Source organism: Ptychodera flava, chromosome 3 (genome assembly GCF_041260155.1).
Source record: "Ptychodera flava strain L36383 chromosome 3, AS_Pfla_20210202, whole genome shotgun sequence".
Lineage (NCBI taxonomy): Eukaryota > Metazoa > Hemichordata > Enteropneusta > Ptychoderidae > Ptychodera > Ptychodera flava.
Window position 1 is genome coordinate 21,175,877 of NC_091930.1, and position 72,089 is coordinate 21,247,965.

Sequence of the window (72,089 nt, forward strand, 5' to 3'; positions counted from 1 at the left end):
TAAATTTGTGAGTGACAGTCGCTCAGTGTGTACGATCGGAAAGTTTCTGTACGAAGTCCTGATGTGTTTTGAGTCTGTTGTTTATGGTAGCCGCGGAGCCCATTGCAATTATCAATCGCTTTTGACATACAGTCTTAAAGTGGTACCATAAAAATGGCAAACTGTACACTCAAATTTCTTTCGCAAAGTGTAATGTCAGCAGACGTGAAGTTTATCGCCTTCTTTGCTCCCAAAGAAGGTTAGCAATGAGCAAACGCCTACAGCCGAGAAGCAACAGAGACAATGCAAAATTTGTTCTGCATCGAGTTCATTGACTTAGCATCAAAGGTAACACTGAAACATAAAGCAAACTTTGCCGTGTGTTAAATGAAATAGAGTTTGCATGATAAAGAGAATATTTCTATTATATTTTTAACGTGTTTGTAATTGTTTTAAATTTGTTTTGTTCACATGGGGAATCAATAAATGCTGAACAACCCGATGCACCATAGCAAATCATTTTCGGTTTGCGGCCGTGCCTCTGGCTGTAAATGTTGCTACCTCACCATTTAACTTCACATGTAAATGTTTTGTTTGCATAACTTTGCGGACGGGGATTCAATCTTTGGTATGAATGCAAACAATACTGTATTCTTCTAAAGGTATGAATATGAAGAATCCTTTGCTCTGAATTCTAAGAGATGAATTCTATATTGGTTTGTTTTGCATCTTAAGAATGGTTCCTTGAATGGAATAAAAAGGGAAACTCCAATGAGGATGAATATCTTTGAATTGAATCCAGAAAGGTTGAAAGATTTTATATCGCTCCACTTTCTCCCAATGAGAAGCATAATTCATTAAAAGAAAGGCAAGTGCTAGTTTTGTGTCCCTTTTTTGCAATTATTTTAGACCATGAGGGAAAATGCCAAGAGGATTTGACCGGTTAAGAAGGGCTTGACTACGCAGTTTTGCGCAGTGAAGCGTCATTACGTATTCATGGTGACCCCTGGCCAGCTGTCAATATCTTTGGGGGCTTTTGTCTTTTGGCCTGCTTTGCATATGCGTCGTTGGACACGACCTGCCAATCACCCAGGTAGTCAATTAAACTATTAATTGACTGTTTACCGACCCAATTAACACTATCCAGCAGTATCAGTCATATTTTAATCGCGTGGCCCGGGTTGGCACAACGTAGGAACGCGTGTATTTCTATGTGTACGTTTCACTTGTGGTGTTGTTTGTACCATCGTGCGTTTGAAGTCCTTGTTTCACCTACAGCATTACCTTTAAGGTGACAGGCTTACTATTAATGTTCAGTATCATTGCACCGAGTTCTGCCCACGGTGAAAACCACCTGTTTTGCCTACTAATTACTGCCTGTCCTGAATGTAGCCTATCTACAGCTACAGTAATCACATAAATCATTTATCAGTTTTGATATCTACTCCTAAATTGTAAGTTTGATCAAAATCGAGACCACATTCAAGGGCTATGCAGACTGTCCATGTACGCACACACAGTGACAAGAAGGCGGCAATTACCTACTCACCAAGCACATCGAATCGGCGAAAAGAAGCATAAAAAAGCTAGGCTCATCGCCAAAACAAACGCGCCAAGCGCTAACAAAAACCCATACCAAGCGGCCCTTTTCAGGGCCACCAAATACTCCAAAGAGAAAAACCATAAAATGACATAGAACACACAAACACTTAAAAGAAATAACAAAAATCGTACACATAACAAACAACTGAAACACAACATTAAATACAAAATAAACAATCACCGTAACTTAACAGAAAACGTGGCCGTTGAAATAAATCAGCTATTTCCAAAGAAAAGCCGACAACAACATGAAATTCAACAACAACCTATCATCGCTCAAACTATGAAACTCCCAAAAATAGTACTAGGCAAAAGCCTTAAAATTCATTCGGACACCAACAAAACCAAACAGAATAAAACCACCTCAGGATTTCAACAAATAAAGTCGTATAATGTGACAACGCTACATCGTGAGACACAAACAATCGCAACACCAATTCAAAGAAAAGTCAAATTGGACTCCACGAACAACAAAAAAAAACCAAAAACTTGAAAGCTATCTGAAGCTGCTAAACTCGCACTTCTAGAGATACCCTTTCAAACAAGGAAACAAAACATGTCGCGTGCCAAAAGAATTGCGATAAACCAGCTTACAAACAACGGACAAATTTCGGGAAATAACCCTTCGACAAGGGTCGGTTTTTCGTTATTGTCAACACAAACGATTACGTGCTCGAATGCGAAAGGCAATTACGCAACACTCAATATTATACACAACAAGCCAGAACAAACAGTAAACAAAGTAAAGAACCATTAATCAAAATGAACGAGAACAAGCACATGAACCAGGATACTTGTAAGTATCTTGATCCAATAAACATAAAATCCGTACCCCGCAGTGGTACTTATTGCCTAAAAATTCACAAACCTCTGCAAAAATCTAAAAACACACCAGTCAAAACAAAATTTACCGAAGTAAAGAAATATAGAACAAACAAACCGAACCACTAAACGGACTCACAACGTGACCAAAATTAATATACTTGCCTCGCTAATCGGAAAGCAAGACCACTAAAATGCATTAAAATAAATTTTCACAAACACAAACTAAGGAAAGAATCTACACTGCGACTGATGAGAAACCACACTCGGGTTTCGAAACGCAAGCGTCAAAGGGCGACTCTATCAACTTTTGTAACAACATAGGTCCGGCAGCTGCGTCTCGCCATAAGCTTTCCCCACACAAACAAAACATTACCGTACACACTAATCCAAACTTCTCTAGAAATATCCAAAGCGAAACAAACATTTCATTTACACAAACAATCGGATAAGAATGTAGGAACCCCTTTTTCGAAACGAATCAATCACAAACTCGACACAAAAACATTTAGGATAGTTAGGTGGGGAGCCTCTTTCACATTTTTTACATCTCGCTATACTGTCTATGATTCTAAAAATAAAGTCATCTGCCACTTTTTCTGTATACGCGGTTTGGCAAAACTCACCTCTTCAATCGAAAGTCGGGCGATTTCATGGTTCTTTGGGGTACGTCGAGCTTAAGGAATGTGGTTACATTCGCGATGTTTTATTCGAAATTATTTATTTCTTCAAGGGCAAATGCACATAATTTATGCTGTTGGAAATACTGGCCGTTCATAAACAAGAAAATAAACTCAATATATGTGCATCTTTACTTTTATTGTCAAAGTACCACCGACATCCACAAATAACCAAATGGTTCAGTCCAGGTATTTGCAACTCTGCCATCCGACTGGTCAACAGGAAATCAATCATAGGTGTCTTTTGGCACGCGTATACGCCAGTCACCTAGGCTACGGTAATCTGCACCACTTATCACCATCGGGAAGGTACTCCTCCCCCTATACCACAGGCGATCCCACCCTCAAGGCACTGCGTCATTCGACCAAGCATTGTTATTGTTATTTCCTGCATAAAATTAACAGCGAGGTCAACCGGTCAAATCGTCTTGGGATTTCCTGGCATGTGCATTAAAAAGACACCGTAGATTATATCTACTTAGATTCTATGATTTAACTATTAAGTAGTGGAAACGGTACTTGCAGACCTTTCCTCAAAACAATAAGTCTATTATATTTCAATAATTGGACATAAAACTAATGAGATCAATGATATAAAAAAGCAATTGGTTATAAATAAATTCTCATGATTAGGAGTATACTTATTTTTTACATTTAACAGATCTTGTGTGGAGCTTCAATGTAAAGGGATGAAAACAGAAATGGAAATGAGGTTGTCTAAACGCATAGTGAGATACTCACAAGGTGATAAAATTCCCTCATTCAGCTGACAAGATTTCCTTCTGATGCCAATAATAATCATGACCTGAAAGCTTTAGCCTTTAACTGAAACGTTATCAAATAATTTCAATGCTTTTCCTACATAGTGACCCGACGACTGTTTTTCAATGAAAATAAAATAAGTACATTGTCCCAGTACTTATCAAGGTAGAACGCGCCTCTAGGGATGCACATTTGAACTCACAAACTTTACCAATTGTTTCTAGCTGATCTACCCCTTGTGGGGCCGGGGATCATCAATGCATCACACATATCTGCATGCTGGACTCCGAGAAAAGTAAACCGTTTGTTGGGAAAAAATGGACTTCAACCTTTTTGTTGGGAAAAACGCACTTTATTAAGTTATTGCACCATGTCATTTGCTCACCGATGCTGGACACTTCATGCGAATCTTGTAGACAGAGAATTTAACGCAGAGAGTAGATATATTCAACTGAGAAGACGTCTAAAGAGAACCAGACTAAAGAGAATATGATGATTTAATGAACACGTACATTAAAACATCATTATCATCAACTTGCAAATTGAGTGTAGCATGGCTATTCTAACTTGATGATGGTTTTCTATAACAAGCAGACAGACATTAACACTACTCCGTGGATATCAAAAGCTTTGTGACCAGATCTCGATTAAACAAATAGCTGCCAGGGGCTCATAAGTGGCTATATAAGTCAATATTACAGCGTTTTTCTTTCTTTTTCAATGTTAAAAATAAACTAGCTGAAGAGCACAACACTTGTGTAGCTGTCTTTTGTGTAGCTTGTATTGGCATGTATAGTGCGCCCTCAATAGGGAGTGTGATCATATGTAAATGCGACCTTTAGTTCCGTGACCTCTAGCCATGCCTACTTCCTGTCCTCGCTATGCTTACTGTACTAACAGCGACGTCAGTAAACACAGCGACGTCTGTAAACACAGCGACGTCTGTACGCATGGCCGGCCATATTGAGAGGGGAAGTAGGCATGGCTAGAGGTCACGGAACTAAAGGTCGCATTTACATATGATCACACTCCCTATTGAGGGCGCACTATACATGCCAATACATGTACCACAAGCTACACAAAAGACAGCTACACAAGTGTAGTGCTCTTCAGCTAGTTTATTTTTAACATTGAAAAAGAAAGAAAAACGCTGTAATATTGACTTATATAGCCACTTATGAGCCCCTGTGATTAAACAAATAGCTGCCATGGACCATTACTCCTATGACAAATCGTATTTAATGAGTCGGAAGAAACCACAATGAATATTTGAAAACTGTCTGATCAAGCGGGCGTGTAAATAATTTCCCTCCCGTGTTTGCAATTTTGAATTTTAGTCTGTGATTTTATCGATGTCAAAGTGCGTTGCCCTGGTTTGACCCCACGATGACCCCACTTCAAACAGTCGCCCGCCACCGTAGATCGGCATATTGATATATTCAACATTGTCGTTTATCATTGTTCTAGACCATGTGGCCGTTCTCAAATTTAAAACGTTACCCGAGTCTTTGATTCGCTACATTTTTGTCCACGTTACAGGCTACATTATTGCAGGCACCGCAACTGGCATACGGTCCGACAAGGTGGCTATGGTTAACATACTTTGAGCATTTACCGCAATTATTGCATCGTCTTTGAAGCTATTTTTGACGAAGTTATGAACGTCTTTTAACAAACGCAATCGTAGTCATGAATTCAGATGTCAATGGATCATAATACCTTCCAAATAAACCCTTTCCCTAAAACAATACCAAAAAACCAAACAAACAAATAAGTGAAAAAACAGAAAACGTCTGAAAGCATTGTTATAAGCAGTGTACATATATGTACCACTGTTTTGATCATTTTTTCGCCTCTTGGACATTCTTGATCGATGAAATTCGATTTGGCATTATGTTGACCAATATTTTTGTAGGAACGTAGCATTTTATCGCCATATTTTTGCTAAGATAAAGACTTTTCGCCCTATTTAATAAAGGATTGAAAAGTTTGTGATATGTAGTTTGAACTGATATACACCTCTCCCAAATCGAGGGTCAAGTGCCCCTCCCAATCCCCTTGAACAAAACGTGCGTGAGCGAACATGGAATATATCAGACACGCGGTAACATATTTATTGTTAATAATTATTCATGAACTGTTTCGTGAATCTTCCCGTGCATATATGACCATGTACCACATACGTCTCAGGGTTGATAATAGTTTTCAGGGTTGATAATAGTTCTCAGCCACATAACAACACAGCTTAATACACAGATAATGCCTCGCTGCCTGCCGAGTCTTTCCTACCCCCATTCATTATGATGCATTCAAGTAGGGATACTAACCTTGCAGGCCCCATTGACGACACACCAATAAGCGACGGGCAATGGTCGAACTTTCAAATATGAGCTAATTCTGGTGTAAATGAAATACAAAATTACCTTTTTCTGTATCATATGTGGATAGCTTGTGTACCGTCGCTGTCATCTCCATCATTAGGGCAATTGTCGAGAGCTTCCTGACAGCTGTCTTTCTTGAATTTACTGTGCCGTGCGTGTATCTCTCTTTCTCTGTCTCTTCGCGTCTGTCTGTCTGTCTGTCTGTCTGTCTGTCTGTCTGTCTGTCTGTCTGTCTGTCTCTCTCTCTGTCTGTCTGTCTGTCTGTCTGTCTGTCTGTCTGTCTCTCTCTCTCTCTCTCTCTCTCTCTCTCTCTCTCTCTCTCTCTCTCTCTATATATATATATATATCATATCTTCACTACATTACCGGTACGCTCATGTAATTATGGTTGATGTCATGTTTTTTTAACGCTTGACTCTCAAAAACCAACGAAAGACAAGTCGTAATATTTAAAAGACTATTCAATAAATGTGCACAGAATAAAAGAGTCGGGATCGTTCGAATCAATTCAAGGGGCGATCGCAATAAAAGGTACTTACATAGTTGTTATTTGTTTTTGTCTCATTTTACTGCACTCCTGACTTCTAAGTTTCGCTACTTAGCGACGTGCGTCCTGGTCATGTTGCAATACCAATTTTTTTCCCGATGTCCTTGCGTTTCCTGTTCGTTTACCGTCATGGCGGTCTGACTCCATAAAAGGTAATTCATCATGATATTAGGACATTCCACTGAAACATTGCTATAGTAATCAATGCCGTGCTTTCCAGTCTAATCAGATAAAACATTACATTGTACTCGACTCGTAAAAGTTTTCCATTGGTCGAACGGTAAATGGCAGCGAGGACAAAATTTGCGTTTTTTCAGTAATGCGACATCGAGAATGTCTCCTAACAACACAACTTCACACATGCATTATCAATACTTTTAAGAGTGAAAAAAATGCAAGTCTTATATTTGAATCAGGTTGACCGTCAACTGGTTTTCTCACGTCATGGTTGGTACCAGTAGCTCTGTAAGCCGTGTAGACCGTTCGTTTGCGGTTGCATTCCACGAAAGGGACTAGCGCCCTCAGTCGTATGGAACTTGATCAGCGTCGAGAGGTAACGCATATATTTGGACAACAAAGTAGTATGCGTATGGTGTAGGATGGTTCAAAATGGACATATATTTATGAAGTAGATTTGCCAGTCTGACAGAACTCACCGATAGAAATGTCCACACTCGAAGCATTGAATTACCCACCATCCAAATGTCACAAATCAATAGATTCTCTTGGAAATTCGTTGTATATGTCGATTTAAAATCGGTGATGGTAAGAAAGGCGGACATAGACTTTAATGTTATGATTGTGATTTCGTTTTATTGCGATTCTTCAAATTGTTAGATATGAAAGTTCAGAAAACAACTCGAAGTTTACCTTATAAACACATAAAGGTGAACGGTAACACTAAAACTACAAGGGTTAGGGTAATATTCTGAAACGGCTAACAATATTGATATCAATCTAGCATGAAATAAAAAGTACACTCGCAAAAATTGAAACCTCGAAACTCTCTGCACTTGTCATTTGTATTGATGTGCATTAAATGACGATTGAAAAGTTATGAGACTGACTATAAATTCTGCTTTTACGATACTGGTAGTACACAAAAGTATATGTCAGTACAATTTCAAAATAAACCCACAAAAATCTATATCACGTTAGGATGATAATGAGTGAAAGTAACGATACCTATCGAAGAGATAGCTATCTTATCTCTGCACACAAGTGTTTTAGTCACGAACAATGCTGTGAAAATAGAGATTGTATTTGACTAGTAGGCTACTTGGCAAGAGTTCGAACATATCAATTATTTTAGTGTTTACAGTATGAAACAATTGAAAAAAGTGAATAATTTGATAACGATAACAACTGTAATTATAACATAACAAGCCAGCTCACGTCTAACAGAAATTTGAAAAGTGAACACTTATTTTTAAAATGTTCAAACAAATAAAATGCGTGTAGCAATGACTGGAAGATAGAAGGAAGCTACAAATTAAATTTTCACAATATATTCTTCAAAAAATACACACAAGTATAATTTTTCACACATTTTGGAAAAAATTACGTTTCACAAGTGTTATAAAAAACTCAAGTATTTAGGCATATAAGAAGTTTACGAATCTCACAGAAACTTTTCTAATCTACGGTACTAAAGTCTTTAGTTTTCACCATCCAGTAACCAGAATTGCTGTGAAATTTTGTTTTACACGAAAAAAATGCTACTCCTCAACAAATCTATTCTTCACTATACCAAGTCAAATCTGTACAGGAAAAACGTGGAATACAATTCTGATCCAAAAATACTCACTTAATTGCATTATTTTAATAACAGTGAAATGACAGTAACAACGGAGCTGTAGTAAAATTCAACTTGGAGCTGTAGTAAAATTCAACTTGACAGCAACGGTACAGTAACAAACCCAACAGTAGTCAATATCGCCCAAATACAAAAATAAACCCCAACTTTCTTCTGGCAAGATAGCTCTATTTACATTTCAATGATTATAAATCTTATAAAAAATAAAACGACGTCAATGCACGACAAATATACCAATGCGTACTTCATTTTTCGAAGTCGATATTCTCTGGCCTGGGCCTGACGGCGGTAATTGAAATAGCGCCACCTATCAGACCCCAGCTGATACGCGTAAGAGTTCAACACTGTATTGTGAACAGGTTCGTCCCTCATCGTTTGAAATACAGACATGTTAAAAATACAAAAGTGGCAGGATGTGCGATCCATGGCGATTAAGCTTATCTCCTTTGTTGCTATCATTAACTAAACAAAACTGCAAAAACTTTAAATGTTTAGATTTTCTTCGGGACTACATTTTCTATGGCGCAAATTATTCCGGGTGAAACATGCACATAGAATCATAACACAGTGTACAGGTTGCTTGCTATAAAATAAAAAGTGACCCGTGGATTTACTCCTGGAATTTTACAAATCTGGCTTTGTAACAAGAAATCGGAAGGTATTATTCTGACCAGGAATAGTCTCAGAGTGTATGGACATTGTTCAGGTAAGATCTGATGTGTGTCTTTCTTGAAATCGAAACAAATATGAGAAGATTTCACAGCGATGCTTTGATGAATGTTTACAGTGAATACAACTGTCATTGCAATGCTGTACAGAATTAACAAATGTATTCTGTAAAAATATGAAAATTTCAACTGATTGCTTTGATTTCTATTTTATGAACTTAATTACATCAAGAGGTAAAATTCTAACCCCAACATGGCCAGGAAAATGTGAATATTTTCTGAGAAAAATGACATTAATTTACATTGATAAGGTCAAACAATAAATCAAAACAAACAAAATACAATTGATAATTTCACAAATGTTGACTGAAAAATAATACAAAATTTCACTGTATGAATTAAATATTTATATTTCTGAATTCCTTACATCCAGACGAGAAATTCTAACCCAAACATGACCAGGAAAATATGAATAGTTTCTGAGAAAAATGAAATTATTTGTGAACTCCATCTGTCAAACAATAGCTTCAGTTCAAAACAAACAAGATGGCCATTTCTTTACATTTCCAAAATGTTGACTCTGAAAATTATACAAAACTTCAAACAATGAATGTAATTTTAACATTATTGGATTCCTTACATCCAGAGGAGAAATTCTAACCCCAACATGACTAGGAAAATATGAATAGTTTCTGAGAAAAATGAAATTATTGACATTGTTCAATGGCGTCAAAACCAGTAGACCCTTACCAAAGATATCATCTTGTGCCATGCTTGTACAACTTTGCGACAACCTTCACACAAGTTTTAAAGGCAATACCTTAACTTGTTTCAAGGTTTGACAAGGTTGTAAGACATCACAGTGAAAACTTACAATCTTGTACCACGCTTGTGATAATTAAATTGCAAGGTTTGTAACTTCAAGTTTGTCACAAGCACTTCACAAGCACTTCAGTCAAGCCAGGTTATTGCTGCAAATATGCAGCAACACATGATTGACAGATTGCCCACTATTTCATTACCAGGGAGTATAGTGTGTACCATTGCACTTCGTGACCTGTCATATGCAAGCAACACAAAATTGATCTTTCATTTGTATTTTATATTCATTTATTTTCGTAACAGACAATCCTCTTGTTAAATAATAATAACTGGTATATAATTGACACTTCAGTTAAGCTGGCATAACTCGGCAACATTGCATGGATATAAGAGCGCATCTATAGTATACCGTAGTGACATTAATAATAGTAACCTTTGACAATCCGATTGGGTAAATCATGGTTGGATCGACAACTGAATTTTTTGGAAAACAAATTTTTAAAACAGGGACTTGTCTGTCTTGCAAGTTACACCTTGTATGTTCTACGAATGATACCAAAATGCAAGCAGTTTCGAACGAAATGTGCGTCTGTTATGGTCTGTACGGACACGTCGTAAACTTTGTATACTGCAAATCTGTACCTTAAAAATATCGACTGATGAGAACTTTTCATTGTAGAAACAGACAAGTAAATGTCAATGCATTCAATGTTTGGTATAAGCAAGGACCCGCTACTCCCTCCAAGCAGAGTAGTGGCTGTGCTCGAAGCTCATAGTAGGCCTATGCCATGGTACGTACATTCAGTCCCTCTAGGCTCTAGGCTCTATCCACAGTGTGTGTCCCATCGATTTCGCTAACGAAATCTCGCCTTCTGATGACATGAATTGAGGTAAAAGGCTTTTGTCCATGTGTTCAGCGTTAGAATTATATTGCCGAGCACAAATTTGAGGTTTAGGATTACACTCCATCCCGAGCCGCTGTACGCAAATCAAATGCGCTACTTGCAACGTCAAACACGTCCTGTGTATCCAGCGACGAGGAGCCCAGTACCAACGTAAAGTTGGCGTCATCCTCATCCTCATCCTCAGCCTCAGGTGACCTTTGTAGCCGACAATCCTAGCCGACGCTGAAAATGACGCTACTCAGCGTCAGCTTCAGCGTCGTATCCGAAGATTGCCGAAGTTGCGCTACCCGATGAGGGATAAATGATAAAATTCGCCCATAACTTAAGAAAATAACAACTCCATTCTTTCTCAACTTTCTTTTGAATCGTAAAACTGGTTCGCAGGTAATATTTTATCGTTAGAATATCTCATATAGACTAGTTTTTTGGAAATGTTCGTAATTTTCAGTCCATGGATCCGTGGATGTGTTTGTTGGTATCCTCTCAACTCTTGCGTTAAGATTTTCCAAAAATTGGTGCCAAAAAATATGCGTGGTCCGAAATGTGTAAAAATCGCCACCATGAAGACGATATGAAAGCCCTAATTATTCAGAGGATATATAAAACAATTAACTGGTATAACTATGACTTGAGGCCTGAAAAGTCAACGTATTAAACATACAACCTTTGAACTTTAAGGAAATTAAGGGCTAAGAATGTTGCGTTATAACTACATCGTGAGAAACGGATATTAAGAGGAGAGGTTACTAAATATTATGAAATACATACCCCACTGTGTTTTGATTAACATTTACAGTGATATGAAACTTGGAGCACATTTTTAAAGTCGTTTTTACACTTATCATTCCATCAGACGCATTCGGGAATGATCGGATCTGACGCCGGTGAAGCTGACGCTGTAGCGTCATCCTCATCCTCATTTTCGCGTGACCCCTGAGGCTGAGGATGAGGATGAGTATGACGCCAACTTTACGCTGGTGAGCCCAGTCGACATGTTATAATTACACTCTGAGGTCACGGTTCATCAAGTTCAGTTCGCGTATTGATATTGATTCTTCGTGCTGAAAGAATTTGTACTTCTTTTTAGTCTTTCTGTGGTAAAAATAACCATTTTCATTAAACTAATAAATTAAATGCTATTTTAAGTATGATATATAACGGATTGGTGCAGATGTAGAGTCAATTCCAGCGTTTAAAATCGGAACTACATTATCAATCGCGTAATGATATATAGATATCACTTCCGTTAACGTCATCAGGCTTGATCGGCGCGAAGTTAGATTTTGGTACCATCGGCTGTGTACTTGTGATCAGGGAGTTATCTAGTGGACAATTTCGTGATCTTTCTATGGAATCGCCAGCCAAATGATATCACAGTGTTGGAAAAACGTGTATACAGTACCAGGGACAGACGGAGTTCTAATTTTGTGAACGCGAAAAGCAGTAAAGTTGCTGACTATATTTGTATGTACAGTGACACTGTACAGCCACGGTCGTCGTGGAGTGACCGTGGTATACGGTACAGCACGGAGACGGGAGACCTGCAACCGGAAATCTTCCAGCGTCTGCGAGCCGTTCACAAATGTAAGTCAATGTACCGTCCGTCTGTACATCGCTATTATGTTCTGTAATTCTTGTATTCCTATGTTTACCTACAGATAAATTTTCGTTGAGAACTGATTCATACTGAATTCACTTTCGTTTCACAACAGTTACAGTACACATGGAGGTGGTACTACCTCCATGCAGTAACTAAGGCCAAAAAAAAAAATAGTTTGTTTCTCATCCTAGGCATCTTGCAAAAATGATGCGGTGACGCGGTTTTTTTTTTTTGCTGCTACTTTTTTTTATTCAACCATCACACAACAACGCGCTTTCAACATGAGAACATAGGAATGCATGCAGAGATAAATGCACAGCAAATTTTTAGCATATCAACAGTGCTGCTTTTTGACTATTAGTGCAGAATGCAGTTTTGATAGCTTTCAATGACATAGTGTACAGTTCTGAATGGAATGTTACAGCACTGTGTGATGTTCAATGTTCTGTCTAGTTCAGTTTTGTATATCATAAAATATTTGTGTTGCTTTGGTATGATCTGAACGGTTTAATTTGTTCTAGTTTTTTTTTTTTTCATTTTTTTTCGTTCCCTCTTGAGATGCAAAAAAAAAAGGTTGGCGCGGCGGGTCTACATTGACGCGCGCGGGATGAGAAACAAACTATTTATTTTTTTGGCCTAAGTGCTGAGATTTTTGCAGATTGTCGCCGTCGTGTATGTAAACAACATACGGCGAGTTGTCGGTTGTCGGACATTAAATCATTAAACGATCGTGAATATTTATGCATTTTTCTGCATCAATTTTTCAACTTGACTCTTGTCTCATTTTCAAATAATTATTGATTTCTTTCATGAAATTTACAATGTTTGGTCAAACGGTAAAAGACTTACACTCTTCCCTGAACGATTTTTATTTTTCAGAATGCATTGCTGGTTCTCTAATTAAAGCCTAAAAGGGACAAGAAATTCAGAAAACAGAAAGCCAAATCGCAGCCTTTGACAGTAATGTAAATATAATGAAACTTCTCAAGCCAAAAGAAAATATCTTGAAGACACTTATGTGGCATGAAATGAACATGGCATATAAAATAAATTGTACCACAATTTGAATTTAACCTTTTTATTTCTCTGTTGTCTTTTTATTAAATAATAACTATTTGCGCTGACCATTGTTTCTCGTGAAACTGGTATTTCAGAGCTTAGTTGGATAAAACACATCTTGTGCTGTCCACAGTCTGTCTTAAGATTTGTCAGGTTTTCATTGGCCATGTCTACAAGTGATTTTACAACTGTGTGTACACATCTGAGCTGAACTTATTATATTTTTGGAGAAGATAAAAATTTGGAACTTGTGGTACAATACAAGAAATTTTGCTGCCTCTTAATTGTGTCGCTTCTTTGGTTTTCAATATGTATTCAGTTTTCTTACTATTACTGATCCAGAGCTGACTGTTGTGGAATTATACCAACTTTTGAAGGCAATTTGCATGTGTAATTTGCAGCAAATTTGCAGTAACATGGAAAATAATGTGCTGTATGGAGTTTGCGGGAAATTTTCAGTAACATTGAAATTAATTTGGCGGAAGTTGCTGCAAGGATTGTGCCGCAAATTTGCTGCAAAGAGTTTGCAGCAACATTGCAGCAGGGAGTTTGCTGCATATTTGCAGCAAGTTCACAAGAAACCTAATTTGCATCTGAAAATGAATCGCCGGCTTATTTGCAGAAAAAAGTTGCTGCAAATTTACTGCAAAGCTTGCGGCAAATTTGAAGTAATAGTTTGCGAGAGGCCTAAAATTTTGGTAAGGTAATTGAAATTGAGATCTGTTGATGTAAGAGGTAAGTTTTAAGTCCAACGATGTACTTTGGATTTTGGGTAGGGTAGTTCAAATAGAGGTTGGTGATGAGAGCCATATTCCAGCCATAATTGAGGACATACTTTGTGTACACATACTCTCTAGCATGTTGTTGTCTCATTCTTGATTGCCAAACCTACACTCGTAACACATACAATATTGGTTCTTTTAATAAATAATGAAGTCACTGTGTTATCAAATCAGTCAAATCTGGTTAATATCCCGCAAATGTGGCACTGAGTGCCTGTGGCATGATGACCCAACTGGGCTCAATATAGTTGCCTATGGCAACGGGCAGCAATAATGCTGGCAATGAAGCAAAGGCTTATGGGTAATATACAACCTTGATACAACCTTTGATAGATGAATAAACCAGCAGACACACATAGTGTTCCACAACCTTGTTAAAAGCTTGTAATTCTCAACCTTCCACTTTCCTGAACCTTTTGAATTGTTACAAGCTTGTAAGATTCAAACTTGTCCCACGCTTGTGTAAGTTTCATGTCAAGCGTGTTGACAAGCTTGTTAACACGGATGTGACAAGGTGGAGAGTCATATGGTCTGTACACTTGTCACAAAGTTGAAAACATAACTTGTCTAAAGTTTGTTACAAGATGATATCTTTGGCAAGGGCAATTAAAATTCTTCACAATTTCAAAAAGTTTACTCTGAAAATAATACAAAATTTCAAGCAATGACTTCAATTCCACTTGGAGTCATTTCCTTACGTCATAACGTGAAATTCTAACCCCAACTTGGCTGACAAAAAATGGTGCGTTTTGATGAAAACGGCGGAAATTGTGTCAGTTATGGTGGTGATGTGTTTGTAGGTTGTTCAGTGTACAAGTTAGATTTGCTGCAATATTTGCATTGACTGTCTTCTCAGATTTCTTACTTGTAAATGACCTTGACAGTGTAATCATTGACATCTGAACAAACTATTCTACCGTCTGTAAACACTGCAATGTCCCAAGGGTTTACATCTTCAGTTACAGTTTCCTGGTATTCACCCTGTCTATCAAATTTCACTATCTTCCCTGCATCTGCCACATAAATATTGTCTGCATTGTCAACTGTAACTCCACATGGTTTCACTAAGTGATCACTTCCAAATTGATTCAATATTTCAAGATTACTGTCCAAAACATAGATACAATTTTCACCCTGACATGACACTATGAGTTGATATTTGCTATTCATGGTCAGAGACCAGGGCCCACTGAGTTGTTGACTTGAAATAATGTCCCCATCTCCATTACATTTGATTACACAGTCTGCATCGTAGTCTGCTATGAAAACATTTCTGTCTTTATCAACAAATACACCAGTGGGGTCTTTCAGTTTACCCATTGCTATTATTTGTTTCACTTTACTCTTTGCATCACTCACTACAATGCATTTGTTGCCTCTATCCGCTGTGTAATAGTCACCATTGTCTGCCATTTTTGTGTCCCATGGACTAAATCTGTAAGGTAAGCCATGAACTGTGACAGATGTTAGAATCTGTGCAGTGTCTGCTGATATTGTCTTCACACTGCCAGGCTGCTCACTGACTTCATCTCCAATGTCACTGACAAGTACATGTTCATTCTGGTTTATTGTCAATCCCCGTGGGTTCAAGACTTCTCCTGGTTTCTCACCAGGCCTTGACAATGACCTGATAGTGTCTGGTAGGGGTTTCCCTATAAGATATCAATTTGCAAATGTAGGTCAAAGGTCAACAGCTGATAAAACAATAAACTGCCTTATAACGATTTCTTTTGAAATGAAACTGACAAATTCTTGCAAAGTTCTTCACAAATAAATAATTTATTACTTTACAAATATTAATAATTTGCATAATTAATTAATTTACAACCACTAAACATAAATTTCAGACAGGTTTATGTATTTTTCATCTGTTTGTGAATTTTATAGTTGTTACACTGATCACTAATTAAAACTATTTTACATTCTTTAGGTTTTTGGTGATAATTTAAATTTTGCTATGATCATTTAATTTGCATAATTAATGAATTTTGGTAATTAGGCAATATCTCAATAATTATTCAGTGTAGTTTGCTACAATTTTGCAGAATTGTTACTGAAGCCATGGCAGTGTCACTGCCTTTTGTCCGATGGATTTTATCTCTTTTATAAACTTATTTGCATAATTAATGAACTTTGGTAATTAGGCCTGTATCTCAAAAGTGGTTGGGTGTAATGTGCCACAATTTTGTGGAATTGTCAGTGAGGCCATGGCAGTTTTATTGCCACTTGTCTGGTGAATTTTACCTCCGTGATAATTACCTATTTGCATAATTAATGAACTTTGGTAATTAGGCTGTATCTCAAAAGTGGTTGGGTGTAATACGCCACAATTTTGTGGAATTGTTAGTGAAGCCATGGCAGTTTTATTGCCACTTGTCTGGTGGATTTTACCTCTGGGATAATTACCTATTTGCATAATTAATGAATTTTGGTAATTAGGCAATATCTCAATAATTGTTCAGTGTAGTTTGCTACAATTTTGCAGAATTGTTACTAAAGCCATGGCAGTGTCACTGCCTTTTGTCCGATGGATTTTATCTCTTTTATAATAACTTATTTGCATAATTAATGAACTTTGGTATTAGGCTGTATCTCAAAAGTGGTTGGGTGTAATATGCTACAATTTTGTGGAATTGTTAGTGAGGCCATGGCAGTTTTATTGCCACTTGTCTAGTGGATTTTACCTCTCTGATAATTACTTATTTGCATAATTAATGAATTTTGGTAATTAGGCTGTACCTCATTAATGGTGCAATTTAAAATGCTACAATCTTGTTGAATTGTTACAGTAGCCATGGCAGTGTCATCACTTTGTGTTATGTGAATTTTATCTCTGTGGTAAGTGATAATTTACATAACAATGAATTTAGAAGATAATTAGGCAATATCTCAATAATAGTTTGTTGCAATATGCTACAATTTTGTCATATTGTTGCTGAAGCCAACACAGTTTTATTGCCTGCTGTCTGTTGTATTTTATGTCCATTGTAATCACTGATTTGCATAATTAAGAATTTCAGGCTGTACCTAAATAATTATTGAGTAGAACGCACAACAATTGTTTTGGAATGTAAGGGAAACAATGGCAGTGTCACTGCATTTGGTCCAGAGAATTTCAATTCTGAATTAATTACTAATTTGCACAATTAATGAACTTGGGTAATTATTCTGTATCTCAACAAATCTTTGGTGTAATATGCTACAATTATGTGGGATTTTTTTTCTGAAGCAAAGGCAGTGTCTTTACCATTTGTCCAGTGAATTCTGACATCTGTTTTAATTTCTACAGTATTTCTAGAATAATTGATGGGGTCTTAACAATGTTGTAGTGTTTGTCCAGTCAATGTTGTATTGAAAAGGGGTGAATATGGCCATTGCTGTCTGGGTTGTCCAGTCAATGTTGTATTGAAAAGGGGTGAATATGGCCATTGCTGTCTGGGTTGTCCAGTCAATGTTGTATTGAAAAGGGGTGAATATGGCCATTGCTGTCTGGGTTGTCCAGTCAATGTTGTATTGAAAAGGGGTGAATATGGCCATTGCTGTCTGGGTTGTCCAGTCAATGTTGTATTGAAAAGGGGTGAATATGGCCATTGCTGTCTTGGTTGTCCAGTCAATGTTGTATTGAAAAGGGGTGAATATGGCCATTGCTGTCTGGGTTGTCCAGTCAATGTTGTATTGAAAAGGGGTGAATATGGCCATTGCTGTCTGGGTTGTCCAGTCAATGTTGTATTGAAAAGGGTGAATATGGCCATTGCTGTGTGGGTTGTCCAGTCAATGTTGTATTGAAAAGGGGTGAATATGGCCATTGCTGTCTGGGTTGTCCAGTCAATATTGTATTGAAAAAGGGGTGAATATGGCCATTGCTGTCTGGGTTGTCCAGTCAATGTTGTATTGAAAAGGGTGAATATGGCCATTGCTGTCTGGGTTGTCCAGTCAATGTTGTATTGAAAAGGGGTGAATATTGCCATTGCTGTCTGGGTTGTCCAGTCAATGTTGTATTGAAAAGGGGTGAATATATACCGTATATGGCCATTGCTGTCTGGGTTGTCCAGTCAATGTTGTATTGAAAAGGGGTGAATATTGCCATTGCTGTCTGGGTTGTCCAGTCAATGTTGTATTGAAAAGGGGTAAATATGGCCATTGCTGTCTGGGTTGTCCAGTCAATGTTGTATTGAAAAGGGGTGAATATGGCCATTGCTGTCTGGGTTGTCCAGTCAATGTTGTATTGAAAAGGGGTGAATATGGCCATTGCTGTCTGGGTTGTCCAGTCAATGTTGTATTGAAAAGGGGTGAATATGGCCATTGCTGTCTGGGTTGTCCAGTCAATGTTGTATTGAAAAGGGGTGAATATGGCCATTGCTGTCTGGGTTGTCCAGTCAATGTTGTATTGAAAAGGGGTGAGTATGGCCATTGCTGTCTGGGTTGTCCAGTCAATGTTGTATTGAAAAGGGATGAATATGGCCATTGCTGTCTGGCTTGTCCAGTCAATGTTGTATTGAAAAGGGGTGAATATGGCCATTGCTGTCTGGGTTGTCCAGTCAATGTTGTATTGAAAAGGGGTGAATATGGCCATTGCTGTCTGGGTTGTCCAGTCAATGTTGTATTGAAAAGGGGTGAATATGGCCATTGCTGTCTGGGTTGTCCAGTCAATGTTGTATTGAAAAGGGGTGAATATGGCCATTGCTGTCTGGGTTGTCCAGTCAATGTTGTATTGAAAAGGGGTGAATATGGCCATTGCTGTCTCGGTTGTCCAGTCAATGCTGTATTGAAAAGGGGTGAATATGGCCATTGCTGTCTGGGTTGTCCAGTCAATGTTGTATTGAAAAGGGGTGAATATGGCCATTGCTGTCTGGGTTGTCCAGTCAAGTTGTATTGAAAAGGGGTGAATATGGCCATTGCTGTCTGGGTTGTCCAGTCAATGTTGTATTGAAAAGGGGTGAATATGGCCATTGCTGTCTGGGTTGTCCAGTCAATGTTGTATTGAAAAGGGGTGAATATGGCCATTGCTGTCTGGGTTGTCCAGTCAATGTTGTATTGAAAAGGGGTGAATAATATGGCCATTGCTGTCTGGGTTGTCCAGTCAATGTTGTATTGAAAAGGGGTGAATATGGCCATTGCTGTCTGGGTTGTCCAGTCAATGTTATCTTTCTGCTATTTCCCTATTTGCGTATTCAATTAAATTAGGTTGGTAGGCAGTATCTCAAAAATTGATTTGAATTTAGATGTAAGATACCACAATTGAGCAAAATTTCTGTCATAACAATATTTTTATACAGTGGTTGAAATAGGTTTGGTTTTTTTTTGTTTATTTAATACATCTATCAATGTTTTTGAATGTTGGAGGGGGAGTGAACCCAAGAAACTGTCAAAATTTTCAAAAATTTCCCACGTACAGTAGATGACAACAGGGCCCCAGAATTTGTATAACAAATGCTGTATTCACTGAATAGTGATGTACTGGAATATGTGAGCTCAGTGCAATATGTGAAGCACTATCATGTGCTGAAAAAATTTTGCAAATCCGGAGATGTTTTTGGAAAGTGTTTTAACGTTGCCCAAAATGGCTCCATTTGATTTTGTGATTGATTATAATCTTTGTGCAAATCACAATTTACATGTAGGGTGTAAAGTTACGCGTTTATGATACTGTGAGTTGTTAATGTTCATATTCACAGGCATGTAAACAAACCATTACTGTGTGTTTGTGGTCGGTCACATGGTTCAGCACAACCAATTAAAATGCATAGGCTAGGGCATGGTAATATAATTTAAGATATCACAGGCACCATTCAACACTTTAACCCTTTTCCTGCCAAGTCGGTGAAAATCCGCTTGAAATTCGGTGTAGCCAGAATCTAAGCACTGGTGACCGTTATTCTCCCAACCCGGTGGAAATCGGGCCCTTTTTGGGTACCCCCTTTCCTGCCAAGTCGACGGCACTACGTTTTGCTATCCCCTGTGCGTTTAGGGGTCATCGGAGGAGAGGTTTTCTGACAAGGAACGCCTTTTCCCCTCGAAATGGGTTCGCAGGGAGTCAATAGACAGGGAAAGGTGCAGAAACCTGTCCGCCAGTCCCCCACACCCGAGGGGGGCTGGGTTTTTTTTACCGCTTTTTAGCGGACTTGGCAGGATAGCATGGTGACGTTTTCTGGCGGAGTTGGACGTACTTGGCTGCCTGGCACTATAGAGATTGCTGCCGAACTTGACCAACTCGGCAATGCTAATCTAGAAGGCTACCTCTTGCAAACGACTTGGCAGATATGCCGATGGTGCGAGACGAAAGTCACTTATTCAGTTGTGCGTGACTGAAAATGAGAACGTATTTTTGACGGGACGGCTCGACTTGTTCCTCCAATGGAACGGATATGAACGACTCGGAAATACCATTACAAACTGGTGTCCGACGTACTAAGCTGGGCTTCAGCTCTGCAAGTTCAAGCCAGGCAACGTCCTTCACCGCCTTGGCCGTGCCATTCAATGGACGTAGCTTTGGATTTTTATTCCATCGTCCGAAGTATTGGCTCTGGTTTGCAGGCAAACGTATCCTCTTGCCGACGCATTAGTAACTACGTACGCTGTTTGCGTACAGAGAATTCAAAAGGTGACATAAGGTCAATATGCTACGGGGATACCGCCTGCAGTTAGCAGGGACTGCTTTTGTTATGCAAACCAGCTAGCAGTACAATATGGCTGCCAGGCATGTGGACACGTCGATGGCTAGAACAATGGAAGCATATTGCGTTGCACCCGTGCATCACAAAAGTGAACTGAAGACTTGGGTGTAGTGACTGGTTATCACTGGTTAGCTGCAGCCCAAGCCATGTCGGTACAAACCCGTACCTGACTGAGGACCACTCGATTAAGTCAGTAATGAACGGTAACACTCGTAAGCCAACTCTCAACTGAGCTGGCTAAACTACGTTGAGCTGTGCTTCAATGGCTCAGCCATGTCGTTAATACAACGGCAAAAACGTAGTTTTTGTGCTACACTGCCAAGTCGTTAACCCTTTCACCCCCAGTTCCCTGTATACAGGTCCAAACTTTACCATAGAAAACAATGGATTTGGGACAAACCATGGTGGTGAAAGGGTTAAGGTACGTATTCAATTGACCCTACCCTGGGGAAACAGGACAGGTTTGACGGTGCTTCTGCACCCCTAGCACGACCCTCAGGGTCTCTGACTAACAGACGAGTGAGGTGATGTTTGTGCCTAGCGGATGTGCGTAATACTGAAGGAGTTTATTTCCGAAAAAATAAACATGAAACGGCAATAAAATGACGCACTCCCAGGGGCAAACAAAGCCGGTGACCTCAATTTTTTTCTGCAGCAACCCTTGAGCTCCTTCCCCTGTCTACGGGCATGTAGAAATTATCGAAGTCTAACACGTATAAGTACGGCTAAAACTACCCTGAAAATGGGCGATTTCTGCCAAAATGCCTGGCTGGATAACATGCAGGAGAGCCAATCTTTTGCAGGCACATATTATGGGGCGGTTTTCTACTGACTTGGGAGGATAACGGACAAGGGCGCTCGGCAGGAAAAGGGTTAATGGCAAAATGTAACCATTCTACAACTTTAATGTTTTATTGATGACTGATGGCAAATATATGCAGTTTCTTTGTTCCTAGAATAGTTTTATCATAAGAGGCTAGAGTGAACTTATAAAACAGAATACAGTGTTCTCCCCAGGATTTTTTTACAAGAGGGCGAAGACGTGGTGCGATGCGGGTGTCCCCCCTCCTGCCGTTGGAGCTTTTGAAAAACAGAGATTAAAATGGTGTTATTTGGTGGCACTTGGGGAGTATTTTATCAGATTTTTTTCATATAAAAAACTCAAAAGGAAAAGAAATCTGAGACAGTGTTCCATAACTTTTATTCCAGTTCACTGATTTCAATGAAGATTACATTTTTTGAAAACAAAAACATAACGACAGACATACATTTATTCATTGATGTCAAAATTATCACCATAACACTTAGGGTTACATGTTCTCAGCCTGATACACATACACTTCCGGCCGAGCCTAAAAATAGGTCGTTTTGCTTTGGGAAGGAATACACAAGTGAAATTCTAACCTCCTATAAAAACTTCAGTGTACTCTGCTGTCCTTGGTTACCCTCAAACTCCTAGGCATGTTTACTCAGCTAAGTCGGTTACCTAATGCACAGTCCCTATGGAGGGACCGTGTGGCTAACATCACGGCCTGAGACATGCACAAGTAAATGGCTGCCATCAATGAGTTGCACATGGGGTAGTGGTCTCGGATGACATCACAAACTCGCGAGATTTGCAAGATCGATGAGAATTACGTTTGCAGCCTGCAGGATCGACGCTCACGCTTGCATTTTGCTTTTTTTTCCCCGTACATTTTATTGTTTTATTTTTCAAAAAAATAAATCTTTTTCATTTTTGGCAAGGGGGTGCTCGGAATTTACAAGAAGGCCACGCCCCTGTTACCTTATTCAGGAAGAACACTGGAATAGCAAGAAGGAAAGCATTTCAGGGTAGAGGAGAGTACAACAAACAACACAGTGAAGGATGATATTTCCTTTGTAGAATAGGTTGCAGGACACTATTATCATAATGGTTTGGAAAAAACAGTGTTATTGGTGCAGCATTGAGTAAAGGACTGTAGTATTTCCAAAGATATATGCTGAGGACATTATTTTCAATACACAATGGGATGAAGAACAGTAATGGTATATTCACAATTTTAGAGTGAAGGACAATATTTTTACCACAGAATAGAGAGGAGGACAGTATTGTCATGACAGAAGTGAGTATCAGTAATCCCTGACACAGTAGCTAATTAGGCAGCTTATGGACTAACTGCTGTGAGTGGTCAAGAGATCAGGGGTTGCAATTAAAGTGTTTCCTATTAAAGCTAGTAAAGGGAAAGGAGACTGTTTGTAGACACTAATATTTTTGTGCAGTTCTTTATTGGAATTTGGAAATATCATCCAAAGGATATGCTACGTAATAAATATTACTATACTCCAGTTGGCATTGACCTGTATGATGTAAACATTGTCTTTCTCTGTCTTTCAAGTCATTCGGTGCTCTTTGTTGGCCATCTTGGTGGCATATATTCAAGTCTGTTAGGTCCTATTGATAATGAAATCTCAATGTCTCCTCCCCCCCCATGCTACTACCAGTATAAGGCGCAACTCACATTTTGTGTTTGAATAACAAATGCATTGGAGATCAAATTCACTAGCATTTGCTGAGTTTATTCAGTTGTTTGCTGGCTCTCTCCTGGTTTACTAACATCATCCAGCCCCTCTTCAGTGTGTTGATATGGCCAGCCTTCAAAAGTGTTTTCCCCAGCATTGCATTTATTGCACAGTTTAGACTTGCATGAAATTTGCTCTTTGTACAGAGAACATACATCTGCCATTTTTTACACCATTTCTGATTCTTTGTGCTTGTTTTTAGATGCACCGCTTCTGAACTAATGCGCCATTCCCACGAAGCAAACCCTGTGCAGTACCACTCATGCCAACAATCCCCAACCATTGTAGTTCCTTTTCTTCAACTTGTGAGTATGAGACCTTCGTGCTGTTCTGTGACAGAGAACACTTTGTCCTGTTGCTAGGCAACCCAATTACATGACAGTAAACACCAGGATGTAAAACAGACTCATCTCAACAAGTTATCACTTAATATGCACTTACTTGGAATGGAATCAATATCTGCCCTACTAACTCTCTGTCTTCATTTCTTGAAGCACACAAAATACATTTGCAAAAGTCTGTGACCCTCCAGGAATACTCGTACCAATATGCCTTTGCAATAAGCCAGTGCTTGAATCTTATCGTTGAGTCTGCCTGGCTCAAGGTCTACCTGCTAGTGAACTCACTCACCGTCCATATAACATTTCAATCAGCAGACCTATCTATGTCTTTAATATATTACCACAAACATTATTATGGCAGCACTGAAAGCACACCAGTTACATCACTTCAGTTGCAAATCAGTGTGACTGGATGAACTTTTCTCCTTCAGGCTTTTCAATGCAGTGGACTATAGACTTTTCCTTTTGTCATTCAATTAATTTCTCATTACTCCAGTTTCCTCACATCATGCAGTTCACTGATGATAACACGCTGATTGCAGGACTTTGCTTCACAGGAACTGACATTTCCTGCTACCATTGACTTCGCACTCTCATTGATGGCAACATGCTTTTGAAGAGACATTGCTTTGTGTGTACTGACATTCTTCTGGACAGCAACTTTTGATTTTGCCTGTTCAGTTCACTGCTATACAGTGTTTATTTGCTTCATTGCCTTAATCACCATACCTCCTCCTGTCTGCTCCCCAGACTCATATCATATCACAATGATCCCTGGGACTGCAATCACCCACCACACACCATGCACTCTCCATCTATCTGACTCCCCCAGCCTCCACTACCATGATCCCCTGGGTTCCGGGTCACATCTCTTTACCTGCATGTGTGCACATTTCTCTGTTGATTATGTCTGTACCTGTCTTCCTCATATTACACTACCATGATCCTCTCTGTTCAACCAACGCCTGTTTTGTCTCCATCTGTTTGACTCCCCCAGGCACGCTGGGCCCCAGTCACATGCTGTACTGTATCCCATGCATGTCACCCAGGGTTTGACTCACTTGTCTAAACCCCTGTCTAAACCCCTGGAATATGTCTCAGTGTCTGTACCGTTCTCCATCTGTCTAATGGCCCTACGCTGGTATCTTGTCACCATGATACCCTGGATATCAATCCATGCATGCAGTTTTCATAGTCTGATCAGTTATCCACCTGTTTGTCTCCTCCCATGCAGTCATATACCATATCATAGTAATCCCCTAGGCCAATTCAGTCACCTGTCTACCGGTATACCCCATACATTTTGCACTGTCCGTTCCATATCAACCCCTTTTACCCCTCACCCCCACCGCAGTTTGTATCATATCACAGTGATCCCCTGGGCTTGATCACCTGCCTCTACCTGTTGTCACAGTCCATTCCAGTCACCACCTGTATGGTCTCTCCTAGGCTCATCACGTATGTTCACCGTTTGTTCTGTTCTCCACCTGTCTGAATTCTCCCATGCTTGTATCATGTCGACCACGATCCATTGGCCGGAGTCCCCTATCATACCCCACACATTCTTTGTCGCCTGTTGTCTTCATCTGTTCTGTTCCCACCAGTCTTAGCCCCAGGCTCATATCACATCACAGTGATCCCCCGGGCTTGAGTCATCTGTGCTTTTTCATTGTCTGTTCCATGTTCCACCAGTCTGGCTCCCCCAGGCTCATATCATATCACAATGATGACCCCTTGGTTTTCAAGTCAGGTCCTTTCATTGTTGGTTGCATTCTTTACTTGTCTACCGGTAACTCCTACCAGGCTCGTGTCATCTCACCATGACCAGCTGGGCCTGACCTTGTCATACCCTACACAATGCTATTATCATCTTTTCTGTTGCCATCCCATTGGCTTGTATCATACTCCCATGATCCCCCGGGCTTGAGTTATCGTTTAGAGAAGTTTTGAGGTTTCTTGTATGTACATGCAGTTTTCCTGGTGGTTTCCTTTCATTTGCAGTAAACACTTAGTTTTATCATGATGCAGTGTGGTGTGTTTCACAAATATATCAGGAGTTATTGGTGGAAAAGATAAAGAGTCTTTGGTGGATAATAATCCATATGGGACTTTATTTTTCCAAACGTTTTAGAATGACATTATTTACCTCTAACTTACATAAAGGGGGATATCAACAGCTTGAACAAGTACCAGTATGTTTAGAATAAAATACTGTGTAGCACCTTGTCTCCTTAAAATTAAAATAGCGAGTTCAGTGTAACTTCATTTCAGCGGTGTAATGCACATGACAAAGTGATATTTTAAGTAAATGACAGAATATCAAACCTTTTGCTTTTCAGGCTACATGAAGTGCCATTACTAAGTTCACTTCTACTCTGCAATCCAAGGTCGTCAAGCTCAAAAACACTGAGTTTACTTAAAACCGAATCAGGTACATGCTATTCTTTCTCAGTCAAAGTAGGACACAAGATGGCCTTAGGTGACAATCTGTGCAAAATATCAGACAGCACTGTTCCCATGTTGATGGGTATGGATATGCTCTGAGCATGCCCACGTTATTGCATTATGGGATATCCACCCAGTTGGGTCACATGCATTATCCTAGACTTCCTCCAAGTCTGTGGGCATATAAATATCACAACAGAATACATTGAAGGTAGTGGAGTAAACTTTAGCAGACTGTCATGTTTGTGGTTGGCTGATGCATAGATCTGTGTTGAAACAGTTTCCCCAGGAAGGATGGTGTTGCAATTATTGAATTATGTGCCGTTATTCTCTATTACACCAATTATGGAAGTTTTTCTAAGCATGTTCAACGTGGAGTATTGGTGACAAAGTCGTAACAACTTAATTTAGAGGGACTGAAAACCAAGTATGTGTCAGGCCTAATTTTCTGATTATTTTCTGAATGTCCTTGTGTGTTCAGAATTCAGCTCATACAAATGCAAGAGAACTACCCATATCAAATTTTGAGAATAATTTGCTGAGTGTTGTTGTGCACTGTAAGACTTTTCGCAGACTGGGGATCGATATATACACTATAACTGAGTGTTGTGGTTGATTTTTAGGTTTGCATTCACTGATAGTCTCCGTTCATATACAGGCATTGTGACTGAGTATTACATGTATGTTTGGTTGTAGGACTGCATTCACTGACTATTGGTATACAGGCAGTGTCATTGAGTGTTGTGGGTTGGGTTGTATGACTGCATTCACTAACTGTTGGTATACAGGCAGTGTGACTTGAGTGTTGTGGTTGTGTTGTAGGACTGCATTCACTGAATGTTGGTATACAGGCAATAATGTTACTGAGTGTTGTGATTTGGTTGTTTGACTGCATTCACTGACTGTTGGTATACAGGCACGCATCCCTGACCTTATGGAGATCGTATTTGTAACTCATACAGTAATGAATAAAATTGTACGGAAATAGCTCACAAACAAAAAGTACCCATTTGTTTGTTTACCAGACTATTTGACTAAAATGTTGCTAAGTTTTGGGTTGGACTACGCGCAATGTGTGCCTACAGATTACTCCGTGCAGTGACAACCATGTCGTCGTCAACACTGAAGGATTTTAGTGACGGTGAAACTATAAGCAATAACGGCAAACTTTCCTTTTTTACTTAGGCACCTCCTCCAACATGGGGGAGAAACCACCCCTAAGTAAAGCTATGAAATGGAAAGAAAGATTATGATCAGAGTAGGAAAGTCCACCATGAATTTGGAAAGTAAGGTAACGGCATGGTCAAAAGCATACAGCTTTTTTACAACGTAGAGTGGCGAAAATTTTGGTGGTGTATTGCTGCCAACAAGAAAATATCTTTACTGATGTTAGATACTTGTGTGAATTGGCTTCCTTAAAGATTAAAGATGAATTCGCAAGAATTTTCAGTGTATTGTGACGTGTTATCTTAAACAGATTTTCAGAGAAGGCGCTCGCTCGTCCGCCGAGTTCCGCATTCATATCGTGCACTATGCGCAAGTCTTGTTGATATATTTGAGTGTTCAACTTGATCGTCAGTGAAACAAAAAGATACTTCTCCATATAAAAACATTATGTTTTTTAATGCAAAGGAGTGACACGGAGGCAAGTGTTTGGCCAAAATCCAGGGTTACGCATGTACTGTCATGGCGGGGGCGACGAGGCGTCATGGCAGCCTGGATGGTGGTACCGGACTCTGGGTACCGTGCATCAGGCAACGTGCTACCGGTCGCCCATGGCAGTCCGCTGTGCGCTGGGCATCTCTTCCACCTTGTCGATGTACAAGGGGCCGCCCAGGCGCGGCCCCTGCTTTTCTTCGTTTTTGGCATGGTGAATTTTGCGGTGTGAACTTGAGCGTTGCATGGACGATCTATAGCTTTGATCACACTGATATGCGCATGCATAATGACATGGAAAGGGTGACGCAAGTTGTTTAGGTAACGGTAAATGAGGGCAGTTGGTAGATTAGGTTACATCTCAAGTGCATCCAGCAAGTGGTAGGAGTAGGTGACGCATGGTGACCCATACATGTCAAGGTCTAAACCCTTTTCCCCGTGTCCTTCCAGATGTTAACAATGATTATAGCAATTTAAGCCATAATCACCCAATATTTTAGGGTTCTGTTTACGTAATAGACATGAACATTTGGATTTATGATCCATGATTTCCGCGATCCGTGGCATGATTAAAGTTAGCAGTGAATATGCACTGACGTTTTTGGTGATGACCCCTGACCCAAGTGTCATTGATACGCTGTGCGCTGTCCGAGCATCGCCTGCTAAATTCATGGAGCTACCAAAGCTCCATGCTAAATTCAAGCCTACAGCAAATGTATCAAAAGTCTAAAATGCACACATTTCTCAAGTCTGAGAGTATTTTACTTTTGAACTGCTATGAGAATCGATATCTGATCATTTGAAAAACTAGTATGCTCAAGCAGCTTTCGTGCTATTGTCTACAGCAATATATACTGAACAGCACTGATAGCGATTACAGGTTTGTTACTAAATATAGCTGCATTGCATACGCCTAACTTTGGACAAGTATCGCTGAATTCGGACAAATGGATGATGTTGGCACCTTGTAGTCTGAACATAATCATAAATTGGTGTGACTTTTAGTATCCTTAGTAGCTATCACTAACATGGTGTATTTCCGTCATTCTTGCGGAAAATGCATGCAGACAAATATTTATTTTTGCATATTAAGTACAGAGAAATGACGTCATTTGCTATCAGTGATATCCGCTTGGCTAATTGAATATCTGGTTTGGCGAATAATTTTTGAGGGCTTCTAGCCAAATTTGCTGCAATATTTGGAACCCAGGGGAACACTGATATACTACAATACAAGGTGTCTGAGTATAGTGACAGCAAACCATAGACTGATAAATGAAAGAGCTCTGAGTTGACCGAACAAAACACAGAAATGATTCTCATATCAGACAAAGATTTGCTTTGATGAGTAACTTAAAAACCACCAAATGTGTAATGTACTATTGAAATTTGAATGATAACTTTTTAATTTCAATATTTAATGATAACTGACAAGATTTTGTCATTTTTTTCTTCACAGAGTGCAAGATTTGTCAATAGGATATGCCACCTGTACATCAGCCATTTTGTGATACAAACACAGATGTGAACAGAAATACTAGCGTCCTGCTCAGTGATAACATCCTGTGAAGACATTGAAGACATAACGTACACAATCATCCACAATTCATGTACATAGCAAATGGAATCTTAAACATACTAATGTGTGCCAACAGATTCAGCTTGCATAATAAGACGCAAATTTAAACTCTAGTTATATTTCTTTTTAAGAACACAGAAGGCATAAGAGCTCGCTGAATATATGATTAGGTATTACATTAGGCACATGCAATTTCAGATACAATTCAGTCCTTGCATGTGCACAATTTTTGGTTTGCTTTGAGTTTGTGATAGTAAATGAGTTGAATTTACCGGTATTTCCATACAACAACTGTGACTTTGGTCCATTCAACAACTTGCTGTTTGGGCGTTATGAAGGCAGTTTATGTCAGACAAAGGAAAAATGCACCAGATGGTCATCGGCAACAGTAACATTATGAATTAAAACAAAAAGAGCTCAATTGTAAACCCATTTGCATATAAAACGGACAAACACCTTACTGTTGTAAACGCCAAAGAAGCTAATTCCCTTTTACGAGAACGTTTTCGAAGTTTAACTAGACAAATTTGTCTTCACAAACGTTGCGACTACGCTCTAGCTGTCTTTTTTTCTTTTTTCTTTTCATTAGTCCATCATCCAACAGGCGTTAGCCCAATTACAGGATGAGGTATGCATAACCCACTAACCCCCAATGGAGCACTGAGGAGTAAAGTGCCTTGCTCAAGGGCACAACACCGTGCTGGAGTCTCGAACTCACCATCCTCCGACAGTGAGTCCGTTACTCTGGATCTACCGGGTCTTGAACCGGGTCTCGAACTCACCACCCTCTGACAGTGAATCCGTTACCCTAACCACTGGGCCACGGTGCCTCCATAATGTCTGGTAATGATTGCCTATGCTCGCAGATGCATTACAGTAATGAGCACATGGCAGAATGAGACAAGGAACACCCAAAAGTGAAGCAAGGACAGGAACATATGGCGGCCAATGAATGAGTTGCATTCGGAACAGTAAATATTAATGAGACTTGAGGATATACAGGCAGCCAATGAATGAACGCAAATGGGGTATAGGGACATAAAATCTACCAATCAACATGAGCGATGCCGGGGTTTAGGACACAAATTTATGTCCTAAATGATATACGTCTAATGCAACATGTTTTAATAATAATAATAGTAATAATAATAATGAAAACAGTTGATACTTTAAATTAGCATGTTAAAGTAATTGCATAACAGTAGGTTTAAATCTTATTACTGACATGTACATTGAAGATCACCAGCTGTATTGATATTAGTGATTGGATAAATTATTTTATCTTAAATTCACATCTATCATATGATCAAAACCAAGCTTTTTGTGTGTTTATAAGGAAACAACACTTCGGTAATGCCAGACGAGAACCAACACTGGTAGAGGAGAGAGAGGGGACCCCTGCTACTGCTATCTTTGACGATATGTAACTCTCCACCTGTGAAATAAATTTGTGTTAACGTTGAAGACAGAGAGCCTTTACACTGTTTATGTATCCAAACTATCTCTCGCATCATGACAATGTGCCGATAGAAGTATCTGGACGAAAGACTAGTGTGAAATGTATAACATACCAATATTTAATTTTGTACCTGCCAACATAACTCCTTTTGTAAATGTTGGTACTATAGTTCCAAGAACTTAGTTTTTGCTTTTTATGTTGTTTTTCCTGTATGGTGGGGCTTTAAAGTTGTAATGAACATTGAAATGAGTCGAATTATGAAAACTCATTGGGCACCAAATCTGGTCATATTGTGAGGCGTTTTGGTCACATTTCGGCATTTGAAATTCGATATGTCTTTTCAAAATGATTATTCACTGATTTGCATATTATATGAGCTTTTGTTATTAGGCTTTTTATCATTAAGAAATGCAATAAATTTGATTTGACTTCAGTTGTACCTTAGTCATTAGAAATTCAAAAATACATACTGATTATTTGATTTGTATATATTAAATGTGCTAAATATCAATGCTGAATGCTCCAATATTTTCTTGGACTTCAAATTCTGAGGTATATGTCATTTTAGTTATGCAAAAAATGTGATGAATATGACATACTGCTTTTGAACTCATTTGCATAATCAAAGAGGTCTGTAGTGTAGGGTATATCATAGCTTTATGCTGGCTTTGAGACTAGTTTTGACAGATCTTTGTCTGTTTTAATCAAAATACAGATTTGTGTCATAACCATCAACACATTAAATAGTATTGTAGAGTCACAACACCAAGGCATATTATACCAATGTGTAGTGATTTCTGACAAGACATCACATGGGGTACCGTTTTAATCACTAGCTTTGACCTTTTAAGGGCTTGCAAGTGTAAAGTTCATTGGTAATTACAGCTGCATAGTTTGATATTAAGTTCAAGATGTTGCTTTCTGATTTAATTTGGTACACTTGCCTTTCTTTGCACAGTTCTTTCTTTGTATGAGTTCTTGGCAAAAAATATCCCCTAACTTATCGGAGCAATATAAGGAGGTGCCCACTGGAGGGTGCTAAGACTTGCCTTGCTTTGCTTCTGGCCTCAAGCATCAAACCAAACATGAAGTAGGGCTCATATTAAAATTTAAAAAGTCAGCTTTTATTTGCTAGTGCAGGATGAAAAGGGCTACTTGTTCACTAATTAATAACAATTGCATGTGTTTCCAAATGGTTGAAATAGAGATGTTTTTAATGGTAAAATGAAATCATTTGTCTATATTACCATATCCTTTTACCACACACATGAAACCTTCCTGAATTGAGAAGTGGCCTTGTCACCATTTTAGTGAAGAAAATATCTGCTATTTTGATTAAAGAAAAATATGGAGGTAGTAATCTAGTAGTTTCATGAGAAAGTTCTCTGTTGTTGTCATAGCGACTTTTAAATCTCTTAACATGATTTAAAAAGCTGTATGAATATAGATTAGATTATTTGACCATGATTAAGATTTGTGATCTTATGTTGTTGTACAAATGTGCTCATCTCTTGATAGATTGTTCTTATTTCACTCAAACCAAACAAAAAGCCTAACATAGTCTTTTGGTTAACCGTGAGTTTTAGTACCCTTTTCCAGAAATATGTCTGTAAACACTTTTCTTTATTCCTCATAACATGTAACAAATGTTGTAACAAAAGATTGTTCCAAACTTTTTACCATGTTTCTGTCTTATGTACATTCTCTTCCCTTTCCATCAACAGTATAAGCGTTGCGTTGTCTTCAAAAAGTGGTGCTCTAACCTAGATCAATTGCTGCTGATAAGCAGAAAATTTGGACACATGTGAGATACTGCACGTTCTAATAATCTAGAAGCCATGTAATTGATATTATATTTGTTGCAGTTTTCTCAATGTATACCGGTATACAACATTATCATAAAACAGCTCCAATTCGCATATATGGTTAATGATTGACATACCTTTCTTGACGTCTCTCAACTGACTGTAGATATCTATCAGTTCCTTCGGCAAATTACGATCTGATTCAATATCTTTGATACGTTCGAGTAATTCCTCCTGCTTTGCTGCCAAAGAAGTTACAACGGTCGTCTTCCCCACCTTGGCGTCGACAAAGCGCCTGAATGCTTAATTATTTCCTGTTTGCTTTCCACTGAGATTTCGACATCATGAACAGTATTCTCCACATATTCCATGAATACATCACCGTCTATCACTAGCTTTGCATCCGGGTCACCAGCTTTCTTTGTATCTAGTGGTATGAACTTCCTAAATGTCATTATTAAGTTCTGTTTCATCTCCAACGAAATATCAGCTTCATTGATAATGGCCCCAGCTTTTCGAAAAAGTTCGTTAAAGTTACAAATCAAATTGTTATCATTTTTTTTCATCTTTTGCTGTTCACCCTTCATCGCAATGATGTCGTCAAGAAGTGACTTTAGCTCATCGGTCTTATCTTGCTGACGTGACATTCCTTTCAAGAGAGTTTTGTCAGATGCAGCCTTGCTTGTGGATTGCTCCAATACATTGTTATGTATCTTTGTTTTATTTATCTCAGATAGTAATTTGTCATTTAGCTCAACAATGTCTTCATGAGACATTTGTTGAAGGTCTATCAACCCTGTAAAGTTGCTGCCAGCTGAAGTATTTTGGTCCCCTGAGTCCAGTTGGTGTACATTTGCATCTGAAAAACAGGTAAATTAGTGGTAGTATATCGGGAAGAAATGTATCACCAAAATTATTATACGAATCTTTGCAAGACTTGGATGGATGTCAATGAAAACTTTTTGTCATACTTGTCAATGAAATTCATAAAATTGCAAAAAATCAACCAACCTGCCATGTGAACCAACTCTTCTTCACACAACAGATATTCTTCATAATCAATTGAAGTTTCCAGTGATATGTAAATGGCTCCAATGTCATCTAGCAATTCGTTATATAAAAATGTACTCTCCATCATTCCATGTAGACGTCCAGTTGAATAGTCTTCCATAAAAGATTCAAGATCTTCTTGTGACTTGCAATCCATGATGTACGAAATACTATTGCCTTTGGTACCTTTCACTTTCATGGTCCTGAAGCGATGATTTAGTTGCTTTTCAACCAATTTAGAATTTTCTTTCGTCCGCTTTTGAGAATAAAAATTAGCATCTACCCCCTCGATTGTGTTATTATCTTTTGGTACGATGCGGTCGATTCTTGTTCTTATTGCAAGTTCACCTATAATTATACATGGAACATAGTCATTTTACCACTAAAATATATAACAGCACTTGTCCAGTTGTGTATTGTGTTTTATGGACGTTACATTAGTTATCAAAGACAGTAATCAAACACTAAATTTTGAGTAATACTTTTATAGAGTGTGAATTGTGTAATGTTTATTTAGTTTTTTTCTTTGATACTTTTTAGAGTGTATGTTGTGTAATGTATGAGGTTTTCCTTGGTTATATATATATATTTACGATGTGTCTTGCATAATAGAACTTTCAGAAATACTTACCCTTGGCTCTCTTTCGTTTGTTTTTCTTGTTCCATAGTTTCGAGTATATACCAGTGTCTGGTTCCGTATTAGTTTCAGCTAGTTGAAAGAATCACAAAGAAAAAAATGACAACCCCTTTCAGCAATGTAGCAAATGTGACGACTGCTAAAACTAGAACATATTTTTAAAATGTTTTGTATTTGCATAAGAAAAGAACATTTGCGGTTTATCTCTCAGACACTTTGCAAGTGGATATTTTGTCACAGTTATGTTATCTTTTAAACAAAAAATAAATTTTATAAAATATTTTTCTATGATTGAGTATGGATACCTAGGTTACATGGTCTATTTATGTTATTTCCTATTAGTATCCGAAGAGAAAAGTGAACTCACGTTTTCTTTCCTTTATACATTTCTTGATTTGCGGAAATGGAGCGCCAGTCCTTGGTGTGCCTTTTGCAAAACCCTTTGAGAACTTTTTCCCTGTTACATAAGAAAAACACATAACTTAAAATTATATATAATCCCATGGTATTTTTCTCTGACGTCATCGTATACGAGTGTTTTTCGCGGAGCCGTACAACTTCGAGCCGAAGGCGAGAATTTGTGCGGCTCCGTGAAAAAACACGAGTATACGATAACGTCAAACAGAGAAAATACCATGGGATTATATATTTATCACATGAACAGTCTTCTTATTTTTCTTTTGGCGTAGATGAATCAAAATTATCGTAACAAATTGCATGAATTTCGTCGCGATTTGTGTTTTACTTACGCGTTCTACTTTCATTTAAAGAGTGATGCGGTCCGTCACCCAGGAGATACTTAATTCATAAATCCCATCAACCTGAAATTGGATACATCCAATGGTATCTCCACCCACCAACGTATGGATTCGGGCACGTGAACGTGTCGATCATTGTCTCGCACTGTACCGATGCCAAGGCAAGTCGGCCATCGATATCGGTGGACATAACTTTCATCGTGCTAGCGACGGATTGCCAAGTATTCAAGTTATTTAGACTATTTACAAATGGATTTATGAAGTAAATGCAACGACACGATCGAAACAGCAATTCTCATTATCAAAGATTCCGTGGCTTTTCAAAATATCACACGTTTACGACAGTGGCGAGCGCGAAAGATTCGTTCGATGACACACAGAGTGTACCTCACTGCATGTTTATGCCCACAACGCTGCCGTCACCGGTCTATGCCATTGGCATGCCGGTGTCAACTCGTTAATAAACGTGATAAAAATCCCGATTTTGATGTTTACAGTGACATATATCTCACCCGTAGATACATCCTAATTTTACTTGACGGAAACTCTGTTTTGAGTGTTGTCTGAGTCAACTTTCGAAGTACATCTGATTCCACAGCGCTGCACTGCATATACAGCTCGACAGCTGATGCCTTCGCTACAGCCTTACGCCGCTACAGGTTTGATTCCGAGAAGAATTTACGGATTTTGTTTGTATGTTGAAGGAAATTTATCGTTGTTAGTCGAATGACTTTATGCTAAAAGCCTCCTATCTCGCTTTCCCGAAGATTATACTGTACTCATTTATTCAGTTTAACTTCCGTTGAGGTGTAGATTTCAGGTTTATCGCCAACCGGGATCGCCAGATACGTCCACATTGAGCCTTACGACGCGACTCGACTTTCGCGGCGACGTTACGAAGCTAAGCCATGAAAATAAAACGATGGGCGGTACCCCCATTCGATTCTCGGGAACAGCTATAGTTTTAGCCCGGGAGTTTTAGCGACTCGAAATTTCGCTGGACATGCTTTCTATGTTTCCATTTGTGGATTTATCGGGTCACCTTTTTGTAAAAATGTCAAGAGCACGGCATCGATCACGACAAATCGGTTTATGTTCACGTCGCGACCCGCATGTATGAGGTACCTTGCGAGAAAAAAGTTCCGGTTGATGACGTACAATAAGGGTAATTCGGATTTCTTATCCGTCCTGTTCTACGTCACACAGGTGGGAATTCGGGTCAGTTCATGTGATAATTAACTAAATTGATCACTTTTTTTCATAAAATAATTGTACTGTTTACCTATTTCCCTTGAAATTAATTTATCTCCCTTGTGAGTACATTTTCTGGGATAGGCAAGCATTTATTGATTTGGCACATCGTAACAATAATATTGATATACATGTATTTCGCTTGCATAAGAATCATTCTTGTAAATATTCAGGGGGGGTTCTATTTATGACTATATAATATTCAAGAAGAGAATGACGTTCCAGAAACAAAATAAGCAATCGACTTACCCTGTAAACTACCATCTTGCTTTCCGCTGTGTTTCTTTTTCTTAGGTTTTGAGAGACTCTCTCTAATGTTCTCTTGTACTGAAAGATATATATGATTTTACACTATAATTAGCAAAGATAAATAAATATAAAATAATGTCAAGTTTACAATCAAAACACACCACAATATTCAACGAATGATGTCATAGTTGGCCGTTTTACTTAATGATATGTTAGTGAAGCCATTATGCTACTATCTTCAGTCGACTAAGTATCAAGTTCAATCGATTCTGAGTAGAAGTACTAGTAGTAATTGTAGTAGTAGCAGCAGCGGCACAAATACTACCACTTCTACTTCTACTACTACGACTTTAACACTAACGTTTAGGAAATTTGATGAAACCTTTTGCTTTCTTTTCCTCTCCTCTTCTGTCACCACTGACGAGACTGAATGGTTCCTGTTCACCAGACCTTCTCTTTTGCTCTGTATGAACAAAATGTATTTTTTGTTCAGCAACGATCTTAGGGTTGCAGTATTTTTTGAAATTTTTTATTGTAAAAAGCGTGTGTTCTCTTGGTGCCAACCATAAATAAAACCTATTCGCACCAATGTTTTACAGTGATTTTTTTCGCGTTGTGAGATCAATCTAACATCATTTAGTGTTATTTTACAAAGGCAGGATGGTTAATGTAGCTATAGTATAAAGCACGGATGTTAACAGGTTTACAAGTTCAGATAAGATATAAGTGTTCCTCAATAAAGTAAAGTAACCTTGATGAATATATGAAATAATTTAGATATACTTACGCACGCATTTTAATCACAACAAAAAGAACGTCATCCGGCAAAGCTAATGTCAGTTATCACTTGCCACCTTCATATTGTACTTTTATTTCATGTTTAATATGTGTAGTTTAACAACGATGTGTTGAAAGGGGCTACACATCTATTACAAGCGAAAACAAAACTTCATTTGATGGGTAGATTCATTGCGATATTCGAAGGCATGTTGAAATTAACAGATTAGAACCAGATGCGGCATTAATGTTTACATTGTCTTCCTCATTACATCATAAAGTGTTCAACAGACATTACTAACGGAATACTCACTTCGGTCTCGCTTCCGTTTCCTCTGACGCTTTCTTTTCCAATGTGAGCAAGAATGTGAATCCTCTTCCGTTTTTCAGACGAGGGCACTCTTCTCTTTTTCTGTTCCGCTTCTAGACATTCAGGAACAAAATGCAGATACATGTTTAAAAGGGGAGTACAAAGTTGTCTCTTATTTTACTTTACTTTTTTGTCACGATATCTTCTTTCTAGAAACTTGCATCCTGTTATCTTTTATTAATCCTAGTGTAGAGTATCTTTTATTTAATGAAAGAAATCTATTTTTCAAAATTATTATTATATAAATTATGACATCTACATTTCAACAAGCAAATAGCTCTACAAACTATAAACCACGTCGTTTCACAAAAGCGCATATAAATATTTTAAAACGATGACGCAATTTATCACCCTGAAACTATTCAATATTTTATTCAATCTACTCTTAGTGTTACCAGACATATCAGTGCAAGATAGACGACCATTTTATTTTGTTTTGACAGTTCAGCTCATTTACGACGATACAAGTTCATCTACTCCTTGCCCATGGAACGATTCTGTTTGCAAAAACTGTAATATTGTTATAAAAAATTGTTTGAACGGAGAAAAAGATCAAGATTTTCCTGACAGTTACCTATATGTTTGAACTCTTTACTTTTCCGCTTTCTGGTTGCTTTTCGTTCTCTAATATGGCAAATACCCGCTGACTCTTCTCGCACACCTGATGTCGAGGGCTCTTCCATAATTTTCCCTTTTGATATATAAACAACACTAACCATATTTACTGTTGTCCAAGTATACATACGGCAACTTGTTCTCTAAGTCTGATATGACAACACTTGAGATCGTAAAAAGCACACGACGACATTTCATATGTAATCAACCAATCAATGTCAATATTAATTATATGTGTCTGACATCAACATTACAAGGGCAATTGTTTTTCCAACCAAAACTAAAAATAGCGTCACTGTGACCTATATACATACATACATATATATATATATATATATATATATATATATATATATATATATATATATATATATATATATATATATATATATATATATATATATATATATAACTTGGGTGGTAGGGGATGGGCAGTAGGTTAATATCGATATATATGAAAAACAAAATGATGTCGAGGTATTTTTGTTGACCTGTTTTCTGTTTTTACCAATTTCAGTAATATGGCATTTGCAGTGTACTGCAGGGTGATCTTTTTAAATACGGCTCTCGTGTACAAATGAATTCTACTGTAGATATATGACATTCAACATCGAAGAGTTTGACGTCATGCATTTAATAAATATTTATGTCGGAAACACCATGTTACAAGTGTAAAGATACCTGTGGCTTGTAATTCCCGTCTTTTGCGCTTCTTTGTAGACTTTTTGCACTGTCTTGGTGAAACATCAGATGGTTTCTTAAACTCGCTAGTACTTGTTGTCCTTTCATCTGTCGCCTTGCCTGTAAAGATTCAAGCATAGAATTTTATTATCAGCTGAATGGTCACCATTGCCAGAGTGATAGCGCGAATAAATACTGACTGAACAAAAGAATAAAGCAGCTAACAATGTGGTAAAAAATAGGAAAAAAAAACATATAAGCGGCAAATGTTTTTGTACAGCAATGCAGCTTCTATATGAGCATGCCTTACTTTCAATATCTCCAGGTGTTCTTTTTCGTTTTCTTTTTCTTGTAACAGAAGAAAACTTGTCACAACTTCCCATTGACCTGTGCACCCTGCCATGCTCATCTTCTAGCATATTGCTACCTGCTGTACAATAAGTATTAATATGAAATATATAAAACATCTTACTACAATTTTGTTGCCAGAACACACCAGAGTTCAAAAATTGTGGAAATGTAAGTTTAAATAATCGAGTAATTTATATTTTTGACTTTAGATTGTATCGATGATGATTTGCCCCTGGGCACTTTTGCCCTAAGTTAATATTGCAGAAAAGAACAATTCAGTATCTTATTAAAATTGTTGATATAACGCTTTCTTGGCAAACTAATCTGTACTCTCACCCTGCTCTTCTTGTATTCTTCCTTCTGTCCCATCATCACTGGCTTTGAGTTTGTTATCGGTGGTACCTACAGATGCACACTTCGTCTTCTTTGTCTCGTCTCCTAAATAAAAGTAATATGTCATAAGATAATAAACCCAAAAAACTTATTAAAAGCATCTTTATAATTTACACTTGTTGGAATCGGTTTCCTTGAAAAAGGGAGATCGCACATTTTTGTTTGTTTGGTTAGCATAAGGTACATTGTACTAAACTTTTAAGGGACAAAGTTGGCCATTTTTCATGAACTTTGTTTGATACCAGATGCAACTTCTATTGCTTGACATTTTGAAAGATACATTATTCATGAAACCAACGCAAGAAAATAAATGGTCATCACCATTTATTCATGATTCTAGCGATGGTTTCATTTATCATGCTATAAACCGATGTCAAATATATATATTGACCCATACACTCTCTATCTTCAACATGTCAAACAATGTAAGTAGTATCTCGTACCAAACAAAATACTTGCAAAAATGGCCGACTTTGTCCCATTGAACAGAATGTATCTCGGATTGATATGACAATTAACAGGTACATGTAAGAGGAAAACTTAAGTCCATATGCATTCTATTTGCTTAGTGGGGATGACTCAACAGCAGACTTTGGTCCGCCTCTTTTAGATGTAATTATTTTAAGTTTATAATTCACGACAATATATACCTTTGTTTGAATCCTCTGGAGAAGGGTATTCATCTGTTCTTGAGTCGCGATCGATGTCAGTGTCACATTCATCTGAGAGGCAGTTTTCGTTGATATTTTGAAGTGCTCGAGCGACAACATTTTTGATCTTGTGTTTGATTCTTTTCGCGTGTTTTACAGCTGTTTTGTTCTTCTGCATAACACGAATTATCTTCCTCGCTAACAACTCGGGGTTCGATTCCATGTCAACGCTGAGTGTTTCTTCTCCCAATAAATGTATATGATCACTCGCAAACTCGTAGCTTTGAGACTCTTGAGGGTAGATCACTGGTATTGCTGCGCACATAGCCGCCAAAGTGAGGTTCACGTAGTTTGTGGTCGATGGTAAGACCATACAAGATGGAACTACGGAGTTCCTTGTCCAGTTCTTCAGGACTGCGCCTTGAAGATGGGATGACTTTCAGCCTGGAGTTCTTCTCTAACCGAGCTTTAAGTTTGTTCTCTTTGCCAGGTGATACACCGATAATTTTCCAGACTGGCGGCGTTTCTTGCAACTCATGCCAATACTCGGCAACTTTAGCAATAGCACGTACAACAGTGCTATCCTTCGTAATGTCATCTATCTCATAGTCTTGGATGATCGAAAATCTGGAAGACTTCTTTTCCTTTATGAAATGTTGCGTCACATTTCAGTCCGAAGTAACTTTCATCAATCATGGGGGATGTCTCTCTGTGCGTGTTGTCCAGGGTAACGACGACGATACTCATGAAATATGCTGTGTCCTATCGAAAGTATTGCCTTGGTTCGCATCATGTCTGCTTCTAAAATTTCTCGACGAAAATCAAGTTCGTCTTTGCTACAGCCGACGATGACCGGTGTTATGCTATCTCTGCCAAATACATTAATGATGTAAAACGAAGCAGTTGGAAAGTTTTTCCTAACCATTGCTTTGGCAGCATTTGAAGTTATAATGCCAAAGCTGAATACATATTTGACGTTTGTCAAGCTCAATACCTGCGGGTAGAAATGATTATAGAAATGCAACCAGTAGTGATTCGGTTCTAAAAACTGCATAATGCCCTTTTTTTAGGCAGCAAAAGCTTCACGCCGAGTTGCCTTGCGTGTTCGTTTTCTTGCTTTGACGCGTATAAAGCTGTGCAGTTAACCGTTATGCCTCGATCTTGAAGAAGCCGTATCACGAGATGAAGGGCATCGGTAACACCTCCCTCGATGGAACTTCCCCAGCGTTCACATACAATTAATGCATTGTCAGGGACCGTTCTGTAACGACAAGAACAAAATGTGCCCACTAAAGAGAAAATGAAACTTCGAATTATGCTTTCAAATTCTGCACTAATGGTCAAAATCCCCAATTATGGCCCTGAAAATCATAGTGTGATATGCATATTAATTTTCAATCTAATTAAAATATTTTAAGTCTGTTATCTACTTGCATACTCATAGAACTACGAATTACCATTGAAGGATGGCGAAAGGCAATATAGCGGACACTCTCTACGCTTTTGTGCTGTTCGTCCGTTTCGTTCTCGGTACCACAACCTGCATGTGATTTCACCTTTTGGATGACATAACGAATATCAAAATCAGTAGCATGTATTTTACTAACGAGAAACAGTTAAATGTCCTCGGTAATTTTCGGGAAGAAAAGCTCGTAATGCTTACAAAGATGTGGTATTTTGTCCTTTCGTGCCGAGTATTGATTACATTTTTACAGCCAACTCTAAGAGTTCTTACTGAAAAAAAAATATTGCTTTACAAACCTACAAGCAAGCATGAATCTTACAGGAACAATGCCATAATCATTGCCTAAAGACATCACAGTCTAGCCTAAATTTTGGAGCATTATATCAAACACTCTGGGCAACCATATATCTGTTATCAATCATGTCAAGCAAGAGTACAATAAAGACGAATACCACCAAAATCACAAATCTCTTGTAGTAGTGTGTCTGATTCGTGATCTCATAATCATCAAACTTATAGTGCATTGCACAAACTAACATCAAATTAACATTCTTCCGTTTTCCGTAATGTTTGCAGCTAAATGGAAAAACAAACAACAAAAACCCAAACATTTTGTCAAAACTAAAATGACATCATAAAAATAGGCAGTTTGCAAGCAGCAGACCACCCTTTGGGGAAAAAAGATTCATTACCCATTTGCAAAACAACAGGTGGTATGGCACCACCATCAAGTTTATATCAGAATCGGTCAATTTATCTTTGGACTTATCAAATATAAAATTTTACTAAAACCCAAACGGGATTCGAACCCCCACACACTCACGGCAACATCTCCTAGCTGATAGGCCTCACACAAAACCAGTCGGCCACTGCTTCCAACCCAAAAGACGTTCGGCACTCAGTCTTGAACTATACTACTAGGAATATTTTTTCTATTTCCTGGATTTAATATTTAGATAGGCCTCGTACGCCACCTAGCAAACAAGGCAGGACGGTCGGCATCTAAAGTCATATTGTCCTAGATCAACCTTTGTTATCAAAAGGTGGTTCAATGACCCGGTTAAGTAGTTATACTTGAGCGCCATTCTTTCAGACAATATTGAGAAAGACATCGGTGTATAAGACTACAATAATGGATAGATGTAAAAAGAGACACCATCATACATGCAAACCAATGAAGACATTGACGTTACTCGCCTACCTGTCTGGTTGCGCTGTAGTACCTCTGCTGTGTTGGTCGCCATTGCCACTCAACAGTTGTGCGGGTACGCCGACTCCGGGGTCGGACGTACTCGGTCCTGCTTCTGAATTTGCCATAACTAATCTCGGGTGAACATCCGCGACAGATCACAATCTGAACAGCGAAAGAGTCTGATGTTACTTCAGAGCGATTTCTAGATTTCAACGCAAAGAATCTAGAAAATACTCGGCACATAAATATGTGTACAACCTTGTTGTCGTTTTGGGAAAGAACCTGTGACAGTGGTAGTTAATTATTAACTCTATCTACAATGTAAATCATAGCCACTGATTGTGGCGGCGTTGACTCAAGCAGCCATAGAACTCATTTGAATTTTACACATTTCAAACTTTTCAAGAGACATCAGAATTAAGTGTTACTTAAACTCACGAAAGTGTAAAATGTTCTTACGAAACAAATTAAGCACATTTCTGTATATTTTGTCAATGATTGATTCGCACTTTATTACCGAACACGATATCATGGAATGCATGCTGGATTTTCTTTCCTGCACACATTTTTACAATCATATATAACCTTGATAGAAGATAACAGTTAAAGTTATTAGTCTGTGCTACTTATATGTTATAATGGTATTTGATTTGATTAATACTTGCCTCAGCGTAAGGCAACCTACGAACCATAAGTACTGGTCAAAGTTAACAGGCCTATGAAACAATGTGTTCTTTGAGCCCTGTCCTCGCCATGCGTAAAGGTAGAGCGTGTTCACGATTTCACAGAAAAATGTTGTATTTTTTTGGTTGTTCAGTATTGTTTTAAAGGACATCGGCTGGTTTAATTTAGTCAAGCCAATAATTAACAACTGTTTTGACACTGAACAAGCAACAAGTTATTTTAGTTAATCGTCAAGGTCACGGTCAGTGTGCGTCAAGCAGATAGCGTCATCGTAAATAAGGGTGTAGTAACCGGCGCATTTGGTGCTTTAATCCTTCAATGACACAGTCAACCACAAGTCGATCCCTCCAAGTGTACAGTGGTTAGGTTATTGACTATTTACAATAATGAGTTATATCACATGTAAACACACCATATAGCTTTTAATCAAATTTGCTGGGAGACGAACAGCGGTACGCGTGCAAACCACTGACTGCAGCTCTTCAGAACGACGCCGTAACGCCTTCTTACAGTCAGATACAGTGACAATCGCTAACTTTATTACAAATTCCTGATATGAGGAATTTCAGCATTGTTATCAGTTTGCGTGTTATATTGTTGATTAGGGCGTCAAATTGGCAATGCTGTTGATATTATCATACATAATATCTGTCGACATTTCCACAGCAAGTGCGAGTATGAAACCCGAACAAAAACCTGCATCCGACAGCAAATGCATAAACACATCAGAGGTAGACCCATCCTGACAACCGTCGAATATGCCATTTTTGAGGTCAGACCACGCATAGGCAACAATACAAAATTGAAAAACAAGATTAGATGCATATGTCTCCGGCAGAAGTTTTCGTTTCATTTTCCTTTCTGTTCTAGGAAGTGAATGTATCGACCTTATTCAGTGTAACATTTATATATGTTGCTCTTTTGTTGTCCGAGCTCCGTCGAAACCTGACGGCAAACTAATTATGATCAACAATAAAAATCTGGCATGTCAGTAAGTTATCAAATCTATGATAAAATATGCGCAAAAATTGCTCTTAAAACAACATTTTAAGATCAAAACGGACGCGTTTGAAACATTGAACATCTTCTGCGGTAACCAAGGCTTTCCCAAAGTTGTAAAATTAGTAGGTTCGAATTATGTAATCCTCACCCCACCAAATTTCAACCAACACTTCTGGTACTGAATGAAGGATTAAACAATAAATGTATTCATGATATGAGATGTGGAGAAATCACAGAGACAAAAGCGTATTCAAACAAATGTTTTTTTAACCATTTTATACGTAGTATTTTAAATACGCCGGACACTGAAATTTTGATACACATTTGCGATAGATACATATCTGCATCAAAATTCATCACGGCTTATGAATGTTTGTAACCTTCAAATTTGGTACTGATGATTATCCTTATGTCAATATAGTGAGCCATTTGATAAGCCGGCACTTGAATATTAATCAGTTAGGCTCTTGAATATTAATCAGCAATCAGTAAAAAACTGTGAAGTACATTGTTACACAAACCATTACTCTCCATGTGTAGTCAATTATTGACCAAATGAATTATCAGGCGGTCATTAATATTTGCTTTCAGATGCTTGAAATCTTACCGTCTGCTATTTTTCATACTCCATATTTGGAAAACACTGTGAACTTGAAGGTCATTGAAAGGTCACGTTTCTAGCTGAAGTTATCATACCGTGTCCTGCTGTGAAATCGTTTCAAAGCAAATCAGTGATCAGAACGTCGGAGAGTCTACAACCACCTTCATTCAGTCACAGAGGGTACCCATAAATATTCAGTGTCTCTGTAAAACTGCAAATTTAAATGTGTAAGTAAAAATAGCGTCAATGACACTGTAGCTCCCATCCTGGACTATTTAGTGTTTGTTCTCTGGTCAGATATTTGAACATGTGTGAAAGGGATAAAGTGCATGAAGTGAAAATACTTAAATGAAATGTACAGTGAAATATGTTTAAAGTAATTATTCAGAAAATAAAATGGAAAAAATACAGAATTAGATATATCGAATACTGTGATACAAACATTAACTCAACAAGTCATTTACAATGACATAGTCCCCACTTGTAATAGGAGTATTAGTCTTGATGGGGCAGGAAAATGTGGTCATTCAGAAGTATCCCTGGAGTGTATATGTTGAGATCTATGGGCACATAGGTCAATGTCGTTGTTCCCAATTTGAAACACATGAGGCATGTCTAAGTTATGGTTCTAAATCGGGAAAAAAGATAAGACCTCTAGCAGTATTGGCCAGCCAAGAAATACATATGCGCATTATAAATGAGGTACAAGATGTGACATCTTAAGGTCTAATATCCTATCAAAATTGGAGGGTATAGAACTTGTGGTTACTGAAATATGCATATATATGTATAATCAAGGTCAAAGGTCATCGAGGTCACATGACATTTTGAAAAAAAAAATTATATTGCTAATTAATCCCTATATGCCAAAAAATCAGATCTCTACCTCTATTTGCTTGCCCAGAATTAGATGTGTACATAATTAATGAGGTAAAGCGTGTGTTGTCATAAGGTCTCCCATCCTACTAAATACAAAGGATATAGCACTTGTGGTTACTTATTTATTGACATAAACATATATTTTAGGTAAAAGGTCATCGAGGTCACATGACATTTGGTCAAAAAATTTCTCTCCTATAGTTATCCCTATATACCAAAAATCAGACATCCAGCTCTATTGGCTCGTTCAGAATGATATATGCGCATAATTATTGAGGTACAGTATGTGGCGTCATAAGGTGTCCAATCATACCAAACATGAAGGGTGTAGCACTTGTGGTTACCGAGTTATGGAAAATATGTATATTTGAGATCAAAGGTCACCGAGGTTACGTGACATTTTGTCAAAAAAATTGTTTTGCTAAGTTATCCCTATATACCAAAAATCAGACCTCTAGCTCTATTGGCTCGCTCAAAATTAGATATGTGCATAATTAATGAGGTACAATATGTGGCGTCATAAGCTGTCCCATCATACCATACATGAAGGGTGTAGCACTTGTGGTTACTGAGTTATGGACAAATATGTATATTTGAGGTCAAAGGTCACCGAGGTCACGTGACATTTTGTCAAAAAAATTGTATTGCTAAGTTATCCCTTTATACCAAAAATCAGACCTCTAGCTCTATCGGCTCGCTCAAAATTAGATATGCGCATAATTAATGAGGTACAATATGTGGCGTCATAAGCTGTCCCATCATACCATACATGAAGGCTGTAGCACTTGTGGTTACTGAGTTATGGACAAATATGTATATTTGAGATCAAAGGTCACCGAGGTCACGTGACATTTTGTCAAAAAAAATTGCATTGCTAATTATCCCCATATACCAAAAATCAGACCTCTAGCTCTATTGGCTCGCTCAAAATTAGATGTGCGCATAATTAATGAGGTACAATATGTGGCGTCATAAGGTGTCCAATCATACCATACATGAAGGGTGTAGCACTTATGGTTACTGAGTTATGGACAAATATGTATATTTGAGGTCAAAGGTCACCGAGGTCACGTGACATTTTGTCAAAAAAATTGTTTTGCTAAGTTATCACCATATACCAAAAATCAGACCTCTAGCTCTATTGGCTCGCTCAAAATTAGATATGTACATAATTAATGAGGTACAATATGTGGCGTCATAAGCTGTCCCATCATACCATACATGAAGGGTGTAGCACTTGTGGTTACTGAGTTATGGACAAATATGTATATTTGAGGTCAAAGGTCACCGAGGTCACATGACATTTTGTCAAAAAAATTGTTTTGCTAAGTTATCCCTGTATACCAAAAATCAGACCTCTAGCTCTATTGGCTCGCTCAAAATTAGATATGTGCATAATTAATGAGGTACAATATGTGGCGTCATAAGCTGTCCCATCATACCATATATGAAGGGTGGTAGCACTTGTGGTTACTGAGTTATGGACAAATATGTATATTTGAGATCAAAGGTCATCAAGGTCACATGACATTTTGTCAAAATATCCGAGATATCTGCGTGAACGGATGGACTCACGGATGGACGAACAGACGGACATGACCCAATCTATAAGCTCACTGGACTTCATCCGTGGGGACTAAAAATTGTGTCACTGCATCCTTTTTGCAATATGAATACGATGAGAAACTAAATTTTTATTTTTCGTGGCCTTATACATGGGAGTCTATGGAGATCTGCCTTATACATGGGAGTCTATGGACGTGTAAACTAAAAATACGCAAATTTCACCACGATTTGCCCAAATTTGGGAAAGGTCACTCCTATGCACTTCCATACCAAGTTTCAAATCAATCGGACTTGTGGTTTCAGAGCAGGAGATTTTTTGACCAAAAATGGGAGAAAATTACAAAAAAATTCATGAAAAATAGCAAGTCCAAGATACTGACCCAAGATGTGCACAATCATTTCATGTCAGCCCAAAGTACTTACATGCTAATTTTTCATGTAATCTGCTCAGTGGTTATTGAGTTTTTCAATTTTGACTGTTTTTACATTTTTTCACTTAATTTGCATATTTTTGGCAATGACAACTTCATTTGAACAAAATCTCATCTACAGCTCATCATCCATGTACACACCAAATATCAAGATGAAATGTATAGCGGTTTTGGAGTTTTTGATGTTGACGGACAGACATACAGACATACAGACACACAGACATACAGACATACATACATACATACATACATACAGACATTTCCCTAGCCTATAAGAATAGCTTCCATTGCCATATATACATATGGCTATGGGAGCTAAAAACTGATACTGGTATTGTGATACTTCTGATGTTTCTCTTGATAAATACTTATATTTTAACGTACTGCAGATAATCGTCATTTTGTGGTCTGGGTGAAAATACAATGTGTGACTGTGCAGAGCATTGTTCATGGAGCATCAAAGAAAACTATCAGTAATAATTCATTAAGTTTGCCGAGAGTTTATTATGAATCTTTTTCAAGAAAAATTTAAAAATTGGCAAATTCGCTGAAGATTTAATTTCAATCGGCAGTTTGTCGAACGACAAATTTATGATCGACCGACTAAGCTCCCCGTCTAACATCTAGTTACACCATCATGGAATCTCACTTCTACCTCCTTGCACAGACAAACATTTTGTGTTACTAATTTATCCATGGTCCTGACCGAGGTTTGACTGGTTTTCTTCTCTTCTCAAGTTTCTTTTTCATATCAGTTGCCGTTCTAACCCTATTTTCATTCGCAGTTGATTCGTAGATGTCGGCTCCCCTCAATCCGCAGCTACCGTCCATTCAGGCAATGTGACAGCGCGGGACAAATGTTTGGGTGTCTCGAAACTACCCTAAATACAAAGCGCGCTAGTGTCCAATAATGAGAACAAGCGGAGATCTTGAAACTTTTCGCGCATGCTCGTTTTACCTTTGGTCGAAGTCCAACGCTCAGTGTTTACCGGGCAGCTGAGTGCTCAAATACTTCGCCATCCATAACATGTTTCTGGTCAGCGCGCGCGTCACTTGAACAACAGCGCGTCACCCTTTTTTTTCCTGGTTTGTGGCCCGCAGCTATAGCAAACTACATTACTATTACACTAAGCCAAAACGGCTGAAGAGAAAGAGAAAATTCTTTGAGGAACATGATCAGTGACTGCATGAACAGTTTAAATGTTACTACATTGATAAAACTATAAAACTGCAGTGTTCTCCCAGGCCATTTTAGCGTAGCGGTCCCGCTACGCTTTCGCCTCTCCCCGCTACGCTTTGATTCTCCCCGCTATACGCTCTAAAATATTCCCGCCATCCTTTAGTTCACACACTCTGCGTAGCTACCAGCTGTTCAGCCTGTTGCATGCATTGTCTACACATTAGCGCTCACTGCAACCTTCAACCTGGTGAAAGAAGTGGAAGGTGTGAAGTATGGTATGCATCAGATAAGTTGTCCGGAAGTGTTGAGAGGAACGTTAAAACAATATAAGAATCGGCTGGGTTGTTCACAAATTTTCATTCCAGAACGACTATTTTACGACCAACAAAGACCTTATACATCGCGGACAAGTGTTCACAGAGGTAGGCGGTGTAGCACAGGTGTCCGGAGTTGCCGGTGTACATGCATAGAGAGAGATTGGAAGGTGTGACACGGTTTTGCCCTCCGGAATGAAAATGACACTAAAATACGGGGTTTACAGTCAAATAAAAGGTCTACACCGATATCGAAATACCTCTTGCCTTTAACGCTCAAGTTTCAAGAATGCAAACTAGCATTTAGTCTCGATACCGGCCAAAAACTCTCTGGTAGCCCCGTTCATCAGGCTGTTACGTACAGCAGCCATTTGGATAACTACATTCTTTCCCATAGTGCAGTGCGGGTTCATTTGCATTCCACATGAACCCGTGACCCCGCAACCGCTAAATTTAGGGACTGGACATAAATTACAGGGGGAGGGGGTGGGCCGGTGTTTTTCGAAAAACCGCTGCGTAAAAAATAGTGACCCTTCAAAAGTTCATGCACAAAAATTAGTGACCCTCCCCCTTATCCATGCATGAAAATAAGTGACCCTCCCCTGTTACTCAATACCCCCCAAAAAACCCCGCAATGTGTTAAAGACCCCCTTCTGACTTGCTATACTTTTTAAGTCGCCCTCCCGAAAGGAAGGCAAAATGTGGCCGATATAACGCGTTGTCCAAAAAATATCAAATCATATGTGTGTTATTCATGTAAATGTACTTTGCTTGAAGTGGCAGGTAAAAAGTGCATGCTTGTACAAAAAATGTAATTTTTAGATTTTATCGATAATGTTGATTCACTATACATGTAGTCGACTATAAGAAAACTACGAAGGTGTATTTTCCAGTATAAAACTAGCTATATCTGTTCATATACAGATGTTTAACACTTTCACTGCGTAATTAATTTTTATACGTGCTTTCCTGTGCGTAGTTTTCTATGGAAATATGGCCTTATAAATATTGATTTACATGCATGAGCTGTATCTTTGTAATTATCAGAGTATTCGGGACAATTTTTTCAGTGAGTATTGCAATATGACAGAGCATCATAAAAATGCACAAAAAGTCATGTGACACACCTAGAAGATCACGTGATCATGGCGGCCATATTGGATTTTACAAAAAAATTCAAAAAATGTTGCATTTTTTTGTTATTTCAATATATAAATGTATTTTTTTTCAGCGTAACACTTTAAAAAGTACTAAATACGTTTTATTAACTCAAATTCAGTAGGGGGGAAACATACTCTGAAACATATTCCACATAAATGAGGTTAATATGCATATTTATTACAAGTTCATCTTCGAACAACAGGTATCATCCGACATTCAAAAGAGAGCTATATTATATATAAGCTTATATACTGGTAGCAAGTCCGATGTGTAATTGTCATTGATAGATTGGTGTCGTACAACCTCCACAGGATACCCCATCAACGTTTGTGACGTCGGTCACCGGCCCTTTGTAGCACTTTTCTCTCAGCACGCTCAGCTTGCCTACCTGCCTGTTTTGCTTGCAATCTCTGTCTTTGCTCAACTGGTTCGGGAACATGTTCAAGTTTGGTATTAGAGTTGTAATTTGAAATTTGACTTCCGCTATCTCCGTCGAGTTCAGTTTCAAAATCAGTAACAATTCCACCATCACTGTCTAGAAAAACATGCTCAAGGGCTTAATCGTTGTTAAACTGTGCCTGCATCGCCATTTTTAAATACTCTCTGACAGAAAAACAACAACCGCTCACACGATCCTTACAAATCCCGGCGAAGAAATGACCGAGTATGGCGGCATTTGTTTACAAATTTGACGCGCATGCTCATTTAGGTTTGACCTCTACCTCGTACGCAACGCTAGGCTTGAGGAAATAGTCAACAAACATGATGTAGATCAGACAAAGTCAACGTATATCGAACGCATATAAATGCGTACGTTCTTGGCGCGTTTACGCAGTCTGGCCGTTGGCCTCCCGCGGTGAAAGTGTTAATAACTGATATCGATATACTTGATTAGCATGGGTTGTTAACAAGTGCACATGTGAACAAGATATTTGATTTTGGAATTTCTGTCAAAATGTTGATCCACTATACATGGGAGTCTATGACAAAACTATACATGGGAGTCTATGATAAAACTGTCAAAAAATTTTCAGAATTAAAAATTTGCACTATTTGTGCATATATGGACCCTGAATAATTGACATAATTGTGCTTGATTAGAAGAGGGTGGTAACACGTGCATCTGTGTACAATAATTTTGTTTTTGGAATTTCGCATAAAATGTTGATCCATTATACATTGTAGTCTATGACGAAACTATGAATAATTTTTTTTAAATACAAAACTTGGCAAATCTGTGTATTTATGTATGCTTGATTATTGATATTTATGTTCTTAATTAGACTAGAGTGGTTACAAGTCCATGTGTGTGCAAGAAATTTGATTTTGGAATTTCACCGAAATGTTGATTCACTATACATGGCAGTCTATGGTGAAACCCTATGAATAATTTTTTCCAATACAAAAATAGGTAAATCTGTGCATTTATGTACACTCAATTATTGGTACTAATGTTCATGATTAGACTAGAGTGGTTTCAAGTCAATGGTTGTGCAAGAAATTTGATTTTGGCATATCACTTAAATGTCGATTTACTATACATGGCAGTCTATGATGAAACTATGAATGATTTTTTTCCAATACAAAAATAGGAAAATCTGTGCATTTATGTACACTTGATTATTGGTATTAATGTTCATGATTAGACTAGAGTAGTTTCAAGTCAATGGGTGTGCAAGAAATTTGATTTTGGAATTTCACTGAAATGTCCATTCACTATACATGGCAGTCTATGATGAAACTATGAATAATTTTTTTCCAATACAAAACTTGGTAAACCTGTGCATTTATGTACACCTAATTATTAGTATTAATATTCATGATTAGACTAGAGTGGTTTCAAGTCCATGGTTGTGCAAGAAATTTGATTTTGGAATTTCACCAAAATGTTGATTCACTATACATTGTAGGCTATGAGGAAACTACAAATAACTCATAGGTTATCTGATCCTAAATTGTTATTCAAAAGTTGTTCGACCTGAAGCTTCTAGTTGTTATTGATGACACTATGCACTATTCTGAACAGTTTGTATTCTGTCAATGTCCTCAAAAATTTTTAAAAAATGTACATACAGCGACATGAACGTTTGACACCGACCTATACCCAATGTATTGTCAATGGGAGAATGATGTCAAATAAGTAATCTCCCAAATTGTTATTGAAAGAGTCATTATAGGGGACAGTTATGCACAATAGTGTTGAATAAGTAGAAATCATGACAACTTAAATCAATGTGGCTGCTTGGATCATCAATACATTGTTTATTATACCTCAAATTTGCGCCCGAAGGGCGCGCTGAAAATGGTAATGGCAGAAAATGAAAGTGCCAGGAGGTATTTTTTCTTTTTTCAGTATTCCATAACGTGCACATGCAATTTCAGCTTTGATGCATGAAAAAAGGTGACCCTCCCCCATAGGCTTGCACAAAATTTTATGACCCTTCAAAAATGCTTGCGCGAAAAATGGCGACCCACCCCAAAAAAACACCGGCCCACCCCCCCCCCCTGTAATTTGTGTCCAGTCCCTTAATGAGGCGCGTTTTGCCGGTCCCTACTTGGCCAAGAATAAAAATATTGTGGCCCTGGTCGACAGCATTGCGTATTTTGGTCTCCATCTCCAAGATTTCGACACATCTGCATAGACCACGACTCCTATTCCAGCGATCAGGTTTGTTTTGATCGTGCAAAGGTCACGAGTTCATCACTTTTGCGCGCAGAACCATGGGTAATTTGTCTCGTTCAAAATGGCTGACGTACGTAACACCCTGAGGATGAGGATGTACGTAACCAGGAATTCAGGGCCAAAAGAGATACTAAATAACGATTAACACGTCTCAGGGTTGGACATTAAACGTCAAAGGTATTTATCTGTCGGAGGAAGGTAGTTTTTTGACTGCATTTGTTGATATACATGGATTTTTATTGTCATTTTCATTCCGGAGGGCAAAACCGTGTCACACCTTCCAATCTCTCTCTATGCATGTACACCGGCAACTCCGGACACCTGTGGGCGGTGTAGCACTAGCGGGGCCTCTGATCACATTCCCATGCTTTGATCAACGAAATGAACCGCAAAAGAAACAAGAGTTGACTGGTGAAGTTGATTATGATTTTACAACGATGAGTTTTGTCCGAGTACGATCGCGATCGCAATCGCGATCGAGTTCACATTGCATAAATTTCAATATGGCGGCGGCCATGTTGGCCGACGTGTTATAACCACAGTTACGAGTGGAGTGATACGTACCGGCCGCCGCGTACTATGCATATAAGCATATGCATATATGCATAGTACGCGGCGGCCGGTACGTATCACTCCACTCGTAACTGTGTTTATAACGTGTAGACATTGATCCTGGCGTCGCGTGTGGTTGAACTCTGACACGTTCTCTGAAAGATTTTACACCTGATTTTCGAGTGATTCTAGTCGTACTTAGTTCATGTCTTGTGATCATCCTGGTGATATTTTTAAAATCAAGAATCGAACGATTATGTTCAGTGGCAGTAGTAGTTATGCGGGGCGGGCCGCTGGTTGAATTGGAAATCTATCCCCGTGATGAAAAATTATTCGCGGTGTTTGTCGTTCAAAAATGATATAAAACTCAATTACATTTGAATTGGGTAAAGCTTAAACTTGTGAATTTTCCTCTTTGTTGGCAAGTTTTGACAATTTTACTAGCAATATATGTATTAATGAAACTCAAATCAGACGAACCATTTCTTGCTTTCAAAGTTTCAATCTGAATCTTCTGTTTTAATTGCAATCGTAATTACAATACTGTGATGATTTATTCATGTGTAATAAAGAGTTTCCATGATGTTCAAACTGCATACTTGTGTGTTACCATTGCATTTTGTTGCGAGTGTACATGTATGTGTGGGTGCATGTGCAAGCTTGCATCCATGCCAATATGAATTAATGATATGCAAATGATTATGCAAATTAGCTGCTACGCTTTGCCCTTTAACTGACCCTCCTCCCTCCCTTGAGGAGGGGAAAAAAATCCGCGTCGCCGCACCATTTTTTAAAGAAAGGCCTGACCAGAAACATTTCTTTTTTTTTTTGGCCTAATCAGCTGACGACAGAGCCAGTGTAGTCTTTGAAAGACAAGGCTATGGCAGTATATTTCCCCAGAAGTCATTTGCTTCACCAACAATCATCGTTCCAAACGATGAAAATATTGTATTTTTTCATTCTTGTCGTACTTTGTGAACGTTACGAGCGACAGCAGTACACGAAGAACGTGGCGTGATTTTTTCCTTGGTAACCCAAGCATTTTATGAAGCCAACGCTGTGTTTCAACCCTTCATTCCAATGTTACTCAGTTAAAGGTTGCACAGCGCCGGCTTCATAAAATGCTTGGGTCACGCCACGTTCTTCATGGTACTCACACAATCGATAAAATAACAAATATCAATTCGAGCATTCATATGGCCAAAAAACTTTTGTTTCTCGTCTGGAAAATACCATATGCTGCGCTGGAAACAGACGCTTCTACCGTAGGGAACCAAGACATCTGGTTGTTGTTGTTGTTGTTGTTGTTAGCCAATATAATTCATCGAAGATAACTGTTGTGTTGTGGTTGCTTCAAACGTAATGCAGATGTCCTAAGAAACGCAACAAGGACACTATCATTCTTTGACCAGATGATGCCAACGTACACTCTTCAGAGAGCCAAATTTTGAACGGTGACCCCCGATTTCTAGTCTTGATTTTGAACGAGAATGATTGAAATATTCCTTGAGGGAAGATTAAGCAAAACTTTAAGTCTTTCACTTTCGAGGCGCATACTACCAAGACAGAAAAAAGGACAAAGGGAATAAATAGCGAGGAATTTTCTTTGGGATTTATTATAATGTATATTCAGATGTGTGACCTTCCCATAGCGCAGGCACTTTCGAAATTATTGTAAACACAGATAGAGTTGATTACAGTGGTGGCTATAATAGTTAATTAACAATGACATCTGTCCAATGTGAATTGTTCCTACTGGCGTTGCAATCAGGACCTACATGTAATTCGACGACACACTCGGTGGGCACAGAACGTTTGAATGTCTTAGTACTCTGTAGTGCTCGGTTGCATTTTATCAGAGCAATGCGTTGTTGTGTATAAAAACTGACTCACGAAATGCGATCTGATGGCGCCGGTTTGGCGGGAAATTGTCTCAAACCCAACTGCCGACTGAATGTAGGTGTTTAAATTCCTCCGTATCCAAGTGTCAGTACTGAAACCGTGTCAACAGACTGGTGACCTCAGAGAAGGTCATCTGGGGCATGCCATGATAAAGCAGAACTCACACAGTGTAAATTGATAATGGGTAAACATATTCGGCATTTATCGATCGCCGTCTCATTAATAAATCTAATTGCCACACGAATGAGGAATTCAAACCTGTAAACCACAAAACACTTACTATCTGCTGAGCAAAAGACTGATCTTTTGATACTTACACCCCTTCTATGAACGAAATTTCCCCAGCTCTCAAATACAAAATAACTATGACAGCCCGCCTACCCGTTCGCTGCCTATGGACGTATAAGGTAAAGTTTGCAACCGCCCACTTCAGTTTATTAAAGGAAAATAATACTAACACCACTCACGAACTCATTTACAACGTAGTACAAGCACCTATGTATCCAGTCTCAGTTTACCCAGACTGCAGTGGGGCTCTACTTCCGTGTGGGCGGGCGGAAGTAGAGCCCCACTGCAGTCTGGGTAAACCGAGACTACTATGTATCGTATGAGCAAAGTAAGCTCATTAGGTAAAAGATGTGTCGTACTTATTAACAAAAAATGGGAATGTCGTGTGTTGTAAAATCAAATAAATATTTTGCGAATCATTGGGATCAAGACGACTGCACTTCGGGGTGACCAAATTCTTTGATAAAACCTCGACTATTGCTTACCTTGTAGACCGTGAGTGAAAGATAACTATAAGGCTGTTGTGATAGCTACTATTTTATGGTCGATTCAGCTTGGAGAATAAAGCGAATTCCACGAGTATCTTTATGGACGTGCTTCGTATAGTGTGTGCGTAAGTGTGTGCGTATCAAGTGAACGAACGGTATTAATAGAGCGGTTTTCCAGTTGAGACGATACAAAAATAACGAAAGAATTCGTCGCTTTTGGTGGTTTTATGATAAGAAAGAGTATACATAATTAATTTTAAATATATCGAGAAAACACAGCACATTCTAACGACTTTTATGAAGATGAAGTTGATTCAACTCGTCACATCCCCCGGGGGTATTTCTTCCTCTCACTCTGTTGTGTGATACGATAGTATATTTTGACACTACTTGTTGAACTTCTTAAAATACTTACAAATAAAAGCGATTGATTTTAAAGTTTGGGATAAAAAGAAGGATTAAGATAAAGAAATCAGTTGAAAGCACCGAGAATCAACTGAGTATAAAAAGGAACAAAAACTTGAAAGTTCTTCGACGTCCACAAGACATATGCGGTGACCGTTGTTTAATAATCCTTGTGACATTGTTGGCCTTCAAGATATAACATAGAAACATGGCCTAGAAATATGTCAACTTTAAAAGCTTCGACTCGATATCCCCAATTTCCTCTTCATTTCTTGACACCATTTCTTGGTTTGTCGCATCCATTTGCTGAAACATTACACGTAGCAAGTCATTATTGAGCTTTAAGTATACCTCCACTTCTATGATCTGTTTGTTTCATCTCACCAAGTCGAATTGAATGAAAACAGCTGTGACTGCAAGTAGTTTTCATGAATACTTTTGTGAAAATAAAAAAATAAATACTCAAAGAGTAAAGAACAAAAGGCTTTAAAGTAATTTTCATTGCAAGCAACATAAGTGTTTTATTTCAATCTTTGTAGGAGTCTCGTCTAATTTATCGTCTGGTGAGGGCGCTGTTCCGCGGTGCGCTCGACAAGCTGGGCGTCACGGCCGGCGTCCATGGTATGAAAAAGCGGAATCGATTGGTTTCAAGATGAGATGTTATATCAAATATCATAACTTTACATTCACGTGACTGAGTACAGCTATAGGAAAAGCATCATCACGTGCACATCCATGCAGTATTTTTTTAATTAACGTTTCACGCCCCGGATCGATGCCTACATTTGAATGAACACGTCCAATGGTTCTACTCTGGAATAAAAAGGACGCGATGTAGCGTTTGTGTTGTAGGCGATCTAGTGGTTGAAATATCTTATTATTTTTCCATATGTGACTATGGCAGGAAAATATCGTATGCTTGTAAAGTGACTTGGTCGAAATGTAAAGTCTTTACGATCAGAATTTCCTGAAACGTGATCCCTCAGCAACTCCGAAATGTTAAAAGTCCCATGCCTTAACATTCATACGCAGAAAAATATTTTCGATTTCCTACTTTTAATAGGTAACCCATAAACTCTAAGATATAATTACCAGATGCATATAAGTACAACTATGAAAAAAATAATCAAGTGGATGAACAGACAGACATACAGCAAGGACGGCAAACGGACAGATTAAAGACTTTTCATAGAAACAATCGCGGGACAATTTACACATGAATTTTCAGTTACGCCATGCGTAAGTTCTGTGTGATTTTAGGAATTTTTTTAAGCGCAGAAGGCGAGAGGCTTTGTTCAGTAAAATTATTGAATTTCTAGCGACAGTAAAGACCAAAAACGACATAAATAGTTGAGATAGACTGCAAACATCATGACGATCAACGCCATGTCTACGAAGGGCAAAGTCACTGTCCTGTGCCCTTATTTTCTTAAATCTGCATACATTAATCGTTTCTGCCAGCAGATACACATGCAAATGAACAATTGACCACACTACGCAAAAAAAAACAAACAAAAAAACAAAAAAAGAAAACAAACTAATGAGAATAAATCAACAGGAATTCACAGATAACATTTTGAAATTAGAATGAATCTAGGTAGGCTGTACAATCCATAGTTATATGACGTATGGGTTCAAAAAATATAGCAACCCAGTTTCTGAATAGAGCTGATCGCAAGTGACGTCATTTTCTCTCATTAATATGCATAAATAAATATTGGTACGCATTTTCCGCATAAACGACGAAAATAAAACTTGCTAGTTTTACAATGGGTACTAATTGTCACACTAATTCATACGAATTTATGGCTAAGACAACAACAGCCGCACAAAAAAAACAAACAAAATTTGTCTAAATTTTGGACAGTGTTGTCAGATGTCTCGCGTGCAGCTATATTTAGTAACAAACCTGAAATCGCGATAAACCCTATTAAGATCCAGAGCAGTAGAGATGGTTATTATATACCCTATTGTGTAAAGCAATGGGGAAATGCTCCTCACATCCGGGCACTTTTTAGGTATCAAGCCCGGCTCACTGCTCATATTTACATGAATGCATTCAATAGGTGAGACCCGGAATTCAAATGAACCAGGGTACAAACAAAACCAAGTGAACAAACGCGTACAGATGTACGTGTATTTCTATAGCGCTTGCACGCATATGTTTGTTTATACCGTTATTACTTGATCTCTTAGGTGCATCGATCGAGTCTGTTAAAAACTGTCTTCGGATGTTTTCAACGGAGTAGAACTATTCCGAGTCCACTTTTTTGCATTTGTGTCTGTATTTTGAGAGTTGTGCAGTCTTTTATCAAGATGAGAAAAGCAATACAGGCATAGCATGTATGATGATACTGTAAATGACAGTGCTCGAGATTCAAAAATCTTGTCAGGTAGTCTCAATCTCCGTACAGATATTGTAGCGGCGTGGATAATCATAACCTATAGTTAGGGAGTCTCAGCGGTAGCCACACTAATCTCTGCCACAGGCAACATTTTACACCCACTTTATTCTTCGACGTCCACTAGACATATGTTGTATAGCCGTTGTTTGATAATCATCGTGTCATTGTTGGCGCTTCAAGATAAAACAGAAACATGGCCAGGGAAGATGTAAATTTTAAAAGTCTCGAATCGATTTTTCAATCCACCCATTAAATTCTTCACAATTGCTTGGTTTGATGTGTTCTTTGCTGATACGTCGAACGTAGCCAATCATTATTGGGTTATCAGTATATCTGATCTGTTTGTTCCATCTTACCAAATAGCGCTGAATAAAAACAGATGTGACTGCAAGTAAATAATGGATACGTTTGTGAGCAAAAGTACTAACAATAGGAAATAACAAAAATGCTTCAAATTCATTTTCTTTGCAAGAAACTTAAGTATTTGATTCCAATTGCTTGATGGGTCTCGTCCGTCCAATTTATCGTCTGGTGAGGGCAATGTTCATCAGTGCGCTCGACACGTCCGTGGTTTGTTTGAAAGTAGCGGAATCGATTGGTTTTGGGACGAGATTTTATAACAATTGTCATACCTCTACATTTACGTGACTGTGTAAGGCTATGGGAAAAGCGCCCTCACATCCGTACATGTTTTATAACATTTCACGCCCCGGACCGGTTCCCATACTTGGATATACATGCGTCCAATGGAACTGCTCCGCGCCGGAATGAAAGGGACGCGTGTTTATTTGTGATCTAGTTGTTGAAATCTTATTATTTTTCCATATGTGACTTTGGCGGGGAAATGCCTTATGTGAGTCACGTGACTTGGTCGACATTCCAACATTTACATATACTGAGAAATGTTTTCTTGCCAACTTTCAAGTCTTTACCATCAGAATTTCCTAACGTAATCCTCAGCTACTCCGAAATGTTAAAGTCTCAGACCCATTCCTTAAAATTCATACGCAGAAAAATATTGTCGAGTTCCTATTTTTCATAGGGAACCAATAAAGTATAAAAAATAATTACCAGCTACGTATAAGTACAACTATCAAATTATAGTCAAGTTGATGGCCAGACGGGGGCATACAACAAGGATGGGAAACGGATAGATCAAAGACTTTTAAAAGAAAAACAATAACAGGACAATTTGCACATAAATTTTAAATCCAGCTTGCATTGTGTTATGTGATGTTATGAGTTTTTAATCCGCAGAAGACTAGAGGCTTTGTTAAGCACAATCATTGTATTTTTACCGAAAGTAAAGACCAAAAAGGACTCAAATAGCTGACAATAGAGTGCACTGATACGATCATGAGGATCAACTTCATGCCTACAAAGAGGGACGATTCGAGGTCACCGTCCTATACCCGTTATTTTGTCATATATGCAAATAATAATCGTTCCTGCCACAGGATACACGTGCAAATGAACAATTGACCACCCTAAGCAACAAACTTTCTATAGTCTCATATTTATTTTAAATGATAAAACATTTACGGCCCTGATACAGGTTCTGCGGGCCTCACTTTTATGGTGTACTGGCCCACACACGCGTGGGCCCTTCAAGTTCCTTCGTAAAACCGAGTCCGCAAAAGCCGTTATTCATCATGATGTTGAAAAGTTCCGTTCACTTAAAAAATTATCTGTCCCATTTCACATACTTTGCGCAAATGACAGGCGATTATGACAAATATTACTTTTTTCACTTCAAAGGACTCGATATATAAAAAACCTAACATTGCATGGCAGAACTCGGCATGGGATATCGGATATGTCAACGTTGGTGGCGAGTTGGTATACGTAGCTATCGATTAAGCCGTCTACAAGCAGTGACCAAGGCAATAGCGTTATGCAGACCTATAAATTTCTACCGTCCATACATAGAGCTGAAAAGAGACTTGTGTGCAACTAATAACCAAAGTGCTGATTCTCTGTTATTTCCATTCATTGACACGACGTGAATCTTGTGACTTTTGGAACAATTTTACACAATTTACAGAATTAATGCACTAATTTGTCTCCGTATATGCTAAGCGTCGACGCTCATATTTCAGACTGGACTATCGTCAAACATGGTTCCTCTTGATCTTGAATGTTGAGAACCTTGGAAATCAAAATTAAAGCGAGTGCTGACAAAGCCGATTCTGCTCCGACACTCACATGTGGGTATGAAAGTCACAACGTCATAATCATCTCCCGTATGGCCGTCGCGTACATGTGTATAACGTTATGATGTCATCTCCCCCACGGCCCTCGCAGATCATGCTATCTTGGTTTAGAGCAGCTACGACACAGTAAGCATGACAGTGATACCAGCCTACTGTGACGAAATGGGTAGAGAGACTGTCGACAGTTGATATCTTCACTATGAATAAAATTAAATTTTGAATAGTCCCAGTGTTTAAAACACTATGCGTTTGGTACTTAAGAGTAAATACTTCTGTCGTCACGAGAAGGGATTAAAACGTAATTCAAAATTCTTTAAGGGTCATAAAAAACATAAAAATAAAGTCTCAATGAAATAGCATCTTTGCATCATCTTTTCGTTTGTTCCCGTAAGTTGTTCTTCTTGAGTGGCTGGTAATATTGTGTAATGTTTGATAGCACGTTATACCTGTTCCTGAATTTCCATCTCACACGAACAAATCGTCTGGAAACAACGCATCTGACAGAAAAATAAATGAACCTCGCTTTAAATGTAATTACAGACTGAGAAACTGTTTTGTGCGAGTTAGTTCCGCATTAATCGGAATAAGATTAATTACTAGAGAATTTTTATCGTTCATATCAGCAGTTTTGGTCTCTGCTTGACGCTTTGCAAAATGCCATATAAGTGGCACGTTGTTCAGCCTTTGACGAGGCAATTGTGCAAGGGCTCTCTTAATATTTGGATATCTGTACTCGTTGTAAGGTAGGTTACGGTCTTTGATAGTTTTCCTTTTCTCTGCTCCCACACTGAATTTTCTTCACCGCCGTATTTTCTACGCTGGGTTGATAACTCTGCTGGTGGACAGAATTGTCCCCCAGGCTGTCTTTCACCTAGTTATATAAGTGATGTATTCATTTGCTCAGGAAAAGTTTGAGTATGCGATGTGAAATTGAGTGTGCGATTGTGAGTGCTTCTGAATTTTACATCGCCATGCGATGGTGAAAACAAGAATTTTTCATTAAGTAACTGTGAGCATGACAGCAGAGTGTCATCATTGAGAAATCAACACTTTCTCATCCCGGTCATACATTTTTTGTTCGAAGTGTATGTTTCTCTGCAATACCATCTTGATTTGATACAGCTCTTCTTTCTTGTGTGTCTAGTCATTAAAATATGTATTAAATACTCTCTCTATTCGATGCACTTTAGAAAGTAAAAGTGAATGCAGAGTTTATTACAGTTTATTATACAGACAAACCCGCTCGGTCAAATACCCACTCTCAATAAAGAGTCGTTCACTAACCAAACTTATGAATGTTACTCTTTTTCTTAGTGCGACGTTGTGGAGTTCATGAAGCACTGACGCTCGTACACTCTCTATCACACATCACACGCATTATTATCTTAAACTGGGTGGAAGTCAACGTCTAAGATGAATCTGTTCCCCCACCGGCCTTGGAGTAAGACCTAATACGACGACGTGTTCGGCAGGTGAAGTACGTATTTAACTCTGAAATTTTCTTCTCTGAATGTTTAAGTACTCCATCGACGCCTAACAGAGCAACGTTGTTTGTGAAAACTTGCTTGCGAAACTTTATCGCTTTATGTTCATCCATGGCATCGATTTGGCGCGAAATTTTCGCTAACCAACTGCCGACTGAATGGAAGTGTTCAAATTCCTCCGTATCCTAGTATCCGAACTAATAACGTGTCAACAGACTGGTGACCTGGAGAAGGTCAATTGGGACATGACACGATACCCGCAGCTAACGCGGTGTAAAATGAGTAAACATTTGACAGTAGTAAGTTGCCCTCTTATTGGTAGATCCACTAGCTATGTCGATTAGTAACGAAACCCCTGAAAACAACCAAGCACTTACTGTCTGCTAAGCAAACAAGCATGACATTTTCATACCCCCTCTAACTCATTTGACCAAAATTAACTGAACTTACAACCAGTTTGCTGCCCTAAAAAACAAACACGAACACCTCTCACAAACACCTCTGATGGAGACCTTAAGAGTCAGATGACAGCTGTGCGAATGATATATTCCATGTATACCGATAATCACTACGTCTTAACGAATTACTCATTTGGTGTACTTATTATTCAGAATATATAGATGTCGCGTATTGTAAAACCGAATAGTAACTTTTAAAGAAGATCGGGGTCAGTGCCATTATGAACCTTTTTCTCATAACTTCATACCTATCAAGTGAACAAAATGCATTACTTTAGTAGTTTATCTATTCTAATAAATACAAAACATCGAAAGAATGGGGTAACAGTGGTGGTTTATTATAACATAGAATAACGTGGCAAATGATTTGAAGTTATCGAGACAAAATAAAACCAATTCAACACCTAAAAGGCCATGATGATTTTCTTTCACATCATTTTAGAAATTACTGTTGTGTGTTGAGGTCCGTTATTTCTGTATGCTTGTTCAAAGATCACATGTGATGAGTTATGGAATAGAATGTTACAGATACTTGTCGTTTTTAGATAGAGACGTTATAATACAGTTTGCTCACTGCGTTTTACTTGTTATCTTCAGCGATGAGGGCGCACTAAATCTTGGCATACGACTGGCATAAATGAAAGCTCGACTGGCGCGCAATGAATTTTATACACCTATTATGAAAAAATTGGGGACATCTACTTTTATTTTGATAAATTGTAATCGTTCTTAAGGTATTTGGCATTTTTTGTGGCCGTTTATCATCGGCAGCCTTTGAGTCACTTTTTTGACAGCGAGAAAGCATCTGAATGAAATGCACTTCATCATTAAGTCAAACAACACAAGTTGAAGATGCCATAGCCTGTGTGGCGGGTGTTGTTTATCGTAGTATAATTCATTACTATTTACAGAACGGTTACAAGCAAATCAGCAGTTTTCTACAGATTTCGTCGAAATATCTCATGCAGCAAGCGTGTTAAAGTATACTATGGCTCCCCACAGATTTATTATGTATTGCTATATCACTCTCTTGGAACCAGTGTGTTTGTTGTACTGGATATTGATCACACCAGTAATTGTCCGGATACTCTCGACTTAAACACATGTGAACCCCCCCTTGAAATTTTCTCAAATTTGCATATTACTTAAAACGTGCAATGCGTGCGGGAAATGGAAGTTTTAGGATTTAATTTAAGGCGATTCGAACAAGTAGCAGGACACAGTCGTCAGTGCACTCTTAATGGGAAAATTAATCCCACTTGCATTTTAACGCCACATGTTTAAAACAACGTTGAAATTAATTGTTAGAATCTTGGTGACTTGATTATTGGTATGCGTGCGCCAGTTTGTGATACCCTTATTTGAACGTGGGCGACAAAACAAAACCCAATGAAGAGGAATAAGCCTACATGTGAGAATAAATACTGTGAACTATAATATCTTTGCTCACATTTTACAATGAAGACAACGCACGCTCTGTTAATATCACATCTCATCATTTCTTGGATTTTCGCGTTCATTTACTGATAGTTTGTACTTAAACAGGTAGTTAATGAGTATCAGTATATCTGCGCTCATATGATCTATTTGTTTCATCTCACCAAGTAGCGCCGAATAAAAACAGTTGTGACTGCTAGTAAATAATGTAGTACGTTTTTGGAAAAAAGTATACAGAGAAGAAATAAAAAAAATACTTAAGATAAAACATAATTTTCATTGCAAGCAATAAAAACGAGTCTTGTCTAATTTACCGTCTGATGGAGACGCTCTTCCAAGACACGCTCGACAAGTGGGAACTGGTTCGGCCCAGCGGCGAGTACGCGGTTAGGTGCGATCGAGTAGTTGTGTTACAGTTTATGCAAGCGATGCTATGACAACAAATAAAAAAACAAATAAATAAATAGATAAACAAATAAACAAACCGATAAATAAAAGATAATAAATAAACATGTAAATGAATAAATAAATAAATCGAGAAGTAAATAAATAAACAAATAAACAAACAAATAAATAGATTACTGTAGCCTGTGATATTTTTAGCATAACAGCTTATGCGCACTATCATAATGGCTTGTACTAAGCAGAACACCGCAGTAAATACCACAGCTACACTCACCAGGGACGTAAGGCCAGTCTACGCACTACAGCCTATCTGGGTAGTTTGAGTTTTGTGTTGCTCATTTTGTGAAAAACGTTTATTTTTCTTTTGTTTCCCATGTATTGCTTAATAGAACTCGGAAATTTTATACAAACTATCTGTACTCAAGGAATCTAACATTTTCTCATTTTTTCCATTTTTTTATCCCTTTGTGTGTGAAGTCTTTAGTATTCTTATGATGTTCATTTTTGCCCATGTAGTTTGCATTTCAGGACGACTTTCTGTCTTTCTATGTATTTTATACTTATATAAAGTGTTCGTATTCTCACGAATGAAATATTTCTACTGTTTTATAACGGTTCACTGTATTTGGTGATTGAGGTTGTTGAACGTTTTAAGATTGCGCTCTCAACTTATGTAACACCTTTACCCACCAAGGTTCAGGACTACCATGGGTCAAAGGTCGTTTGCTTTTCGAGCTACGAAAATTTGGAATTCTATTCCTGTGTCTATTCGTAATTGTGAAAGTTTGTTGTCATTTAAATCTGCTTTGCACAGTTATCTCTTCATGAAATTTTGTAACGAAGGTTCTGATCTGGATTAGATCATTTAAATTTGTATTTATTATTTATACGAACTGTGGGCTCTGATGTAAATTACAATATTTATCTATTGTAATCAGATTACCCTCTTGAAATAAAGTATAATAATAATAATAATAACACTTGTCATGGCAATGAACGTAAGCGTGACTACACAGAGTATGTTATGTTTGAAATGAAATGTACCTATCGTGGATAAAGTGTGCCTTAAGGTTCCAAGACAAGAAATTGACCATTTTAAACTAACTATTCTCTAGTGTTTAATAAGCTCAGAACCCCCGTAAACTGTATATTTTCGGAAAGCCTAGATATAGGGGAACATTTTGGTTACCATAGTGTCACCATTGTTTACATAACTATCACGTGACAGATAATTTGCATAACCTTTCAAAAATCGGTTTTCCCTATGTTTTGTTTCAATGCTTTGAGATATGTGGCTGAAATTCATGTGAGTGCAAGCTATCCTACAGGTCTTCAAAAGTGTGTCTCAGAATTTTTTTAAACCTTCTTAAACAGTTTTTATGCCAGAAAAACTTCCAGAGCAGTGAATTTTACCATTGTTGATTTCTTTAAAATTGTGCTGCAAAAAAACTAAGCAAGATAAAAAAAATCTGAGACACACTTTGAAAGAGCATTGTGACAGCTTGCATTCCAGCAAGTTTGAGTAAGATATTTTGCTGGAATGCAAGCTGTCACAATGCTCTTTCAAAGTGTGTCTCAGATTTTTTTTATCTTGCTTAGTTTTTTGCAGCACAATTTTAAAGAAATCAACAATGGTAAAATTCACTGCTCTGGAAGTTTTTCTGGCATAAAAACTGTTTAAGAAGGTTTAAAAAAATTCTGAGACACACTTTTGAAGACCTGTAGGATAGTTGCACTCACATGAATTCAGCCACATATCTTAAAGCATTGAAACAAAACATAGGGAAAACCGACTTTTGAAAGGTTATGCAAATTATCTTGTCACGTGATAGTTATGTAAACAATGGTGACACTGTGGTTACCAAAATGTTCCCATATATGTAGGCTTTCAGAAAATGTATACTTTACGGGGGTTCTGAGTTTATTAAGCGTTAGAGAATTGTTAGATTAAAAAGGTCACATTTCTTGTCTTGGAACCTTAATGAATGTTTTATCACCGTGAGAGGGAGCAAAGTGTGTCATGATTATTGCCGATAATTCTAGCCATACAGAACCCCTCGATACCGATCTGCAGCTATACTTGTTTCACACACAAAGTCTAACGAAATGAGATAACAGTGTACCTCTGCATGGGGTGATAGATCTACCAATCATCGGTGCAACGGGTAATGATATACAGTCACGGCAACTTAAAGGTATTTCGAGTACTCTTACTTATGATGTTTACATACTGACTGTCGGCTTTTCTCAAACGAAACGAATATTAATGGAAGTATATTTTACACCTTTCTTGCTTATGTAATGATACCACTTTCATTTTACCTTTCAACGCTTGGGGTCGCTGTGTTGTGTTTTCCGCCTGATTATCCGTCTTAAGTTACATGGCTCTGAACTGAATACGATAGATACTGATTTCATCTTATCCATTAATGTTTCCTTTTGTGGAGTCAGTTTCTTCCCATCGCCAGGAAAAGAGTACAAGATCAATATAGCGCCAAAAAAGCAGGACTTGCGGTTCAGCTAACACGTGCCATTGATTGTGTAGTTACTAAAATATGAAGAATAACAGTGTTACTTTCATTTATTGAATATATGACATTGGCACTTTTCAGTATTTCATCCGATACAATCATAATTTAGTTTTGACAAACACTATCAATATTGAGTTCACATATCGCTGCTATACCTGGTAGCTATGACAACTCAGGAGGCTATAAATTCAGCACCTTTCAATAATCATTTCGGTAGCACATGCAATGCTAGGAATAACTTAATTTTCGAAAGTAGGCAAACTTTATCCCAAGGCAAGGTGATAGAGTTTCAATACTAGGAAGCAAAGGACTGAAATAATGAAAAAATCAATGTCAAAACACACTAATGCGAGAGCTCGGGATTGAGTTCTGTTAGCTTTTATCAGCACTTCCTCACCAATGCTCTGACAAGTATTCAGTATGTCAAGAAACCGTCTCAGACAACGTATGCCACATAAACCAAGTCGCGTACGGTAATTTTTACAGCCTCGATAGAAGGGAACTTTTTTACTGCACTGCGAAGGAAAATACCTTTTCTCGCAATCGTTCATATTTTCTCGAAGATTCTAACATACAACCGCCAAACGTCAAATGGCCAACCCTTAAGATAAGTTGTTATTGAATACAGTCCGTACGTCATTGCGAATCTTGCAGACACAGAATTTAACGCAGAGAGTACACATTCAACTGAGAAGACGTCTAAAGAGAACCAGACTTAAGAGAATATGACGATTTAATTAATACGTACATTAAAACCTCGTTATTGAAATTTCGTCAACTTTGCAAATTTGGTGTAGCATGGCTATTCTAACTTGATGATGGTTTTCTATAACAAGCAGACAGACATAAACACGGCTCTGTGGATATCGAAATCTTGTGTGACCAGATCTCGGTAAAACAATAGCTGCCCTGGTCCATTTTCCTATGACAAATTGTATTAAATGAGTAGGAAGAAATTACAATGAATAGTTAAAAAACTGTGTGACCAAGCTGGCGTGTGAATAATTTCCTCTGAGTGTTTGTATTTGTGAATTTCAGCCTGCGAATTTATCGAGTGCGTTGACCTGGTTTGACCCCACGATGACACCCACTTCAAACAGTCGTCCGCCACCGTAGCTCGACATATTGGTATATCAACATTGGCGTTTATCATTGTTTTAGAACTTGTGGCCGTTCTCAAATTCAAAGGTTAATATTAGCTACATTTTTATCTACATTACGGGCTACATTATTGCAGGCGTAGTAAGAGGAATACGATCCGACAAAGTGGCTACGGTAAACATACTTTGAGCATTTACTAAAATTATTGCATCGTCTTTGAGGCTTTGTTAACGAAGTTACGAACGTCTTTTTACAAATGGTTTTGTACTCTTAAATCCTATATTATATCAATGGATCATAATACTTTCCAACCCTTCCCCTAAATAATACAAACACAAACAAACAAACAAACAAACAAATAATCGAGAAAAAAGAAAACGTCTGAAGGCATTGTTATAGGCAACGTACGCATAATGTGTGCCACTGTTTTGATCCCTTTTTCGCCTCATGGACATTCTTGATCGATGAAATCCGATTTGGCACTATGTTGATAATATTTTGGGGGGGGGGACGTAGAGTTTTGTCGCCATATTTTGGTCAAGATAAAGACTATTCGCCCTATTTAATAAACGATTTAAAAGTTTGTGATATGTAGTTTGAACTGATGTACACTTCTCCCAAATCTAGGATCAGGTGCCCCTCCCAATCCCCTTGAACAAAACGTGCGTGAGCGAACATAAAATACACCAGCCACGCGGTAACATATTAATTGTTAATAATTATTCATGAACTGTTTCGTGAATCTTTCGGTGCATATATGACCATGTACCACATACGTCTTGCTTTCAAGGTATTTGGTTGATAATAGTTCTCAGCCACATAACAACACAGCTTAATACATAGATAATGCCTCGCTGCCTGCCAAGTTTTTCCAATTCCCATTCAACATAATGCATTCTATTTGGGTTACTAACCTTACAGGCCCCATTGACGACACACCAATATGCGACTGTCAAGAGTCGAGCGATAAAAAATGAGCTAATTCTGGTGTAAATGAAATACAAAATTATCTTTTGTTTGTATCATGCGTGGATAGCGTGTGTACCGTCGCCGTCATCTCCATCATTAGGGCAACTGTCGATAACTTTCTGACAGCATTCTTTCTTGACTTTACTGTGTCGTGCGTGTATCTCTCCGTCTATGTCTCTGTCTATCTGTATCTCTGTCTCTGCCTCTGTCTGTCTGTCTGTCTCTGTCTCTGTGTCTCCCTTTTTTCTATCTGTCTCTGTCTGTGTGTCTGTCTGTCTGTCTGCCTGTCTGTCTGTGTGTCTGTCTGTCTGTCTGTCTGTCTGTCTGTCTGTCTGTCTGTCTGTCTGTCTGTCTCTCTCTCTCTCTCTCTCTCTCTCTCTCTCTCTCTCTCTCTCTCTCTCTCTCTCTCTCTCTCTCTCTCTCTCTCTCTCTCTCTCTCTCTCTCTCTCTCTCTCTCTCTCTCTCTCTCTCTCTCTCTCTCTCTCTGCTATTTCCTTTTTTTGATTGACATTTGTACACATGACCAGTCGCGTACATCAATGATGTGCTCGCTGTAGTTGTAGACAACTGTTTTTTTGCCCGGAGAAGGTGAGTATTTGTTTGTTTCAGTTGGTATCGAACGTTGATTACCGGTCATCAAAAACTATCCTAAACCTATCGTTCAGAGCTCAAATGAGCATGCGCGAGAGGGTTTCAACTGAGATGCTTGGGTCGTAGTATGATACTGGTGCGCTTTGTATTTCGGGTAGTTTCGAGACACCAAACAATCGCATGTGCTGTCAAGTTTCTGAATGGATGGTAGGAGCAGTCGAGGAAACGGGTAGTAACAAAGACTTTAGATGAACAGTATTCTCAGCTGAAAAAAAACACCAAAAAATAGGGGTAAAATGCAACTGATATGAAAAAAAATGGCATTGCCGCAAAGGAAATCGCTGGTAAAGAACAAATACCATCGACCCACGGGCCTGACAATGGTCGCACGAAGTACCGCTAAGTTTTTGTTGTGCACATGGAGGTAAGAGTGAAGAAGATAGAAGTGAGACTCCATGGTACAAGAAGATAGAAGTGAGACTCCATGGTACAAGAAGATAGAAGTGAGACTCCATGGTACAAGAAGATAGAAGTAAGACTCAATGGTACAAGAAGATAGAAGTGAGACTCCATGGTACAAGAAGATAGAAGTTAGACTCCATGGTACAAGAAGATAGAAGTGAGACTCCATGGTACAAGAAGGTAGAAGTGAGACTCCATGGTACAAGAAGATAGAAGTGAGACTCCGTGGTACAAGAAGATAGAAGTAAGACTCAATGGTACAAGAAGATAGAAGTGAGACTCCATGGTACAAGAAGATAGAAGTTAGACTCCATGGTACAAGAAGATAGAAGTGAGACTCCATGGTACAAGAAGATAGAAGTGAGACTCCATGGTACAAGAAGGTAGAAGTGAGACTCCATGGTACAAGAAGATAGAAGTGAGACTCCGTGGTACAAGAAGATAGAAGTGAGACTCCATGGTACAAGTAGATAGAAGTGAGACTCCATGGTACAAGAAGATAGAAGTGAGAC

The 72,089-nt window shown here is 38.3% G+C and overlaps 2 protein-coding genes and 1 long non-coding RNA gene across 3 annotated transcripts; 1 reads left to right on the forward strand and 2 right to left on the reverse strand.

Annotated features, from left to right (window-relative positions):
• The first annotated feature begins 12,502 nt into the window (after positions 1-12,502).
• LOC139129733 (uncharacterized) lies at positions 12,503-13,657 on the forward strand. Its single transcript, XR_011551657.1, has 2 exons — positions 12,503-12,568; positions 13,464-13,657. It is a non-coding gene; the product is annotated as an uncharacterized lncRNA (long non-coding RNA).
• Positions 13,658-15,240: 1,583 nt separating this feature from the next.
• On the reverse strand, positions 15,241-33,205 carry LOC139129736 (tripartite motif-containing protein 2-like). Its single transcript, XM_070695423.1, has 2 exons — positions 33,084-33,205; positions 15,241-16,077 (listed from the first exon to the last, which is right to left on the reverse strand). Exon 2 carries the CDS (start codon positions 15,836-15,838, stop codon positions 15,287-15,289), a length of 552 nt encoding a protein of 183 aa, XP_070551524.1. The 5' UTR covers positions 15,839-16,077; positions 33,084-33,205; the 3' UTR covers positions 15,241-15,286.
• An 861-nt stretch (positions 33,206-34,066) lies between these two features.
• LOC139129735 (G patch domain-containing protein 4-like) lies at positions 34,067-39,738 on the reverse strand. Its single transcript, XM_070695422.1, has 9 exons — positions 39,645-39,738; positions 39,335-39,454; positions 38,613-38,729; positions 37,982-38,091; positions 37,274-37,354; positions 36,892-36,969; positions 35,001-35,090; positions 34,628-34,705; positions 34,067-34,344 (listed from the first exon to the last, which is right to left on the reverse strand). Exons 1-7 carry the CDS (start codon positions 39,715-39,717, stop codon positions 35,013-35,015), a joined length of 657 nt encoding a protein of 218 aa, XP_070551523.1. The 5' UTR covers positions 39,718-39,738; the 3' UTR covers positions 34,067-34,344; positions 34,628-34,705; positions 35,001-35,012.
• Between the last annotated feature and the right edge of the window lie 32,351 nt (positions 39,739-72,089).

Bases quoted from the DNA above. Each gene is read 5' to 3' on its own strand.
- LOC139129736 (XM_070695423.1), bottom strand. From the start codon at position 15,838: ATGGCAGACAATGGTGACTATTACACAGCGGATAGAGGCAACAAATGC.
- LOC139129735 (XM_070695422.1), bottom strand. From the start codon at position 39,717: ATGGGAAGTTGTGACAAGTTTTCTTCTGTTACAAGAAAAAGAAAACGA. The intron at 38,730-39,334 runs GTATCTTTACAC...ATATATCAAAAG, and splicing joins ACGGGAATTACAAGCCACAG to GGAAAATTATGGAAGAGCCC. The intron at 38,092-38,612 runs GTAACTGTCAGG...CTGAATGTCTAG, and splicing joins TAAAGAGTTCAAACATATAG to AAGCGGAACAGAAAAAGAGA.